Consider the following 72,089-nt stretch of genomic DNA (forward strand, 5'->3'; position numbering starts at 1 on the left):
CCGGAGGGCTCTGAACGGCTCCAAGGGAAATCATAGAGCTTCTATTTTTCTCCTTCTTTCCCCCTCTTCTTTTCTCTTCCTTTATTTTCACATATAGGTCTAACATATGTGGTCTGAGTAGACAGCAAAATATATACAATGTAAACTTTTTTCACACATTGAAAAACCAACCCTTGTACTGCCACTTATTATAAATTTCCATATTAGCCAGCAAAGGTGGAATATATTAAAAAATATTTTCTGCCTGTGTCACATTACATTTTTGTTTTTGTTTTGATTACTTGTGTTGGTTTTTTTCATGACTATTTTTGGTCCTAAATACAGGCCTGTAAACTGCTTTAATCTTTCCTTCAGGAATCATTTAATCTTGGGGAATATGTTCTCTGATAAAATTAATGACTTTTTAATGGGCTTGGTCATCCCATGGAATAGCTTTGGCATTTAGAAGATCTTCAAGTTGTTAATTACTGTGTTTCCAGGTTCCTCCATGAGTGTAATCTCTATAAAATATCACATACCATAAGAAGGCAGAAAACTTATTTTCAAATAAGGATCGTTAATACACCACTAAATTTTGAAGGCAGCCAGACTTTTCTGTGCAATGACTTCTTTCGCATGTGTCTGACTGAGCTGCTTATGATACAGCTTCAGAGGAATAATGATGGTAGATGAGATTTAAGCAGCTTAGGATGCTCCTTGACAAAGCTTCTTTCACCTGCTGCATCCTGACTGTTTATAACCATGCTCTGTGCACAAAATAAGTACCAGGCACTGAAAATACTGATGACGCTGTGCTCTGCTCCTGGGTGTTCAAACATTGCCAGCATCTACAGGATGCTGTTTGATTTTTGCTTGGGTTTTTTTTTTTCTGGTAAAGAAATATCTTTCTGATTTTATTATTGTTATTTTATATGCTGACAGTGTTAATTAGTGCATCAGGCAGGAGAAAAGAGCTCAAACATTAGAATGTATTTATAGCTGTAATGAAAAGACAGATTAAGGAATATGTATAGCTACAGATCTGCTTTTGCACAGCTGATACAGGATCCCAGAATAGTTTGGGTCATTAAAGCTTATCTCTTTTCACCCCCTGCCATGGGCAGGGACACCTTCCACTGTCCCAGGCTGCTCCCAGCCCCAGTGTCCAGCCTGGCCTTGGGCACTGCCAGGGATCCAGGGGCAGCCCCAGCTGCTCTGGGCACCCTGTGCCAGGGCCTGCCCACCCTCCCAGGGAACAATTCCAAATTCCCCATATCCCATCCAGCCCTGCCCTCTGGCACTGGGAGCCATTCCCTGTGCCCTGTTGCTCCAGTTCCTGATGAATTATCCCTCTCCATCTTCCCTGGAGCCCTTTCTGATACATAAAGTGCTTCAGTCTTCAAACTGTTATCAGTCTAATGCCTTTCTCTAGAAGGTGGAAATTATCAGTCTGGATCACCAGAAGATTTTGATTTTGTGGAATGGAGGTAATCTCATGTAACTGTAGATGTTAATTAATTAGATGTCACCTGAGGGATGGGTGCCATTGGAATGGTCCTCGAGGCTGCCTTGATAACTAAGCAGGAGGAAATTCTGCAGCATAGCTGTGTGCCCATAAGACACTCACTGCAAGGTGACATGGATCATGTGCAAGGGGCCCATTTCTCTTCTTTAAAGACTCCAACTCTAAAGTCTCTGTTTTTAAAGCAGTGAAGGAGAGTAGCTGAGACATGGATGTGTGTATCCTAACAGTCAAATTCCAACTGTTGGTTTGGAGAGTTGATAGAAATTAGTTTTTCTGTTTAACCCGCCTGTAAATGTGGTCTGTGGGAAGATTAAAATCTCTGTGACGGTGGAGATGTGTTGTTCCTCCAATTAGGAACAACATCAGACTTCATCTGGGTGCAACAGGAGCAGGGGAAGAGCGCAGGTGAGGCAAACCAGGATTTTTATAGCAGTATCAAGCACGAGTGAGGCTGTATTGATCCCAGCAGAATACCAGCTCCGTGCAGAGGCTGTGCAGGAATGGGTGGCAGGAGGTGAGCCAAGGTAAAAAGCAGGACAGGTGTCTCCAGGTGGAAGAGGCATGGTTAATTCAGCAGAGGGACTTGCAGCAGGACTTATTTATGTTTAGTAGGACTAAATAACAGCAGTTATTTACAATTTGCATCCTCAGAACACTCACTGAAGTGCTGAGCCCTGTCTGACACTGATGTCAGAGGCTCAGCTGCACAAACCTGGCTTATCCAAGAAGCACAAAGGCACTGTAATTGCAACCCTTTAAAATTTCAGCACCATGATTTGTTTTAGTTAGGGCTCTCCTCTGAGTACTTAAGCCTTGCATATACATTTTTAATTTCAATTGTGCCAGTGAATTGTATTTCATACCTCCTAAAGCTGAAATATAACAAAGTATCACAGTTCTGTGCATCAGTTACAGTACACAAAATATAATTACACATTACCTAGCATTTTATTTTCCTATAAAATTACTGAACTTGAAGAAAACAGCAGTAGCTGCAATAGAAAGAAATTTTATGAGGATTTAACTTTTTCTGTGCATATTTAGTTAGTTCTTTCTATTGATTTACTTTCTATTGATTACTTCATTGCTATTAATCATGGATATTCTAACACTGCATTTTAGCTGGAGATAAACAGAATTTACTTTATCCTTAGATCCAATCCTGATATTTGTATTAATAAAATAATAAAAAATAAAATGCAGGTGCTTCTCAGGAGGAACCCTGAGTGGGAGAGGGGTTAAGATTTATCCAGAACTGTAAAATTTAAAAACTCTTCCAAAATTAGTTCTGTAATTAGCATTCATCTTCACCTCTGAAGTCAAATATGATCCACTTGGTGCTGCAGAATATTCACAAAGAACAAATGGGGCCATATCAGTTCATCCAGAACCTGCAGCCCTTCTCTGTGAAACACCTGTTTTCATTTCCTTTGGGACAGAACAGCACAACAAATTAAAGATGGGCTTGATCCAATGGGTTGACTTTTTAACAGTCAAAGCAACACATGCACTGCAAACTGAGCCATGAAATAAATGATCTGGGTCTGACATACCAAGCTGGTGATATAAAATCACTGAATATTCATTCTGCTTGAAGGGTGCTCCATGTGTGGGACAGAATCCATTCCCTCCCCTTCCTGCTTATCAATATCTGAATAAAAACCCCTTTTTGTACTAAAAAATTTATTTAGAAAAATATCCTATTTTGTCGAGAGGTAATGTTTGCTCAATATCAGCAGCAAAACAGGATGGGTATCGTTTTCTATTAAAAAAATGATAAGAAGAGATAAATCATGACATTACAGAGGCAAAATAGCAAAATATGAACTTCTGGAAAGTCACTCATTTCATGTTTTGAGCTTTGAGCAAAATAACTTCAGAATGATGAGAGAAACTATTCTCCAGCACCCTGATGGGATCTATTTGAATGAGAAAAATAAGGGATGATCCAAATTTGAGTCATAATTGACTCCAATGTTACATCCATGAGCTTCCTGACAGAGGAATAAAATTCTGAAGAATTGAGAGAGTCAAATTCTGGGAAAAAAAAAAAAAAAGCCATAGCCATATGCAAAAGCAGCAGGTACTTTTTTATGTGTTTGTGCTACAGAAGAGATTTTTAATATATAAATAATTTATGTGGTTTTAATTGCAAGTTGTTCATAGCACTATAAAAATCCGAGATTTTTCAGGTTATGGTTTTTTTTTTTTTTTTTTTGATTTATGTTCACTGATATTTGAGACATTCAATTCCTGAAGTCAAGAATTCTGATCTGCTCTTCAGCGTAGGACAATGCATTATTATGGACAATTTAATTTGAATATGCAGAAACCTAAAATTTAGTTTAAAAAGTAGCCATGTGCAGCTTCAAATATAATATTTCTTTTTCTCCCAGTCATGGTCAATAATGAATGAGTTTTAGAATTCAAATCAAGACACAGCAGAGTTCTTGTGATATATTATTGATAAAGCACACTTATTGCAACAACATTTTCCAAGGGAAAACACATTATTTGTTGGCTCTGTTAATGCAAACTTTAACATAAGTCTATATTAAGCTTATGAAAATAATTTTCAGTATGTTGGAGGAAGGTTTGTAAAGCAGACTTTTAAATAATTAGATGAAAAAATGAATAAAATATTATTCTTTGAGTAGGTCTTCAATTCACTTTTCCATATGGCTCAGAGGAAAAGTCCATGATTATAACAATGTATTTCAGCATATAACAACCAGAAATATTTAACAGAATTTTAAGGAAATGCTTTTTCTTTTTCCTTTTCTAATGGCTCATTGAAGCTGCATAGGGGAAATAAGAATTTCCAGCTAGAAAATGTTAAAGGAGTTTCTTGTTTTGCTTTTACTATTTCTAGTAGTGTTGAAATCCAAAAATACTTTCAGAACTCCCCCCTTGACACCTGAACTCCAGCAGGGATACGTTCTTATGGGAAATGTATATATTTTTAAAATATACAGTCTTTAATATTGTTTGGGAAATATAACTTGGTAACACAGTCCTTTAAGTGCTCTGGTTGAGCAGGTTTTAACATAATTAAATAACTTTGGGAGCAATTATTACTGCATTAATAGATTTGTGGTTTTTAATTTGCCTTGGCTTGGGTACTGTTGACAACTTGAGCTCTTAACTGACAGCATCACCTGGAATTGGAAGTTAATATCTTTGAGAGGAAATCAGGAATGAGGCGTGCGTATATTAATTGAATATGCCTAGGCCTTGGAGGTTCAGTCAAGAGGAATAATCTAAAGACAGATGAAAGGGGGGTACACCAAGACACATTTGCTCTTCTTAAACCATTTGAAAATAGGGAAGAAAATCAGTAGGATCCAATTCAGGAAAAAATATATTTAATTTTGTTCTGTCAGGTTGTGAGTATTGGCATTCGCCATTCTGATTGTACACAAATTTATGTAGATGAGTAACACAAAGAAATGAAGAAAATAGTGTAAAAAATCCTGTATTTGTAGTTATAGGGTGTCACATTGCGACACGAAATAACTCACAGAAGCAGGCTAGATGTAAAAGGAAAGAAAAGGAACCTAAAAAGGCAAACTTCATTTTCTGACTCCACTATATATACAATAGTAAAAATGACAGTGGATTGGAGGGTGAAACTGCCACCTCTTCAACCACACTGGTCAAACCAACAGTCCATCAATTCTCTCCACCCACAAAGAAGAATGCAAACCAATTATTATTTACATGAACAGTGTGAGAAAATTCAGTGAAAATATGTAAATATCAGAAGGCGTTGAAAATTTAGAAGAACTTTAAAACTCTCAAAAGGGCAGGGTGACAATAGGGTTAGGCAGGGAAGCTTTGTAGCTGATGGAAAGAGTAAACTTCCCTTCCCTTCCCTTCCCTTCCCTTCCCTTCCCTTCCCTTCCCTTCCCTTCCCACTTTTTTTTGTCAAATAACATTTTCATCTTTTTAATATTAAGTTTCATTGGACAACATAAGTTTTTCCTGTGTGTGGATTGATTAGTTTAAGAGTCTGCCTCGGTACAGAGAGAGCTACAGGGAATCTGCAGGCTGGGTGACCTGGGAGCTCCATGGAGGGCTCCAGTGCAGAGCTGGGATTCCCTTTGGGTTCTCTCAGCAGCCAGATCTTCCCCATGGTTTGAATTTTATATCTATATGTAACTAGAAAATGAATATTTTAAAAAAATATGCTTGGACTGCTCCATTAGTCCAGTAATGTGATGCTGCATAGTCAGGACTGTCCATGGAGCAGGGAAAAGCACAGGATGTCACTAGCTGGCCTTTAAACACTGATAGTAATTTAAATCCTAATCTTAATCTCTTAATCTTTAAACACTGATAGCAATGTAAATGTTCATGGAAAGAGTTTGCCTAATTTTGAGTAGACTTTTATTTTTTAACCAGTTACTAGTACTGATGGCTGGTTTAATTCTTTGTGGCTGTGTGCATGAGGAACATTGCTAGCAGGAACAAGCAGTGCTTCCAGTACTAATCCAAGCACTAAACATTTTTAAATGTCATGTTTATAAGTTATGAAGCATGTTCCTCTGATTTCCATCAGCTGAAGTCACTGGGTGTGTTTCCAGTTAGCTGGAACTGCAGCGGGAGTTGTATTTCCAACCTGAAGAGATAAATCTGAAGTCGTTAATATCAAATCATTTCTCATTATATTTACAGGGATAATAAGACATGGATGACTCGCTGGTGCAGCTTGAGAAGCGTGTTAGCTTTCAGTGTGCTTGGCAGGAGTTAAATGGGAATGAACAGCATCAGAAGGGGAATTTTGCACAGCTTGGGAAATATTCTTGACGTGAAGAAAAAAGTTAATTCCAGCCCTGCCTCATTAATCAGATCTGCCTACAGTTAAGGAAGTGTCACCTAAGTATGTTTTGCCTTCTGCTGTGTGCTGCTGCTGAAGATCCTGACTTGCAAAACAGAAATAATTGGACTTGTGCTCAAAGGCAAAGCAATGAGTCGGAATGTGCTTTATGAGTGACCTTTGTGGGGACTGCCCTGGGCACCTCCATGTGGTGTCTGTCACCACTAATGGTGGCTGCAGACTCCAGGTTGTTTCACCAGGCACATACAGGAATTGTTCTGTGTGTGCTCTTATATGCCATGGATCATGCACACAACCTCTGCATTATGGCAGGGAGCAATAGCCTGGAATTAGAGAATTATCCAGGGGGACCTCTGGCCTCTCTGCACTAGTCACTGCTGTTGTATCCTCTGAAGGTCCAAACTAAAATCAATTTCTTAATGTGCTGCCCCAAGGCTGAAATTAGGATTTCCCAGATGAGGGAATGAACCACGCTCTGGCCATTGCTCTGGCTGCATTCTGGGAGTGTTCTCTAAGTCCACAAGGAAAAAATGTCCAAGGAACTGCTTCCCTGGAAGTCCATGTGAAACTCACAGTGCACCTTACTGCTACAGTACTGTCATCTAATGAACCTTGAGCAAAGCAGACCACTAAACCTGGGTTTTGGTAAGCTCTGCTGTAACAATGGGAAATCATATTCATGCATGAAGTCCCAAATAAAGCAGAATAGGATAATCATAACCTTACGTAAGATTTGTGAACACAAAACTTAATTCCTCAATTTAGCTCCTGCTTATGCTTCACTAAAAGCCATAGGAGTCCCTGGGCTTGGACTTATTCTTGTCAAGCCCTTGTTACTATTCTTGGAAAAAATATTTGTCTTTCTAATCTTACACTAAAGAAATTTAGATGTTTTATGTAAAATCCTTACCAGGCCATTGATTTTTTTCCATAGAAAATTGTGATATTATTCTATAAGAATATGAAACTCAGGAGTCAAAAATGGAGTAACATATTCCAGGAAACTGGTATGCCAAAGAAATGGAGAATGTTGATGGTACAAGGAGTTCTAATGAAAATAAAAAAAGAAAAGAACAGCTGCAGTCTGTATCCTTTCCATTTTGCAATAACTAAAATAGATGAGGATTACAATTAGGACAGGGAGGGCTTGTCTGCTGTCAAGTTAAAAAAAACAAAAATGGAAGGAACACTAATTTGCATGACCAGAACTTTTGCCAGTGGTTTATATTCAAACATTTAGCATCATGTGTTGAGCTCACTGGAAATGTGGCTTTAAAGAAGATCTCAGTACTCTAAAATACGTGTGATGTGCCTGGTGTGGTGTAGGAAGTCTATGTTTATACCCAATTTCCTTAGAAATCCAAAGAAACATTTATGGCATAGAATTCCTACTGGGTTCTTGGAGTTCAGGAAAAGAATAGCAATGTTTAACTGAATTTCATCCCTAATACCATTATTTTTGGTTATTGATTATTTTGTCACTACATAAATAGTGATTCCTGAAGGCAACACCTTTTTCTTTTCCTGGCTTCTCTTCCTTGAGAATCAAACTTTATTGAAGAACTGGCATACTCTACTGCTATAGATATGGTTTGGCCAAATCCCAGCTTTTTAGAAAATAGAGGAAGAACAAGACAGAAATTTATATGTACTGCTAAAAGCAATGCCTAGTGGTTTGGATAAATAAAAGTTAGAGCTGTTCCTAGCCAAGGGAGCACCTGTAATTTAAGCTTTGAAAAGATGATAAACCAGAGGAAAGTTATTTGGAAGCAAACAAACAAATCTGGAACAAAATACCTGAGAAGTATTTTAAACTGGTTATCATTCAGCTGTATAGAATAGATGTTTAATCTCTCCCACTGCCACAGCTAAAGATTTAGAAGATTTTGCACAAACCTTTTCTGAGTCTTTAAAGACATCAAATTTAGTGAATGGCGAAGGATTTGTGGCAGGAGAACAAGAAATAATTTCAGCCAGGTTTCCCAAATTGTGGTTATTGGTGGACAGACATCAGGACAGGACTGTTGGGACAGATCTTGCTTGCCCCCCTTCACCCCAACTCCTTCATTCAAGGCCTCAGGAAGTTTAATGAAGACAAACTTACTTGTGGGATAGAATCATGGAATGGTTTGGGTTGGGAGGAACCTTAAAGCTCATCTTATTCCATCACTGCCATAAGCAGGGACACCTTCCACTATCCCAGGCTGCTCAGAGGTCCATCCAACCTGGCCTTGGACACTCCCAGAGCAGCCACAGTAAAGAAAATTCCAATTGGACACAGAAGAAAACTTGTCACCATGAGATCTTCTTGGAGCAGGATCCAGACAGCTCAGGCAAATCTCCATCCACAGAGCTTTTCAAAACTTGTCTGGGCAAGGCCCTTGATAGCAGACCATTCTGCTTTGAAGCTGACTCTGCTTTGAGTGAGAGGCTGGACTGGATGATTTCTGGAGCCTCCTTCCAGCATAAATTTTCCTCTGGTTCTAAGTAAGCAACTTCAGTGACTCCGTGGACTTTGATTTCAAAGGTCTTAGCATTTAAAGGCTGCTGAGGGTTGGTTTGATCCCTCTCTCTCTCAGCAGACACACAACCAAGTTTATGGCAAATCTTCTCATTTAAATTATGAGTCGCGTCTATCCCAGTGCAGTCAATGCCGTTAAATCTAATTAGTGCAATTTTACTGGGGAGTTTTAAGAGACTATGGCAAATGAGATTTTTTTCAAATGCCCTCTAGAATTCTCACATTTATTTCCATCATGGTGCAATTTATAAAAAGTGACAGGTAGTGAAAAACAAATCAGCCTTGCACTTATTTTTCAGTGCATCAGCTTATTCAGGCTAATGAACTATTAAGGCTTATTTGTAGGATAGTTTTGTTTTCATTGTCTACATTTTTGAAATCTCCACATAAGCTTTTATCCAGGACTGCTTTTTCTCCTCCCTTTGACTTTAAAACTGTCTTTGCCTCAGTTGGTGTTGTGTTGGTGGTGGTGGTTTGGCAGCTTCAGCCATTCTTAAACTTTTCTCCATTTTTTTTCAGAAATGTCAGCAGTGATTTATTTATTTACTTTGAAGATATTGGGAATTTCAGTCTTCCCTTCAATTCTTTATTTTACTTCTCTATAGATGGATTTTCTTCTTGTATGTCAGCTTGTAATACTGCTAATCTACTGTTCAGTTTCTTCTGAGGTTCCTTATTATTATGTCATTGCTACTGTGTTTTGCTATGATAGAGCTCCAGGCAACCTCAGTAATGCATTTTTGGGTAGTTTGTTTTCTTTTTTATACTGACAATCTTAAAATGTGGACTCGATAGACCAGTAGGTGCAATGCCTCATGGATGTTCACATGAGTTATTCCACAATAAGACAGTAATATTCCTTTTTTGTTTTGTCATAGCTTGCATTTCTCATTAATGTTCTACTCTGATACCTGTAAATTATTCCAGTTCAGTGTTCAAATGCCAGTCATTCCTTGTAGTTAATTTTGAATAAATATATATAACTTAAATAACTTGGGGTGGAAAAAAGAGAGTTCTATCAATAAATCAGACCAGACACAATGGCCTAAAAATACCACTGGTAAATTGTGACTTTCTCCAGTCAACGTGCTATGCTTACATTGCTGTTCAGAAGTGTAACCATTTCTGTTGATATTGAACAAAATATAATATTTGTTTTCCATCTCCACAATCTGAAGATGATCTTTCTCTTGCTGTCTGCATATTTTAGACACAGATCTTCCAAGAAAAGTGGAATAATACAGTTGCAAGAGAAGATCATTTGCTTAGTGCATTAAATAAATGTTAAAAAGTGCCAAACTATATCTAATTTCAGGAATTTTGACTAGAATCAAACTTAACTTACATTACTGTGATCTCTATCAAAATAAATATTTAATAAGCAAAGCTAGCCAAGCATTTCTAAATATACCTTTGGGCTTTTTATTTTCTCTGGGAAAAGACAAAGTGTTTGGCAAGGGTTCTCAAATGGATAACTAAGCAGTGTCTTAATTTAGTGCCAAGGGCACCCTAAGGGGCTTGGCCAAAATGTTTGAAACATATCCTGGGGGAGTAGGAGGACAGGTCAGTTCTTAGCCCTTGCTTGAAGGGGGAGCTTTCCTTAGCAACTGGGAAGAAAATTAACTGATGTTAGTTTGGTTGTTGGGATTGGGTTTTTAAGTTTCTCTTCATATTATTTGAAACTTGCTGGAATCCACAGTCCATGTGAATCTCAAATTGCCTGGGGCAGGGGGGGAGATAAAGAGGAAATGTTGTAGGAAGCTCAAACATTTATTTTAAACTTTCTTTTTTTAACTAAAAGGTAATCTCCAAATTAATCTTTTTACATTTCATATTCGATTCCAGTATAATGACGAGGGTGGAGAGGAATTTATAACATGTCAATTGATAGAAGTGATGCAGTAAAAGGGATCTTAACTGCCTTGTCTTGGATGATGCCACTTGTGCATGGGGTTGTTGCCTGCTGACGTAATCCATGGTCAAAGGTAGATTCTTTAGAGAAACTTTATGAAGTTCACAACAAAAGCCATTCAAAACAATCACACTATTCTGTATAGTGACATGATTTCTACTTCTTTCCTGTAAGTTTTTCATCTAAAGGATGGGCAGTATTTACAAATCAATGGTAACAGGAGGCATTTTTGTGATGCTTTTGAATAAAGGTAGAGAAAAAATAGTTGAGAAATGCTTTCACTTATGAAGAATTTTTTACTTAGGTTTCAAATTCTGTCTGTGCTACAGGAATACTCTGAGACATCCTATGGAAGTAGATTTGTTAAAACACTGGCAAATCAGGACAACATGGAATGTAGCTGCTATTTTTTGGCAGGACACACCTTAACTTTCTATTGTTCCCTCCCTGATAATAATAAATACAGGGAAAATAAAAAAACTTTAAGAGTGACAAGACTGCATGGACATTAGGATTAATAGAGTTGATTTACATAATGTTAACATTTTAAAGCAAATGTGGAGCAAATGTGGGCTGTGTATTCTCTGCTAGGAAGCAGCCAAAAATAGAGGCCTTTCTATTGTACCCTTCTACAATAATTATGTGGCTACTCTGACATGATTTGCTTCCCCCAGTACTTCATATGTCAAGGAGCATTTATGCCCAAAACCCCTCAAAGTGGCTTTGCAGTTGAGAAGTCTATATTAAAAAAAAAAAAAGGAAAAAGAACAGCATTGAATTTTATTTGGGATCTTTACTGTGCTGTTCACACCACTTTTATTTCTTTCAGTGTAGATTCTTACTGTCTAGACTTAGATGGAAAGAGAAACTTGGAGTAGTTTGGTTGTAAAGGGAGCTTTTCTTGGCCATACTCGTGCCCTGGTGAGGGAGGAATTGCCTAGATGCTCATCCCTTTTCTTTGGACTGGCCTGCACTTGAAGGAGGTGTTCCTTGTCCTCTGGGGAAATCAGGAATACACCAGGACCACAGTAGTTGTCTCTTCCCCCTTTAACCCCAAAATTCATCCCAGCTGTTTCAAAGGCTGATCCGGTGGCACAATGAAAATGCAGAACTTCAAGGTTAAAAGAAGGAGGAAGTCCTTTGATTTAAATTTTAATATTCATCTAAAAGAAGAACAAATGACACTGAAAACATCTATTATGAAGGGAGAAATTGGAAAAGCTTCCTTGCACGTGTCTATTAGTGCTCTGCTTTATGAATGAGGAAGAAATTTTTCACAGGAATGAGACAGAAGCTTTCCCCACATTTTATCCTAGTTTCAAAGGCTATGGCTCCTTATCTCGATAGAGGATAATCCCTGGTAATTTTTATATGGTGAATCAACATGTTTAACAAATGAATGATCTTAGAATGATTCCAAATATTACAGAATTAATATTACTTGAGGGTTTTTTTTTAACATATCTATTCTGAGTTGTCCAAAGAAGTTATTTGGCTGATTTAAAAATTCATTTGCATTGGATTTATGTAGACTTCTGAGTAGGTGAGGACACAAGCCAAGAATGCTTGCAGGAACAGCAATTTTAGATAAAAATTGAGAATGGATGTGGAATATGAATTTTAAGTAGTAGCAAGCAGAGGGGGAAATTAGATATCCTCATCAGAATCAAGATTCTAATTGATTTAGAGACAGAAATATAATATGAACAAATGCTTAAGCAAATTAGCTCACATGAGAATTTCAGAATTGAATTTCAGAAATGAAATAATAAAAAGGACTCTTTAAATAACACTGGATTAAGGACCACAAATTTGCTGCAGAAAGAAGGCAGATTGAAAGACAATAAATTAGGGAACACTGTCATCTGATTTTGTGTTCTGCAAGTGTGGGGAAATTTGTCACCTAAACTTCCTTTAAAACTAATTCAGTTGTATGTAGCTGCAATATGGCATCAGGCAACAGTAAGAAAAAAAAATCTAAATGAGCTGGTTTGCCATCATTTAAGATAATTAAGTTTTTTTTTGTTTTTATCATTCATACTTATAGGAAACAGCATAAGGGATGGAATGATTGATTTCAGTTGGCTCAAATCAAAAACAAGAAGGTGACCTGGGTAGGACTTTTCAATTATGCTTACAATTTGGACTTGAAGTCAAGTTTCATAGGATTTTAGCTTGGGGATTTCCCTGTCAGAAAATAAAAGCAGTGTGAGCATGAACAGAATAAAAAGCAGTAAGTTTATTGTCAGTGGTGAATTAGTTAAATTTTTATGAATATTATGAAATTTGTCTAAATTTTCTGCAGAATTGAGTATCATCTAAATAATTTATTCCTGTGAAGGCACAGGAAAACTTCTGTTCAAGCTCACAATGCTTAAGTTCTAGCTGCTGGTGGCAGAGAATAGAAAGAAAGAAACGATTCCATGTTTTTTTAAGACTACTTATTCTATTGCATTTTATCTTACAAATTAAAATTGAAAGCAAAGCATTTCTGCAACCATAATTTTTATACATAAAATCTATAGGATCTTATTGCATCCATGGATGTGTATGATGATTATTATTGCTTTTATAAATAAATATCACTATATAAGGTGACAGATTCCCTTGGAGTACATTAAGTTTATACCATTTCTCATTGTTGTTACAATAACTGTCAAAATAATAGTTTCACATTTCTGTTCTGTTCTCATTACCAACTTCAATGAGATTTGGAATTTTAGAGCCTCATATATTCAAAAAATTAGGGGAATACACTATATACTGTGACCTTTTCAATATTTCATAACTGCATTGCTTAAAATTTTACTTACCTTCCTTGTTTACTGCTCTTCTCTTTCCCATATTGTTAATTGTGTGTGGAAGAGTTGAAATGGGTGACCTTTCCAGGGTTTTGTATTTCCATTGGCCAAAGGATACATCAAACTTACATAGCACAGTGTACTTAAGAACACAACATTCTTTTTGCTTAGAACAGGTAATACAGAAAATTTTTGCAGTTCTGTGAAAATGAAGAGCATGCAAAGAGCAGCATTTTGTTTCAAGAATGTTCCCATTGATGATAAAAAGAAGAATATCTGTAATACATCTTCAGAAGGTCCAACTTCTTCCATCATAGGCATTTATAGACATTCCTGACACTTCATTTAGGAGATTTTCGACTCCAAACCTCTTTTGAATTCATGTATATTTTGCTGCCTGGGTAGTACTTGTAGTAATGTCTCTCTTTTTGTTTTAATATTGAAATGAGAATGGAGAACCATCCTCAGTGCATGTCTCTTATTCAGCAGCACTGAGAGCATGAGGGTAATATTTTCCATTGCAGTAATCCTTTAGGGTTAGTGACTTGGAAGCAGGGACAGTTTAAGTCCTAGTTTTCATAAGGGATGGCAAACTGAGCACACTTCCCTGAACCATCCCCTTAACAACCATGCATGGTGAGAGCATCTATAGTGGCATAAAAAAATCATATATTTATGATTGATTATTGTCATTATGAGACCCCACCTGGAGCACCATAGATATTTCTGGTGCCCCCAGCACAGGAAGGCCATGGAACTTGCTCCTCTGGAGTGAGTCCAGAGGAGGCCATGGGGGTGCTGAGGGGACTGGAGCACCTCACCTGTGGAGCCAGGCTGGGAGGGCTGGGGCTGCTCACACTGGACAGAAGAAGGTTGTGTGGAGAGCTCGCAGCTGCTTCCTGGGACTGAGGGGATGCAGGGAGCCCAGAGAGGGACAATTCCTCAGGAACTGCAGTGACAGGGCAAGGGGGAACAGGTACAAACTGACAGAGGAGAAATTTACGTTGGATATTAGGAAAGAATTGTTCCCTGTAAGGATGGAGGGACCCTGGCACAGGGTGCCCAGAGCAGCTGTGGCTGCCCCTGGATCCCTGGCAGTGCCAAAGGCCAGGTTGGATGGGGCTTGGAGCAACCTGGGACAGTGGAAAGCATTAGAAATAGAGACATGGAATAAGGAATTTTTAATTCCATGTCCCACATTGTGAGAATTTTACCACAATATTTGTCAGGTGCATATGGTCCAGCAGCAAGGGAGTACTGATAAAAAAGGCAAAGATAAGCTAAGTCTGACTCAGTGATAAGTTGCCTTTTTCCCTAGGGTCTGGGAATACTCCCAGGTTTGATGGAATTAGTGGCACACATGGCTTTTGTGCTTAGCCACTGGAAGAAAGGATTTTGGTGAACCAGCATGCTGTGAATTCTGGTTTTCATCTGGATTTCCTTTGCAATTATCTTTGCCAACTAGAAGTGTAGCATTTTTATGTGATTTTCAAATACTTTGTACATGATCCATAACAATTAAAAATTTTTTTGTAGAGAATAAAAGAATGGGAATTTTTTTTTGCCAGTCATAGACTATAGCAAGGAGAGCTGAAAAGACTGAACAGCCTGTTCTCCTTCAGCTGTAGTGGGATGCAGCAGTGACAGTGCCCATAGAATTCCTGGAGCTGCCATCAAGGCAGATGCCTTGTGAGATGCCCCCCATCCCTCCAGCCCAAGCTTCTAGGTTGTTCCAGACATTCCTTATACATTCTCTGAGCAGCACCAGCATCCCTCATGTGTGTAAAGACAATAAAGAGGGCATTTAGAATGGCCAGCTGTTGTGGGAATCCATCAAGAGGAGAGATTCCCATCTGTTCCAATGATGAAAATTGTTTTTAAACTCGTGAAAGCCTTTCTTTAGAGCCAGACTCGAGCAGTTCCTTTTGTTAGAACGTGGATACTTTCACTTCAGGCATCTGAGATACACATGTATGTGTACTACAAAAATGTACACAGGTTCCCTATTTTAGTACTGATTTTAAAGGACTATAATTTCATGCATCTTCTTTGTGATATTTTGAGGGCTTAATTGCTGTGTCATGCCAATGCTTATCAGCAAGAACTGAAAAGCTTTAATTACTTTGTACTTTGGTTAGTTATGGATGCATGCAAAATTTAACTATTTCCCCAGAAGCAAATATAGTCCACATTTATTATGTTACATAAAAGTTATAGAATTATTTAAAATAATTATGCTAAAGGCTGTCTTACTTGGGATTTAGCTCATCTAAATGAGGCATAAAATTAATCTCTGAAAAATATTTCATATTAAAGTACTCCATGAGAAAGAAGCATTAGGATCTTCTCAGAAGGATTTTTTTATAGGAAATGTATCTTATGGTAGTGAGATACAGGTATATCATGTAAACCAACAGTGTTGTAGTGGGGCCTTAATTTCTCAAATTAAACTAATCAAACAAAATTGTCATCAAGAAGAATGAGAAATTTAGAAGTGTAAAAGAAGACAGAATTTAAAGCAGAAGAAGAGAGTGTGATGGAAATATTAGGAAATTTGAATAGAAATTTGGGAAATCGGAGAAAGATGCAGGTAATAAGAAGAGGCAAGAGGAAAAATCAAAAAGAACCAAGTTCTCAAAATTAGCTTTGATAATTTAGCAATGAAGTTTTACTATTGCAATTATAGTAACGCAACTGGTCAACGCAACTTAAGCTCCTTCAGTTCCCAGGATTGGTGTTGTACCACTGACTGTCAGAGGATCGAATACTGCCAACTATTTTCCAAGAGAATTTATTGATAACTAACACTGAGAATTGCTTAAATGAGTAACGTGAGGACAGCTCGGTATGTCAGAGCTACATTAAGAATCTCACAGGTTAATAGTTAAAGCTACATGTTAAACACTTTGGTTGGTTTGATGGACAAAATCATGAAAGTGGATGAGGGTAAATCATGGGAAAGGAAAGGGATCAAAATAGTTACAGGATTATGTGGGATGAGTGAATTAATGGATGAAGGAATGAATGACTGGTAAGGTTAAGCACTTCAGTGTCAGTGATTTTGTCTTCATTTCAGCTTTTTAAATATAGAAAAGATAATAATGGAATCATAGGATAGTTTGGCTTGGAAGGACACCTTCCACTATCCCTGGTGGCTCCAAGCCCCAGTGTCCAACCTGGCCTTGGACAGTACCAGGGATCCAGGGGCACCCACAGCTTCTCTGGGCACCTTGTGCCAGGGCCTCCTCACTCTCCCAGGAAACAATTCCTTCCCAATAGCCCATCTAATGCTGCCCTGTGGCAGTGGAAGCCATTCCCCCTTGTCTTGTCACTCCATCCCTTGTAAATAGTCTCTATCCATCTTTCTTGTCATCTTCCTTCAGGATTTAACATGCGTATAATCCAGGACATCTCAGTGCAGTGGTTTTCCAGGAGTGGGCTGAGAAGCTCAGGTGGCAATGACAGACACACTGAAAGCTCTCACAGTTGTTAACATTTTATAGAGCCCCAGGAGTGTGACTGTACTCAGGAATAGATGGAGTTTTAATATATAAAGAATAGATTTTTATTCCAAGAGTTTCTAAAGGTATAGGCTTTAGTTCCCTCTGCATTGAGTGGGATGAAGTTCTATCAAGTTTTACAAACAGCTGATGATTTATTAAACTACATAAAGCAGAAGTATTCTTAATGTATGCAGTTCCAATGCCACAAGAGAGCCCTTGCCATCTTTTCTCTCCCTCAAAAAGGGGTTCCTGCAAAACCCAGTTAACACAGTAAGGATGCTGAAGCTTTATTTAGGAAGACTTTTGGGGCTGGAACACAGCTCCTCATTGCAGTCTCATCAGCTTCACAAGCTCCTTGTTCCAAAGTTAGTGTGGAATGTGAGAGGACTCAAATTCTACCACACCTTAGAAAGGAAAACTTTCCAGTGGTCATTTCTACAGGAAGAAAAATGATCCCCTGAGTCCTAAAGCCTCCCAGTGTAGGAAGTAGAAATTATTTACAGCTTTCTCTCTCCTGGAGGTATCACACCTTTGTCTCTGTTGAAATACAAACTACACATCTTGAAGTCCAGGCCCCATGGATAAATTGGACTTTCATGGTAAATGGAGAAGAATTTGACTGTAGGAAAAATCAGAGTTTCAGAATTCTGCCTGAAATTTGGGCAGTGTTCTTAGAAATACTTTCTTGTATCCTACCATCACAGATTTTGAAGGCTTGGAAGAAATCATGCACTTTTTATTTAAAGATTAAATGGCAAATGGCCAACTCTAAAATTTGCTCCATCAGGTGGTATGAAAATTAATTTCAGAAAGTTCAGAGAATTTCATAGAGGAAATCTAAAGTAACTCAGTGTGTGCTCTTACTTGATATAAACAACAATGCTGTGAGAAAAATGAGGAAATATTGGTGTACTCAGTCATTCTGATTTTATTTAAGCTTTATTACTACCTAGAGAAGGGCAATATTAAATGATAACATTATTTAGTTAATGAAAGCTTGATGAAGAAACTGCAATCCTCTCTTGTAACACTGGTATATTGGCAGCGAGGAAACTTCTGCTTTCTCAGCTGGATGTCATTAATTAATATCTTGCTGTCTAATTAGCTTCTTTCCTTCTCATTGGAATGCTGATTTCTGAAACAAATGTCCATATTGCCAGCATGTGCTGTTTTCCAGCAGAATATAACATCTGGCTGCCCACCAATTAATATAAAATAAGGAGAAACTGCTGAGTTAGTTATGAACACCAGAAACTCTAGGAGGTACAAGCATTAAAGAAATGTTGGTTTATCATTGTCTTCAACATGTAAAGAGATCAAGGCTGACCTCTCTGAAATTTCTGTGGATGTCAGTGGGACAATGGGCCTAGTTTATTTTTTATTAAATTTTAATTTTCTTAGGTTGCAAATGCAAGTTGTGGTCAGGGGTGTGTATTCTATTGCCATCTGTTAGAGGCGGGGCAGTTATCTTCTGTTAATGGTCCACCTCTTAAAACCAGGTGGGGCAGTTTTGTTTGTCTCTTCCTTGACCCATCCTCCCTCCAGGAGATATCTTCTGTCAATGGGCCAGTGAGTGTCCCTGCATGGCTGGTAAAAGCACATCATTCCACTGGGAGATGCTCCACCCAGGGGGAGGAGACAATCATTCCTACCCGGATATAATCTGACATTTGGAACACCACAGCAGCCTTTGCCCACTGCATCCCAGAGGAGCAGCTTTCTTCTCCACTGAATTCCCAGAAGAAGACCAGGCCCATCTACACCACCACTGGACCTTGAGAGGAAAACTCCACCCTTGTACAGGATCCCTGCTCCAACAGGACCACACCTGTCACTGCAGGAGGGCTGCAGCCACCACTGAATGGGACTGCTGCCACCACCCTGACCCACAGGGTGCCAGGGAATGTTCTGACTCTGTCAGTGTTGTTTTCTATTACTGCATTTTTATTTTTCCTGAAAAAGAACTCTTATTCCTACTCCCATATCTTTGCCTGAGAGCACCCTTAATTTGAAAATTGTAATAATTCAGAGGGAGGGGGTCTACATTTTCTGTTTCAAGAGAGACTCCTGCCTTCCTTAGCAAACACCTGTCTTTTCAAATTGAGACATTAATAGTATTGAATTTATATTTCCTAGGAAACTTCAAAGTAAAAGTATTATCATCCAATAAACTGGGCTGTATCTACAACCAAAAGAAAATTGTAAGGAATGCATAACAAAAAAAAACATAGCTGAGTTTTAGAAGACCTTTTTCTTGTGGGGCAGATATAACTGCATAACATCTTCAAAGAGGCTGGGGTACATTTGAGCAAAGGAAACATGGAGTTCATGTAAATACTACAGTTCTTCAGACATTTCTGTTGTTGTTTAAGTGTCTCTTCCTGCTGTTTTCTCTTCCCAGGCCTCTAGACAGCTCATTCTCAGGGGACACCTGTCCCTGTGGTCCTCCCTCCTTGGTCCACACAGGTGAGCAGAGATGGGCAGGGCAGCACGAGCTCTGTGTGTGTGCCAATCAGCTTTACCAACTTTCCATGTACTTTTTGCCCTTTTTATCACAGACGTACTGAATGGCAGTAGTTGGAAGATGACCAGCTAATCCATGGAAGTTATTCTCAGTTGCCATGAATACAGAGATGACTGGAATTTCTGGCTCTGGAGGTTTCCAGGGGTTGTGAGTATTGCTCACCCCAGGATTGGGGAAATGGTAACAATGCTGGAAAGGCTTTTTTGTTAACAATAAAAATTTTTAAAGGCCCCTTAAAAACACTGAAATCCCTTGTTTCACTAATAGCAAGGTCATTTTATATGTTAAGAGCACATCCTTAGTGAAGTTCTGTCCAGTGTAAGGCAGCAATGGAAACATTGTTTGACCTGAAGATGAAGGGTTGGTCTGTGAGAATTGTGAAACAGTTTGGGTTGAAGGAACCTTAAATCCCACCCAGTGCCACCCCTGTCATGGGCAGGGACACCTTCCACTGTCCCAGGCTGCTCCCAGCCCCTGTGTCCAGCCTGGCCTTGGGCACTGCCAGGGATCCAGGAGCAGCTACAGCTGCTCTGGGCACCCTGTGCCCACCCTCCCAGGGAACAATTCCTTCCCGATATCCCATCTGACCCTATTTTCTGCCAGGGAATGGGGAACCCATTCCCTATATCCTGTCACTTCATGCTGACATAAATCAGCTCTCTAAGGAAGTTTCATCTTCAAGCCGGAGGAGCTGGTCTTGGATATCTCTTCCAGTACCTCTGGCGATAATGTGATGCACAGGACACAAATGTTCAGTGTAGTAGAAGAGTAGAAGTTATTAAAGCTCTTTTTACTTTTTTTTTTTCCCCAGGAATATTTCCTGGATCTCCAAATGCTGTTGTAAATATCATTTTACATAAGCACATTAATGACCAAATATTAGATTACCCTTTTGTGATATTTTCTCAGCTTTAATTTTTATTTAATTGAAACTATTAGTAGGGCTGTAACATTTAGAAAAATGGCTGCTGTAAGGTCAGGTGCTGCTTATCCAAAAGTACATATTTGTCCAGCAAGCTAATATTTTTAAGACATTGTAATATTAGCCACCCTATATACATTTTCTCAGAGATTTTGCTGGGGTGGGGCTTTTTAAAAATATTGCAAAAAATTATTACAAATAATTTTTAATAACAGAATTTACAGGGCCATAATGTTGGCTGATACAATTTTGTCAGCTTTCCAGATGAAAGACAAGTTTGAGTAAGATTTTAAGATAAAGTTAGTACTTTTTTTGGTAAACACTTTGTGCTGCAGTTTTCCTTTCTTCATCAAATGTGCAGTTCTTATGTAGCTACTGATTCTCTTTGATTTCTTTTCTGAATAGAGATTTTTTTATTTGAATCCTGAGTTAATTTCAAGATATTGAAAGCACTCATTCTAAAAGGTATCAATCTTCAATTACAGAGGGTACAGTGCTGTTAAAACATCTTGCTCTAGTCCTTCACATGTAAAGAAATATATATATATATATATATGTGAAATGTAAGTTTTGAATTGTTCGCGTTGAAATTTTCTACAGATTATAGATGTGGGTTTTTTTTTTTTTTTTTTTTTTTTTTTTTTTTTTTTTTTTTTTTGCCAATACACATAGAATCCAGCCACACTCTTTGTTTTATAAGGTAGATAACCATCCTTACCTTAGAAGGTCTGTCATATCAGATGGATTAATCAGTAATCCTTCTGTTTTCCCATCTAGTAATATGAAGCACCTTGTTGAGGTCCCATAGGATGACTCTTCTTCTGCCATACTGAGAACACTGTGAACAATTTTTTTTCAGAAATGCTTTTCTGCTAATATATCATAGTTGAGAAATGATTTATTAGGTTATTTTGACTTTATCCTGACATTAGAGGATTATTCTCAGAAATTTATCATCCAGGATAGTCCATTAATCTTGTCAATTAGCTAATTTTTTTTTAAATATCAGATCTTTCAAATCTTGTTTATTTTCCTGTTGCTCATAAACCATTTTCTTCAGAGGTTTATAGATAGTACATTAGATGATATTGGGAGGTAAACTATTCCTTATGAATGGGTGTAGTAAGGTTCATGTCAATCTGAAAGATGCTCCTGGCATTCTTTTCATTTTTGGGAATAAATGAATGGGAATTCTAAATTGCCTTTTTTCACCTAGTATGGGAGTGTCTTTATGTTGATACACAGACACACACACACACATATATATATATATATATACATACATATATATATATATATATGATATAACTGCTGGCATTATAGTAGAAAAACCCTGTTATTCCCAAAAAGTAACAGGCTTGAGAAACAATATCAAGTCAGTTAAAACACATAGAATTGATTAGACATTAAAGGGTTGCTTCAAAACACTTTTTGTTCTTTTTTGCCTTTTCAATTATTCAGGAAATCTTGTAGTCACAGCTTTGCTGGAGCTCCATGAGCTGTAACTTGTCTGCTTTTGGTGCCTCCTCCTTGGGGGATATTTTGATCTGGGATTCCAAATGAAAAATGTGGCTTTTAGGAGGACTGTCTTATATATATTTTTCCTTAATTTAAATAATTCCTAGCATAAGAAGATTGGTCTCTTGAATAAAGCCTTCCTACTTTCAGCAGTAGGTATTTCTACTTCCTGCTGAAATGAGTGGTTTTCTTTGCTTTTAAGCATGTACCAATAATTTGAATAGAATCAGCTCCTACAGGCACATACTTGAAATATTATAATACTGTTTCCTTTGCCCCTTAATTCATTTATGCAAAATGAGACAGAAAACTTTTTTTAAAATATCATAATAATTTCTCCTTTGCCTTTTAATTCATTTATGCAAAATGAGACAGAAGCCTTTTTTTCCCTTTATTCTGTCTACTAGATTACTTATCCCAAGATTAAAGTCTGAGAAAAAACATGGAAATGACCATTCATTTATCTTATTCGTAATGCTCCTCTAAAACAATTAATTTATCTTTTTAGTTGGAGTCCTTTGAATTGAAGCAGCTACTGAGATTTATGTGGAACTTTGATGTTGTAATCAGAATTCTTTTCTGAAGGCTGACTTTCATGATTACAAAATTTTCTGGATTGTGTTCTTCCTTGTAAACCCACAAAAATCATGAACTACAAGATGTGTCTTCATCTTGAATTGTACTTGTTATGTTGTAAGTAATTGTTGAAAAAAATGTGTGTTCATAATGCTGAAACTGAAGAAAATTGGCCAGTTTTTTTTTTTTTTTTTTTTTGTTGCCCCCAAGTGGAGGTTTAAAATTTCTTTGTATCTACAAGAGAAATTGATAAGCAGTAATAATGAGCAATATACTCTACAAATCATTGGAAATATCATGGATAGAGTCAGCTTAATTAAAAGTAAGAAGAAACCAAGGAGAATTTTGGGGTTTGGGTAGGGCAGGAGAGAGCTACAGAAATTCAGGACCTTTAACTGATGTCCTAAACAAGAAATCACTAAACACTGGGTTGAAAATACTTTCATCTGACCCTGCAGGCCCGGGTGGATTGATGGAGGCTCTTTTATTTACTTAAAGGTCTTCTTACATTTTCACAAAAGCCTGGGCCTACTGAAAGTTATTTTATACTGATTTTTTGAAAGTCTCTTGTTTTTTTAGCTCAGTTAACATTGCAGCCAGTAGTAGATTGGGTCTGGTTTTTTTTCTCTTCAATTCGCTGTTCTTCTGATGTAATTAGAAGCAAAACGGAGATATGTAGATACATGTAAGCCCTTTACAGGTGATTTTTTTAGCTTCAGTAAAGCAGTTCCACATCTGTGCTCTCACATGTGCTGCCCCAGCCCTCAGCACACTGGGCTGTGCCTCTGACCCTTCTGATTTATGGAAGTCTGAACTTCATTTTCTGTGCTCAGCAGCCTCTCTAGCTCAGCCAGTCCCACGGGAGTGAGGAGATGCCAGAAGAAGCAGCAAAAAGGGGTTCTGATAAATGGTTGTTCAGGCATGTGCGTGTTTAGTTTAGAGAAAATGAGGGTGGCTGTTATTATCAAATAACTTGCTTAATTACCTGAGAAATGAGGGGTGGCAACTGTGATGGAAATTTTCCAAAAAGTGAGATCTGAGTATCTCTGAACTTCTAAATGTGATATTTCAACCGGCAAATTAATACAAGGATAGGAGTAGTGGGCACATGATTTAACTTGGAAAAAATGGTATAGATCTGTAAATAAAATTTCTTCTGTATTTTCTGAAGAAAAATGCAGCCAAAATTGCAATGCAAAGTGTGTTGATGCATGTAATAGCTTTACATTTACTAATAAATCATTTAAATGTTTTGAAGTTGGTTATTAATTGCCATATAAGCAACACAGAAATTGCCAGGTACCAGTATGTTGAGTGTTGTTTGATGCAAGGAGTGGAATATGGGAGGATTCCAGCTGTTTCCACTGCTTTTTATTTATGATTTCAGTAATTTCCCAGCACTAATTGTCATTTATGTAATTTGGAAATTTTTAAGAACTTGCAGCAATAAATCTGTTGATAAAAGTAACACCCAGTAGTGCAAGTCACTTTTGCAGGGACAGATTTTGAACCTGTTGGTTTCTATAAACCTGTGGTACGTGTAACATGCTCCCTAATGATTACTGACATGAAAGAAATTCCAATATAGTTTGTATATTGGACTTGTCAACTGGTGGGAAAAGAAAGACTGATAATAGATAGATAGGATAGAGATGTCAAAACAACATCAAATTCCCTAATCTGCAGTTCGCTGGTTCAATTTTTTACCTGTTACTGTGCTCTGAGGTTTTTGTTCAGCTAACAGGGTAAATGGATACAATCCCCATGAAAGCTAAAGCGCAGCCATGCTCTCTTCTAGTGACTGGGGCAGCTAAACTGCTCATGGTTTAGCTAACTCTGCTTTTTTTTGGACCAACTTTGATGTTTTTCTGTGGCAATCTGTAGGATTGCTCCTAATTTATAAGAGCAGTGGTGAGAAGGTTAGATGGATTTACAATGGACAGCAGTGTTCACGGAATCCCAGGATCATTTAGGCCGGAAAAGCCCTCCCAGCTGTGCCTGATGCCACAAGGAGTGCCTTGTCCCTTGTCCCCAGCCAAGGGACACTGAGTGCCACATCCAGCCCTTCCTGGGTCACTTCTAGGGATGGGGACTGCAAACTTCCCTGGGCAGCACCTACTGAGGCCTGACCACCCTCTCCATGGGGAAATTCTTCCTGCTGTCCAACCTGAGCCTCCCCTGGTACAACTTGTGGCCATTTCCCCTTGTCCTGTTCCTGCTCCCCAGGAGCAGAGCCTGACCCCACCGACTGTCCCCTCCTGTCAGGAGTTGTGCACAGCCAGAAGGTCCTCCCTGAGCCTCCTTTTCTTCAGGCTGAGCTCCTCTCCCAGCTCCCTCAGCCCCTCCTGGGGCTCCAGCCCCTTCTGCAGCTCTGTTCCCTTCCCTGGACATGATCCAGCCCCTCAAGGTCTCCCTGGCCATGAGGAGACCAGAATTGGACACAGCCCTTGAGAGCCCTCAGCAGAGCCAGCACAGGGGACAATCACTGCCCTGATCAGGATGCCTCTGACCAAATTGGATGCTGTTCGTTTTGTTTGCTCATTTATTATTAATGTGGTGTTCTTATTTAATGCATTATGGATCGGTTTATTATTTAATGTATTAAGAAAAGGAACACACTCATTTTCCTTTAAAAGAGTCTTTTGCTGAGAAGCAGGGAAGAAGGCAACCTTTTCCCTTCATAGGAAGTCCATCCTTCATTTTCACCTTGTAGTCATGTTAAGAATTGTTATTGTCTCATTGACTTTTACAAGATTTAGGGAAATGGATTAATCTTGCAGCTATCTGTGCAAGGTGCTGCATCTGTTCTGTAGCTTTGCACAGTGTGAATTCTGGGATGAACTGGGGAGAGGTCTCATTCCACATCAGCTGCTTGCCAATAACTCTGTGTTTTTCCCTGCAGTCAGTATTGAGTAATTTATGGCAATTTATCCCCCTGGCAAAAGCAAGATGGCTCACTTCAGGTATTTGCTCTCGTGTACTAGGAAGTTGTTTTCAGGTTTGAGACATGTTGGGTTCCTGATGGAGCTCAAGAGCTGCTGCTTCTTGAGCCTTTAAATCAGTTCTGCTTCCAGGTACATTGATTATGCATTGATCTTCCCCTCAGCTTCCTGCTGCACTACACAAGTCTCCTTTTGGAGTTCTTACAGGTTGTTATTGATCATGTCTTTTCCTCCAAACTGGTAAATTTAAGATGCTTTAGGCAAAAAAACAAAGTACAGTTTATGTGCTCAAGACTTAGAAAATTCTATCAGTTTTTGGTTTAGTGTGAATGATTCATAATGCATAGCGCAGAGTAAACTTGTCCTTTTAACAGAATTTTGCCAAATTAATTCTGTGAACTGCAGGGAGTTAACATATGGATCTATACCTAAACCACAAATATCAAAGCATATAAAAATATGATTTTTTTGTTTGGTTTGTTTTTTAGTTGATTTTATCTCACTGTTTTAAAAATTATTTTAGTGGCACTTCATAGTCGCAGAATGATATTTATTATCTTGGACATCCAATTTAATAAAAATAATAATTAAAAATTCTGTTATGTTCTCCAAGCATCCTAGTTCTGAAATAAAAAATAAATTTCTTAATTTTTATTTAAGATTAATGCACGTGTATAATCACACAATAGTGCAAGAATACACTGTATTGTTGATGAAAGTATTTGCATGAGTATTAATGCTATTTCATATGGATTTTGAGAGAAAATTTGTTTACCTGATTAAAAAGCCAAGAAATGTAAATGCGTTAATCTATTCCCTGCCCTTTGGGAATGTACATCTTTAATTTCCTCCTTGTCTTTCTCTGCCTCCCATTTCTAATAAGAGCTGGTCATCATGTCTTAGCAGAATTCAATAGCATGAGGCAGAGAGCTGAATGTGCTTATTGGATCTGGCATGTGAGGTGGCTTACGAAGAAGTTTAAGCAATCTAACTCAGGATTGCCATGGTCCCACCCTCTGGATGGTCCTGTCTGTCTTCTTTCTCCTTTGAACTACCCTGAAGGCCTTTGCTGTTGGGGTGGTTCGAGGTCCTGGTGTAAAACTCATCACTCATTTTGCTGGATTGCCTTTGAAAGGGATCAGCTTCTGGAATCAGCTCAGCCAGAGCATTCCCAGCAGGTCAAGGAGAGATCCTGCCCCTGTGCCAGCCCTGGAGGCAGCTCTGGGTGCTGTGTCCAGCTCTGGATCCTCAGCACGGCAGGGACAGGAGCTCCTGGAGCATCTGGGTGCCCAGGAAAGGCTGAGGGAGCTGGGGCTGCTCAGCCTGGAGAGGAGCCCCAGTGAGAGGGGCCTCAGCCCTGGGTGTCCCCGTGTGCAGGAGGGCAGAGCAGGCCCAGGCTCTGCTCCAGGCCCAGCGATGGCCCCGGAGCCACGGGCAGGGCCTGAGCCCAGGAGCTGCCCCTGCCCAGGAGGCAGAACTCCTGCCCTGGGCAGTGCCCAGCCCTGAGCAGATGGTGCAGAGAGGCTGTGGAGTCTCCTCCCTGGGGATGTTGCAGAGCCACACGGACACACTGCTGTGCCCTGTGCTCTGGGATGGCCCTGCTGGAGCAGGGAGGTGGCACCAGAGCAGACCCTGGGGGCCCCTCCAGCCTGACTCACTCTGGGGCTTTGTGCCCCTCAGCCCTGCTGAGATGAAAATAAGCTTGATTGTGGGGAGATACAGCACAGTAGGGCACCCTGAGCCCTTACTGGAGACATCCTGTAGCCCATGGTCTGGTAAATATTCCTGTGATGAGGAACAGTCTGTAAATCCCACTGTTAGGCTCCAAAGCCATCAAATCTTGCTATAGGGTCCTCATCCTCTGACTGGGACTCAGTTAACACATTTCTGCAAGAGATACAGAACTTGAGGAGCTACAACCATTGTAAGGCCAAAACAATGGTGTGAGTATCTCTGTTTGCTGAATGCCTGGTGCACTTAAGGTTGATTAGGTTTATCCAAATTTCTAAGTATGATATACCATAAAGGCATATTAGTGGAGAATTCTACCAGGAAAATGCTGTCTGGATTTCTCAAATATTTATTTTGTTTTCATCTTCTATTGTATTCTTTTTTTTTTTTCTTTTTTCCTTGAAAAGTATTTTTTCTCCATTTTTAACAACCAGTATATTAAATACAGTTCAGAGATGTATTCATAGAGCTGTGTAATTAAATTCCACTTTCCTCTACAATGCAGAGTTTTATTTTATTTGCCTTTCATTTATCCAAAACATGTCATAAAACATTGATTATATATATGCTTTCCAGCCTTTTATTTAAATTATAAAACTCTTCTGGAATTCTCCCAGAAATAAAGCATTATAAACCTTACAACTGCATATATTTTATGTATGTGTGTAATGTATGTGTGCATTAATTTACAAGTTTACTTCAGCTTCACATATGATCTGAGATGGAAGTGGGGGAGTGATTCAGGAGGGGTTTTTATGTGAAGATGGAATGAGAGGTTTCCTGTCTGAGGTGGTAGGATATGAGTGTGCAACAGGGCCAAAAGCATGAGGTCACACTGCCCTCAGCAATTCCAAGCTTGTTTTCTGTCTGGATGAGTATTTAAATGCCTCGGCTCTCCCTGTACTGATCCAGTTTTGCTGCAGTGTAGCTGTGAGCACTGGGAGCTGCATACCCTGTGAACTTGAATTGTTTCAGGTGCCTGCCTGTGGGAGACAATATTCCTATCAGGAGTGGTTCAATACACTCCAGCCACATGGAACTGGCTCTTTATGCCCTCTCAAGATGCACTGTGCTGCTCCAGGCTGTGCATGCCTCAGCTCTCCTTACATTTTAGATGTGGAAAATGGAACAAACTTTATATTGAACAAGTCACACCTACGCTTTTCCATTTTTCTCTCCTCCTACACAGAACCTCTTGTTTTCTCACTTTTTTTTTCCCTAGGTATTTTTAGTTAACATTCCAGCAGAGCGATTGTTCAGTAAATAACAGTGTTTGTCAGTTTATGCTGGCATTCTTTTATGTGTGCACATATAAAGATCCCTTGCTACAGTATCTCCCATTTTCCAGCAAATGTCCAGCAAGGCTGATTGATCAACCCTGATAATCCGTCTCAGTAAGCATCTAAAATTTTAATACAGTAGTTCATAATGCTCTCAGAATGAAACCAAGAAATAGAAAACAGGGCTTGTGGTGTAAATCTTCAGAAGGCTTTTCATCTTTTTAAACATATTTTTAAACTTTTCCATGGTCTCCTACTGCATTCTGCTCAGCTTCCCAGCATTCAGACCCCCGCTGAACAGAGTATTCAGCCATTTTAGACAGTGCTAAGTTCCATCAGCCAACAATGTTTATGACTGGAATGTCTGATTATTTTCATTCTTAGCCTTGGCTTCCCATAAATCCAACTCTGATCCCCTCCTTGTCTCTCAGCCCAGAGCTCTGAGTGCCATCTCTAGACATTCCTTGGACACCTTCAGGGATGGGGACAACACCTCCCGAAGAGGTTTCAAATCACCTTTAAACGTCCCCTCTGTGACAATAAATATTGATGATAATGAAAACTGCAACTAAACTGCAAGAAATAATGTTTATTGTCTTCACAATGTATTTGTGTCCATACTTCATGTGATGTGCTCCAGCTCTTGTGTGGCAAACTGGGGTTTGTTCCTGTTCTGTATTACTTTAAATATGCTGTTGCTGTGCAGTCTTGAAGGTTAAGGATTCAGCCTCTCTTCACCTTCTGGGTTTTTTATAAAATTGCTGTTTGGCTGAGATCTGGTATGCCAAGTTTCAGCCTGAAGCAAAATTTTACATCTGAATTAAAAATACATGGATAACTGGAATTGTCTCCCATATTATAATATGCAAAAAAAGGAACTTTGTTAGTGGGAAAGAGAGAGAGACTCTTCTTAAGGTGAGCCCAAAGTCAGCCAGGTTTTATATTTTTATTTTTGTGCTGCTATCTACTCTCCCCTGAAGGAGCAGGAGTTATGCCTTAAGGTCAAACAGGTGCAGCACAGATCTATATTCTTTTATGTTTCCATTTATCTCTCTGCCTGTCTTCTATTGAAAGTTTCAGCTCTACTGCTTAGAATTTTGGGGCTTATAATGGAAGTTTTTTGCTATATTTTTAGTTTAGGGAAGGCCTCATAGTAATCCTAATTTTCATGAGGAATGTAAAGGATACCTGCTGATTGTGCATATATCTTTTCAGTCTCTGGCTGATTCAGGAGGAATGCTTCATTTTTCCAGTGTGTTATTATTACTCTCAATTCATTGTTTAACTTTATGTATACATGGCACAAGTCATGACACCAAATTATTTTGAAATATTGTGGAGTGCTTTTTTTTTTTCTCTCCTTTAAAATTTTTTTGTATCTTATCCCCTCCCTCATTTAGAATTTGCAGACAGATGGTGCCCCCATTGAAATCATCAGCAGAGATATTAATGTTCCAAGCATTGCAGCAATGAGTGTCCAGCCTTCTTACATTGTGCTTAACATGTCCTGAAACAGGAACTAGACAAATGTGAAAAGCATTAAAATTCAAGATTATTTATAAATAGAATTATATAGAAATAAATGAAATAAAATGTTTATGTCAATAGCTGTCAATAAAGCAGTGTGAATGTGGTAAATCAGGGCTTATAGAAGAGCTCTTCATTAGTTATAGATGGTATTTCTGAGCTGATGATGCAAAGCTGTTTGTCAGCTCTTGTCCTAACAAGGAGCAGGACTTTCACTGGGGCTACTGGGGTCAGCCCCAACAAAAAAAAATGTAATTCTTTGAGAGTTATAAGCCTTGCAGACATGGACACACTGGATGTGCTTCCCTCAAGCCCAGCATTATTGCACATCTAATGGGGAGTTATGAACTAAGGAGTGAAGCTCCCTTGTGCCCAGGAAAAGAAGATCTCTACTTAAAGACATTAAATTTGCCCCTATTTTTAAGTACTGGAGGAGGAGACTTTAGCTGTCTGACCAGCTTGCTCTACCTTTCAGCAGTTGTGCAGTCAGACATGAAATGATCTCAGCTATGAAACTGAGTGCCTTGAAAAGGTTTAGCCCGATATAAAATTGTTTTTCACTGTGTCAAAATGGGTTGGTCTGTTCACAGCATAGCAGCAGGGTCTCTGAAGTATTCTGCTGCTCCTCTCATGGAGCAAAGAGGGTGAAACCTTTATGGATGACAGCAGGAGTAGGTATAGTCCATGGTCTTTGCCTAAAATTAACTTTATAGAATCCCAGAATGGTTTGGGTTGGAAGGGACCTTTCCCAGTTCCACCTGGGCAGGGACACCTTCCACTGTCCCAGGCTGCTCCCAGCCCCAGTGTCCAACCTGGCCTTGGGCACTACCAGGGATCCAGGGGCAGCCCCAGCTGCTCTGGGCACCCTGTGCCAGGGCCTGCCCACCCTGCCAGGGAACAATTCCTAATTCCCAATATCCCATCTAAACACTCTACCAGTTTGATATTTGCCTTAGAAAACCATGAGTGAACTGGTTTCTGTGGCTTCAAAATACCTACAGAACTGATTGCAGAAAATTATTTTGCTAATGAATTCACTTTGTGCAGTACTTCTAACAATTTCCTGTTAATTAAAGTCCATTATCTGATCAAAACCCATGTAGTTTTGGGGTCAAATAATTCCAATTAGTCCACAAGAAATGAGACTGGGGGAATAATGTGTTTTCACAATTCTGCACTGCACTTACTAATCCTAAAATGCCAGAGGACTGGATGGTTCATGTGATTGGCAAGGGAGAAGGGGGGAAAAAAAGACAGTTTCTTTCTGACAGTGCTTGAGATGCGGCTCCAAATAACCTTCTTACTGGTCCAAAGGCTCTTACAGTCATGGGGGCCTGCTTGATGGATTATCAGCACACAAAGGCAGTGGTTTCACTTATTTTTCTCCTAAATCAGCATTTGCATCACAAAATGCGTGGATGGAGGCACCTGGCATAGATTCTGCTTGTTTATTTAGGGCGGTGGGGAGCAAAGCATTCCAAGCTCGCTCCCCTCAGCAGAGGGATTTGGACACATCTGACCAGGCTGGCACTGCTCCCTCCCACCTCAGGGCACTCTGGGCATTCCAATTGCACTTCTGTACCTCTTCCCACCTAATGAATTCAAGATACTTTGGAGATGGGAACAAACTGTGCCTTGCAGCCTGCCTGAGAGAAACAATGGATGGTGTTTATCTCGAACTCAAAAGATAAGGGAGAGGCAGCATAGTAGTTCAGATTCTCCAAACTGCTGAATGCCTGAATTTCATTTAATTAATTAAAGTTTGGCAGCTGAATATCACTGGTTAGATCATTGCAAAAAAAAAAAAAAAAAAAAAAAAAAAAGGTTCCTATGAGCTTTGTGAGGTTTTTTTAGGCTTTCTTTATACAAACCCCTTCCATATGGGCTCCAAACCTGTGAAGCTAGAACTGTTTGTAAAAAATAAGAATAATCTAAACTATCTTTGTACATAGAGAAATATTTTAAGTATTTCAGTTAATATATAGTGGAAATGGAGAAAATCAGGAAAAAGTATAATTAAGAGATAAGAATGCTGCATTCAAATCAATGCAAGATTGCAATTAATAAGCCAAGATATTGGACTGTGTCCCATCTTTGTGAACAGGATCTGGCATGTGGCTTTGCAAAGAAATCCATGTGTAAAAATAAACAGGAAAATAGGAGAATTTGTCCATTGCTGTCAAATCATATTTTGTATGTAAAATATATTTTGAATGTAAAAATTGTTGCTACTCCAACAAACCATAAAAGTCTTACACTGAGACTTAATTACTCAGAGTATTCTCTGCTGGTCCTAGGGAAGATCAACTAGAGATGCCCTGGGAAACTACAGTGGTGTAAGGAAAAACATTGCCCTAGGGCTCCCGCCTTCCCCCATGTCTATCATTAGTTGCACCTCCCCTGTTAATGTCTGTCAACCAGTTGTGCTATCCCCAGTTCTGGAAAGTTCTTTGTTCTATGCACTGTTATTGGCTCCCTCACCGAAACCACTCCTCCCCCTCTCACCCATTAGTTTTCCCTGATCACCCCATCCTACCCCACTGGTCCTTCTGTACCCTGACCCCACCTTCCCTTCCCTCATTATAATCCCTGACCCCTCCTCTGGAGAGGGCTCTCAGAGTCAGCTCCCCTCTCATGAGATTGCCTCCCTGTACTTTTTCTGCTCCCTTCTGCTTCCTCCTTCCCTCGCTTCACCTTCAATAAACCCACGAGAATGACAGTGCTCTGAGTGTCCTCCCATCTTTTGGTGGATTGGCTTTCTGTGCTAGCTGGGCTCCTGTCGACTGGCCAGCAGTGGGCTTCCCTGCAGGACCATGGTCCAGGGCGGCCTACAGCAAGATTGCAATTAATAAGTCAAGATACTGGAGTATGTCCCATCTTTGTGAACAGGATCTGGCATGTGGCATTGCAAAGAAATCCATGTGTAAAAATAGACAGGAAAATAGGAGAGTTTGTTCATTGCTGTCAAATCATATTTTGAATGTAAAAATTGTTGCTACTCCAACAAACCATAAAAGCCTTACACTGAGACTTAATTACTCAGAGTATTCTCTTCTGGTAATTAATTAAAAATCAAAATTCCACAGAATTTTGGCCACGTTGGTCAGTGTAATTTTTCTGAAGGTCTATTAACCCTATGAGTACTGAGGACACAACACACCTTGAGTATCTCAGGTCTGAGGACACTCACCAAGAGTCAGTTCACCCTGAACATTTTCTCAGGTTTAAGAGCTACTTTTCTATGTTGCTCTGCTTCATCAGATTGATGTAATTTCAACACACCATAAATAGCTCCGAAGGATGTAGAAATTTTTAATCTAAAAAAATGGGAGATAGACTGGAGGGAAAAAAAAAGAATTTAAGAGAGTAAAAAGGTGAGTGATGATGATGGTGTTTAGTCATTACATCTCCAAAATATTGGGGAAATGTTTTCTTCACCATCTCTTCTGCACCCTGGTGAAGTAAAGAGTGTCTTCTCTCCTTGGAGGTTTTCTGTGCTATTAGAAGGAGCTTTAAGCTTATGGCAAGGACTTAATTATTTTACATCTTCTGCTCCTTCACATAAGCTACTTCCCTATAAAAAAATCATTGATTGTTTGCCATACATTTTAATGGCAAACAATTGTGATGTTGATTATTGTGATGGAGTGAACTTAATCCATTAAGTTCAAAATGTATTGGAAATAGAAGGTGAAAAGGGCAGTTTTACACAAATTAAGCCCAGAATGATTATTGATTATAAATGTTATTCACTATTTGCTTTATTATTTTATATTCATAAGAAGTTGGTTATTCTTTCTGCTGTGAAAGAATAAATATTCATGTTCACAGTTTTGCTAAATGTTACATAGCTTTTTACTGCCCTAAGACAATGTTTTCACAGTCATTTCATTAGCTATGTAAATCTTCCATATTTAAAACTAATAATACTTATTTACATTACAAATGAGTCACTAATTTGATAATGCTGGATAACAAAAGATACACTGTATGATAATCATGTTTATCTTATGTTAGCAAATATAGAACACCATTAGGAAAATCCAAATGCCTATTAAAATTCTTTCTTGTATTTCCTGTACTGACTGGGAGTTCTCCACTAGAAATTATCTTTGTGTCATTATAAAAATGGGATTTTTCCTCTTGTTACCTGGAAATTCAATTATTTCCAGTAGTTTTCTGATGGCTTAGAGCTGGGATGTTCTTGCTTGTGATACATAGAGGAATTCTGTCTCTGACTGCTTCATGAATTCTACTCCCTTTCTTGAAGTGAAAGGCAATAAAAAGTATTGTAGTCAGTGAGGTACTTAGATTTGACTTTGAATGCACTCAGGGAGTAGTTTTATTTAAAATAAATAAATATTGTATGTTTAAAATAGCCACTGTTGAGAGGAGCATTGGTGTGTTATAGCCCCTACAATGACATCCATGAGGTGATCTCAAAAACGCAGACACCAACAAATCCAAAAAAAAAAAAAGTCTCACTTGTTTTAGGACATTTGAATCCAGAAACCACACTGGTTTATGAACCCTCTTCTTGGTATAAATGGAGGGTATCACTATATAAATAATGCTATTTAACCCCAAATCTATACTGTAAAATAAGGAGCTGCAGAGCATTAAATGCCTCAGTGTATTGTTCAGAGATACTGTGTTTTCCTAGGCATCTTCCTGTCTTCTTAGGGGAAGATCCACTTGCTGAGCTGTGGCAAACTGGGCATTTTCAGCTCTCACGATCTCAGTTGCTGCTTCCCCAGTCCTGATTGTGCCCAACAGGCTTGCAGCGCATCCCAGAGCACTTCTGGACCCCAGGTAATGCATTGGCTTCTGCCTCTTGAAATTTTGGTGATTTCCGTTTCTTGTCCCTTTTCGTCAGGGTTAATTTTCTTTTCATTATTCTGTGTTTTCTAAGCAAGAGGAACATTTAGGTTTGATCTGTGCCATATTGAGCTCAGCATAATTTATAAATGGGAGATCTCTCCGACCCTCCAGTACCAGGGACCTTATTGTCTCTTGGCACACCTCCTTTTGGGTCCCCTTTCCTTTCCTTATTGCACCATAATTACTCAAATCTTCTTAAGTTCCTGAAGTATTTTTCTAAAAACAAGTTTTATTCTCTCCCATTATTTTTTCCCTTTTTTTTTTTTTCAAAACAATAGGAAAATCTTTCAATTTTAATCAAAAGAAGGATGAATATTTGACAAGTGTTCTGGGACTTTTAAACTAAGTTGCATGTATCAAACATGTTCAGGTTTTGATGTGTTCTCCTATTGTCCACATATATTTTTAATGACAAGTTGTGTCAAGATGCATCTGCTTTAATCTCATGTATTTTGGCAGTTCCGTAACTGAAAGACTCTTTACTACACCAGGTTGCCACAAAAGAATTTCCTTTCATTTTCTTCCTCAACTGACAAAACCAGAAGGGCCTTTACATTTTTAATGACAAAGAGAGTTTCTGTATTCAGGGAAAAAAGGGAAAACCCACCTTTTGGAAAAATGAAGCTGCAGCACACATTTGTACACTCCTTCTGTCAGAACTCAAGGAAAAATATTGTATAGACAAGACATCACTGTAGCCTCTTAAAGCTTTGCTACCTATCACAGAGTTTTGAAAACCTTGCCATAATAAACTTGCATGCACTTGACATTAATGGTTGATCCTCCATGAGAGAAATATCCTTTTACATGAAAGGGATTATTCCAAAAACAAATCAAAAACATATGTTCTGAGGAAGATGTGAGGATCAGCTGTGAACCTGCTTTGCTTGTTGCCTCCAGCCAAGAGAGTGAGAACTGACTGTGCAACACTTTTGGATTATTAACAAAAAATTAAAAAATTAAGACTGGAAAAGGCCTTAAATCTAGAAATTTTTTTCAGTAGTTCTTTCTAAATACAACTGCCCTCTATTAAAAAGGAAACACGCAAATTTCAGCCTGTGGTTGTTAAAAATGTTTCATTTTTTCTTTCTTTTTTGCAAAGTGTAACAGCTTCCATGGAAAATAATTCAAAAATTGATTATAGCTATGAACACAAACTACTTATTTTTAATTTAACATTTAATAAGTGAGAATATGATGTACAATGTTTTGTGAATTAATGAAAACCATTTTATCTTCTGAAAATGAACCCTATCACAGATCTTCTACTTCAAAATGCATTACAATGACAGGTTTTCCTTTTTTTCCCCTTGAAAAATTCTTTGCTATGTATTTGTTTCTACTAAATAAGTAATTTTGAATTTAGACTTGCAGAATGATTCAAGGAAATAGACCACTGCAATTCTTTCACCTTTTTAATGAAACTGTGAGAAAACAAGCTGAATAATTTTATTTTTTCAACCCTGCCTCCATGTGTCTACTCTACTGAAATATTTACTAGCATTTACAACAGCTCTCACTCTTCCCTCCAAAACATTTTTGGCATTTGAAAAAAAGCCCTCTAACCTGGTATAGAATCTGGTATGTGACAGTCATAATGTGTAGCCATGCAGATGAACATGCAGGTATTGCCCAAAATGCACTGACAGTTATTTTCCTGCAGCAAGTTCCTTTTCCCCACTGCTCAGCCACACTTGACCTCAGACTGAGTCTAACTGAGCACTCCAAGCTTGAATGATTTTGGAATCTGTCCCAGTCCCTGCTGCATTTGACAAGAGTCTCTCACAGCTGTGCACCCAATAATGACTTTTTCTTTAGTTAGTCCCACATTGTAGGGGATATACCTTACCACATTCCACCTTTGCAGCTGCTACCTGAACATTCTCTGGGACCTTGTAAATATATGGTTTTCTCACTGGGAAAAAGTGCTGAGCTGCTTCCACAGGTGTCTGATAAAACAAAAGTAGAATAAGGAGGGGATTCTGCCCCTCTGCCCCTGTGCTCAGGTGAGACCCCACCTGCAGAGCTGCCCCAGCCCTGGGACCAGCACAGCCAGGACCTGGAGCTGCTGCAGAGAGCCCAGAGGAGGCACCAGGATGAGCAGAGGGATGGAGCAGCTCTGCTGGCAGGAAAGGCTGGGAGAGCTGGGATTGTTCACCTGGAGAGGAGAAGCTTTGGGCTGAGCTCAGTGTGGCCTTGCAGGGCCTGAAGGAGCTGCAGGAAAGATGGAGAGAGACAATTGCCAAGGGATGGAGGGACAGGACCCAGGGAATGGCTCCCAGTGCCAGAGGGCAGGGCTGGATGGGATATTGGGAATTAGGAATTGTTCCCTGGCAGGGTGGGCAGGCCCTGGCACAGGGTGCCCAGAGCAGTTGGGGCTGCCCCTGGATCCCTGGCAGTGCCCAGGGCCAGGTTGGACACTGGGGCTGGGAGCAGCCTGGGACAGTGGAAAGTATCCATGGCAGGGGAATGGAACAAGGTGGTCCTTGAGAGCCTTTCCAACCCATTCAGGGATTCTATGGATTTGCAGCTTAGCCATTTAATGTCTGGAACAACAGAAATTAGATAGTAATTATGGCTATTGTCATAAGCATCAAGTAGATGCTGAAACAAGTAATTCACTAATTATCCAAGCTGTTGTTCAGTGTGACTCCATTTCCACATATAAAGACATATTGTCATCTATCCCAGTACATCCAGGAGCAGTCAAATCCAAAAATCCCTTTTCCTTGGAATACAAATCTTGTTCAGATGCACATCTTGGCTGTCAAAGAGTATAAAAAGGGTATTGGCTGTGCCCGACTGGCTTTCTATGCCAGCTAACAATCTCTGCTTCCTCACACATCTCAAGAGGAATTGTCTGTTTCCCCAGAGAAAAATAAAAAGTTGTGTCCTTGCATTCAAGATCCAGTTTTTAAACTTGCCCTTTTGCCCCAGATACTGGATAAAAGTCAAGATTACAGATTTCATCTATGCTCAGTACAGGTCACTGTGCACCTGAATGCCAGTAGCTGATGGTCCTCTTTTGCTGGAGCTTTGTTCATTGTTATTATCCACCCTCCTACAGAATACCACCAGATTTTGTTCCTCTCTCTGCAGAATGATTTTCTGATCCTGTCATGTTGCCTCCTTTACCAGTCAGTATCCAAAATTAGTCCAGACTGCACATGGATCCCAGAATGGGTCAGGCTGGAAATGGCTCCTCTGGTGCCACCTCCCTGCTCCAGCAGGGCCATCCCAGAGCACAGGGCACAGCAGTGTGTCCGTGTGGCTCTGCAACATCCCCAGGGAGGAGACTCCACAGCCTCTCTGCACCATCTGCTCAGGGCTGGGCACTGCCCAGGGCAGGAGTTCTGCCTCCTGGGCAGGGGCAGCTCCTGGGCTCAGGCCCTGCCCGTGGCTCCGGGGCCATCGCTGGGCCTGGAGCAGAGCCTGGGCCTGCTCTGCCCTCCTGCACACGGGGACACCCAGGGCTGAGGCCCCTCTCAGCCATCTCTTCCTGAGGCTGAATATACTCAAATTGATGGTGAAGTATCTTTTCCATAAGTGCCAGTGTGAAATCCATATTTAAGCTCAAGAGGCTTTTCCTCAAGCCTTTGATTCTACTTTTCCACCTTGCATTCCACTGTGTCTATATTCAAGAAAAATAGTGCTGAAGAGATCTAATAATATTTTAGCATGTCCTTTATGGAACCAAAATTTGAGATATAGAAGAAGGAACATAATTTCTTTTCAATCCAAGCAAATATCTATTTGTATTGCTGTTACCAACAGAAAGTCCTAACCCAAACAAGCCAGTCTGTGTCCTTCAGTTTCAGACAGAGCTTTCAGCTCCGGCACCTTTTCTTAGTCCCTTTTCCCTAGTATCCTTAGATCCATATAATTACTGTGTATGTATTATAAATGTACTTTGTCTCGAATCTCCTGCTGCTGTTGGTGTTCCCTGTCAGTTCTGATCACCCATATCAGTGTGCCTTGGCATTTAACTCCAGCAGTCAATGCCATTAGCCAGCTATCCAGGTGGGAATGTCCATGTCAGCTCCTGCCTCACCTTCAGCTGAGTGTGGTTATTGTTATTATAAACTTTATAGTCACATTTCATTGTTTCAGCTCATATCAATCTCAACTTCCCTTCTATATCACGTTTCTCTGCAGTCACAACATTCCGTTTCCCTACTAAATTAGTTTCTCCCCTGTACGCTGAATTCATTGTTATGAAAATAACTAAAAATAGATTCCTTTTTTTTGATCTTCTGAAAGCTCAGCACAAGAATAAAATTGCTGTTTTTCAAACCAAAGAGATTGTAGGAAGGAAAACTGGATGAGCCATATTATTTAAAAATCCCCTTTGTTGTTCCCATTCTCTTTTTAGACAGGAAAATAAAGAGCATTACAATGTGGCATTTGTTACATGAGAATGCAATTACTAATTTTATAGTGATACAAGTAATTGAAGCTACCAAAATGTCTATTTCTTTAGCACTGTAATCTATTTTAACTCATGTCCTAGGAAATTAATGGCACAGGGAATTGGACATATATCAGAATGCCTTGTATAGAGGTGAAGCAGCACATATACAGGTTTAATCTAATATAGCAGTGCACATGTACTCTTTTAAAATGCAGCCCTGACAGTTTGCTGAGGTCTGGCTCTGATCATGACAACAGCTCATTTCCCAAGAAGCTTCAGATTTTATTGAAGACACTGTCACTTCAGTGTTAGTTACATATATAAAAATCAATACTTTAGACAAGCTATACTTTTTTTTTTTTTTTCCCTTCAAAGGCTAGGGTTGAAAAAATAAATATTATGCTTTTGTTTTGTTTTGGGTTTTTTCCTCCTATTCCTTTGGGGGGGTGGGGGGGATGGAAAGCAAGGTTTAAATTTTCCAGCTGTTGCTTTATACTGTGATATTTTATGTTAGGTTGCCTCAGCCATGTCAAATGCTATAAAGTTACATGATGTAATTATGTGACTTGCATTGAGTTATCTCAATATGACATAGCAGGCAGGCGACTTGCTGGAAAAGACACACTTTCCTGGAAACTGCAGATAAATTTTCTGAGAGTGGAAAGCAGTTAGTAGTGGCTGCCCTGGGTAACAACATCAGGCCTGACATTCTGCAGTATATTTATTATTGATTTGGTGGATAGCTTGGTGAATGTTGTTGATAACAGAAAATTCCTTAGACTAAAGAAAACCTCACAGAATTATAAGATTTCCTGAAGGATCAAGTCAAACTGGGTGACTGAATAATATGGTGATAACATGGTGCTGATAATATGTTGATAAAAGGAAATGTATAACCTTAATACTTTAATGTAGAAGGTAAATAATCTCTTCCAGCATGGTTTAACTTTTTAATACATCTGTGGGTTCAGAATTGAACAATACTCCTGAGATCTTACTGAAGGTCCATCTGAATTTCCCTATAGATCATGCTTTCGTTTCCACTGGCATTGATGAATCCTCAATGGTGGCTCAAAATTAACAAAATGTGGAAATACTGTAAAACAAAAATCATAAGGCATCCTCTAGGAAGCTTCTTGATTTTTTTTTTCCCTAGCTCTGATTTTGCTGTGTGGTTCCATGTCACTTGCTCCCATGTCATCAGTATTATCACCAGAAAAGCTTTCTACTGTTGCCACATCATCACAATTCCAGAAAACAAAAAGAATTGACTCTAACAAGGGGAACACTAGGAAAAAATTAATCAAGATTTGCAACTTACAGTCTGTTAACCATGCTGTCACCTTCAACATCTGTTGGAACGCAGAATGATTTATTCTTTGAAAAATTCTGCCCTCACAGTATGTTCCTCTGTATTTTCTACATCATTCTGATGAAAGATGTGTTCTCCCCATTTTGGTTGTTGGTGTGTCTAGTCTGGATGGAGGTGGATGGGTTGGTTCGTGTTGTCATCAAATACTACCCACAATATATTTTTTTCTATTCACTCCCAGCAGTAGAATAGAGCTGAGAAACAACTGATGGGTTGTAACAGGGCTGCAGTGAACTCCTTAAAAATTCCTGAGCACTGGAAAATTTTTGCACACTCTCTTAGATGTGGTCTTTTAATAGTTCATGTTCAGTCTTCCTCCTGGTCCTCATTTGCTGTTGAACACCTATTTCAGCCAATTGTTTGTTTTATTTAATTCTTGTTCCATGTACCTGCACTCAGCTTCAGTACAGTTTCTCTCTTAGTTATCAAGAGTCACTGAAAAAAACCCACTGTTCTCATTTCATTACATTGTTCCATTTGTCCCAGTCCATTTCAAGATACAGAACTGGGAGTGGCCGAATCCCCAGTCAGAGGGGCCTAAACAGCTGAGAGACTTGGGCGGGGAAAAAACATCTGAAAATCAACCAAGGCAAATGCAGGTTCTGCTCCTTGGCAGGAACAAGCCCAGCGCCGTCAAAGGCTGGGGGGACGTGCTGGAGCAGCTCTGGGGGGACCTGGGGGTGCTGGGGGACACGGAGCTGTCCCTGAGGCAGCAGAGTGTCCTGGGGGTGCTGGGGGACACGGAGCTGTCCCTGAGCCAGCAGAGTGTCCTGGGGGTGCTGGGGGACACGGAGCTGTCCCTGAGCCAGCAGAGTGTCCTGGGGGTGCTGGGGGACACGGAGCTGTCCCTGAGCCAGCAGAGTGTCCTGGGGGTGCTGGGGGACACGGAGCTGTCCCTGAGCCAGCAGAGTGTCCTGGGGCCAAGGAGGCCAAGGGTGCCCTGGGGCACGGGGAAGAGCCTTGGCAGCAGGTCAGGGGTGATCCTGCCCCTGTGCCCAGCCCTGGAGGCAGCTCTGGGTGCTGTGTCCAGCTCTGGATCCTCAGCACGGCAGGGACAGGAGCTCCTGGAGCATCTGGGTGCCCAGGAAAGGCTGAGGGAGCTGGGGCTGCTCAGCCTGGAGAGGAGCCCCAGCTGAGAGGGGCCTCAGCCCTGGGTGTCCCCGTGTGCAGGAGGGCAGAGCAGGCCCAGGCTCTGCTCCAGGCCCAGCGATGGCCCCGGAGCCACGGGCAGGGCCTGAGCCCAGGAGCTGCCCCTGCCCAGGAGGCAGAACTCCTGCCCTGGGCAGTGCCCAGCCCTGAGCAGATGGTGCAGAGAGGCTGTGGAGTCTCCTCCCTGGGGATGTTGCAGAGCCACACGGACACACTGCTGTGCCCTGTGCTCTGGGATGGCCCTGCTGGAGCAGGGAGGTGGCACCAGAGCAGACCCTGGGGGCCCCTCCAGCCTCACCCATCCTGGGATTCTGTGATTAAAGGAGGAAGCTCTTCGTGTGGAGACAAGAATTTCAACACGGGAAGCAAAATTACTTCAGAAATGAATCTGGGCTCTTAAAACACAACTTATAAATACCTTTTCCTGTGGTTAGTATGTGGTTGATCCAGAGGGCTTTAAAATGAAAGAAATTCAAACTAGCCTTCCAAAACGCTTGTCCAAACTTTCCAAACTTCCAGAAACGTTTTTCAAAACTGTCTTCCAGATTTTTTATTTAGTCTTTTACCTACCTGTTAGTGATTGTCAGGGCTCTGCGAATCACAAATGCAGATATGGTTCATTCCGTCTTTAATTTGATCAATATTTTTCTGTTGATCATTAATACAAGTATTTTGCTACACAAGAATGAAGATTTATTATACTTTGTCTCTTTAATTTAGGAAGAAATAAATTCAAAATAAATAAATAAATTCAGCATAAAAATTGTTCAGGAGGGCCTTTCATAAAAAACATGTACAGTGAAAATAATACATAAACTAAATACATACAGTTTAAAATTTGAGTCTGTGTTTATAAGTGAACATGTGCAAATATGAAAATTCCCATTTTGCTGTGTGAGTGTCTGACTTCGCCCAGCTGCCATGGGAGCTGGCATGAGATCTATTCAAATAAACTTTAGTTTAGTTTTTAGCCAATTCTTTAGTTCACCCATCCAGAAGGATGACATTCCCGAACAGAACTGGAATGCAGTAGGAATGATGAAGGGGATGACATTGGAAAGTAATTTCCTTTGCCTCATCATTTGCAACGATTCATTAGAATCAGGTGTAAGCCAACATAATTGCTGAATTTAACCAAGGCCTTTTGCAACAATTTGCAGTGGTTAAAGGGGATTTCCACTTTCATCTGACTGGGTTTTAAAGTTCAGGTGGTTTGTTTTGCTCTGAAATGGATTAGAAGTGCTTGTACCTGCACTTATCAGGTGGTAACCCCAGGGCTGGGTAAGTCTTTCTAAGCACTTCTCTCATAATTAAGACATTAAAACACATGAGGGTAGATAAATAGGTAATTAAATCAAAATTAAGAGAGCCACAAAGGAGTCAGCTGCATACAGAAAGTATTTGAAGCATTTTCCCTTTTTTTTCCTCTCACCATTTTGAAAATTCCATTATTTTAATAACGTGTTTAAAAGTATTTGTAAAATTAATCAACATTGTGTTGCTGTTCACATTTCTTTTTATTGATTTCCATAATCCAGGGCAAAATATAGTATTTAAATCATTGTATAAATAGCCAGCACAGTTTATTTTTCCTCAGAGAGACACGGTTATATCCCAAAGGTCCAATGCACTCAGTGAGATTGAATGGGGGATGAACAGAAATTTCAGTAGAATACAGGGATAGGGGAAGAGAGAAATATGACAGTTTATACCATATCGCATCATTTATGTTGCATTTGTTATTGAAATATATAATTTATCAATTTTTCTGCACAAAATCCAGGTTGGCAGAATTCTTCCACCTTTTTATACAGTGACCAGTGTGAATTGTTTAGAATCAAAAAAAAGAAAGGGTACAAGGGATGATAATAATTAATAATATTTTGCAATAATGAGATAATGAAATAGTGTTTTTTAGAGGCTTCACAGAAAGCATGTCAAAAATGCCATTTCTGGGGGGAAAAATTAGCAACAGATGAATCTTGTATTATTTTTTTACCAAGAGAAAAGGTTTTGTTAATTAAAATTTTAAATAGAGTATTAAACCACCTTTAATGGCTTAAATAAATTATTACCAGGAAGAGCTGGTAAAATGACAGGGATCCCCCATTTATGACTGTGAATAAAAATATTGTATTAATGTAGTTTTTAGGATAGTTGGGGAGGTCCTTTTCCTTTTCCTTTTCCTTTTCCTTTTCCTTTTCCTTTTCCTTTTCCTTTTCCTTTTCCCTTTTCCTTGTTAGCTGCTATAAATTGTGGGTAGAAAACGTGAGAATATTGAATACAGGCCTGTGTTACTGTGTGTGGGATTTTCTGTGTCACTCAGAATTGTTGAAGGTGGAAACAGGAATGCAACATACACACACACCGAGACCATGCAGCAACAGATAGATTTTATTGTCAGGCGCCCCCTTTCATAGGGAGGCTGAATTTCCTGGGTTTATACACAGGATTGGACAAGGGTCCCAACTCTGCTCAGCTCACTGGCCAATGATTTGGATGCATTCGTACTCCAAAGGGATTGGCTGGGGTGCCCTTGTTTGAGCCTGAATTCAGCCTATCAGTATTGTGTCCGGGGTCTTGTTTACTCCTTATTCTCTAAAGAGCTGGTTTGGTTGAGTTGGTATCTGAAGAGGGTCTCAAGGAGAGCCGGCCGGAGTAATGACACTCAAACCAATATGGCTAGATGTCATCCTCCTTTATTGTCTAATTTATTCATGTTTTATACCATTATTGCCTTACATAATACAATAGCTAATTAACATTCATTGGCTAATGTAATATGATTACATATACAGATCACTTACTGATTGGCTGTTATACTACAAGCGTCTGATCAGGTTATGATACGTGACACTTTTCAGCATCCAGCACTGACTATTGTGTTTGTACAAAGCTTATTGTCTTTTCAAGGATGTCCTAAATACTTCTAAAGTAACTAAAGTATCTCTGTAATCTGCAGGCCAGGGTTGTCTGGTTCCTGCAAAGGAATATCATCTAGGATAGCATGTCCCTGTTCCACAAGAAATTCCTCTACAGGTAACTGTCATGCCAAATTATTTGTGCAGCTATGGACCAGCTAGAACTGTCACAACTCAGCAGAGCCTGGATACAGCACATTTTATTTACTCTTCCCTAGGACATTAACTCCACTGTTATATCTGCATTCATCTTCAGTACATTCACAGGTAGTGGGAACCAGAACTGGGCTCACTCCTTACAATAATATGGATTAGCCATGAAAGTTGTCTCCGGAAGCGTCCAAGGAAGGCCTGGTTGTGGCACTCAGTGCTCTGGGCTGGGTAAGAAGGTGTGGTCAGGCCCAGGTTGGACTTGATGATCTTGGAGATTTCTGTGATCATCAGATCGAGGGATTTGGGTAGTGCCCATGTCTCTTCTCTTTTTCTCTATGATACCAAAGATAAGACAAAGAATCTTAGTGAGCTATATCACCAAAAGCATATTTAATGGTAAATTCTCTTGAGTTAAAAATACTTGTTGAACACATGTATAATACTCATAATCTGCAAAGCATGTAAGGTAATTAACTCAATTATTTCTCTCTACTTCTCCCTAATGATGGGTGAAGATTTCTCTGATGAGGTACTTCTGATCTAGGTAGGTTGCTTGAAATGTAGAGCAGCAGCTCTATCAATGGCTGTGACCCTTGGTGCTGTTACCATAACCAAAGGAACTTGTCCTACTCTTCTCCAAATTAGAGCAGCTGTAACAAGCTGCTGGAACAAGCATCTGGAAATGTTTTAAAACTATGAGGAAAGACATTGCTTATTCATGTTCCTCAAGGCCAAATTATTCAGTTTTTCATCTCTTCTTTGGTAAAAAAGAATTGATCTTTGGATTTGGGAGGCAGACAAACTTCCACAAACTCCAGTTGCAAAGATCAAGGAATTAATAGATGAAGGAAAACACCCTCTGTTTTCTATCAGTCTGCCCTAACTGAAATAGGCTTGTTGGAAGTTTCAGTAAAACTGCATCTGCACAGAGAAAGGAAGAGGGGTTCAACCACCTCACTCAGTCATATTTCATTAACAGAGAAGTCCAAACATTGTTTACACAGAAAACTGCATGAATTATAATATTGGACTGAGTGTAAGAATTTTCATAAAACTTGCAGAAGGACTGAATTAAGTTAAATTCAAGCTCCGAGGAAAAAGAACAAGTGTGACTTTATGCTTTGATTATGGTCATAATAAAAACCAGGCACATTGTTTTGGTATGTGCTGGAAGCCTGTTTTGCTTTGAAATCAAATTAATTGTCCCGAGTTATCCCTGTTATGTGATTGCTTGATAAGTCAGTTTGTTTTGATTACCACTCTGAAGGTAATTAAAAGATAATCACTGTGTCACAAACACAAGCACACAATCCAGCCAAGAAAGAAGCAGAATAACACAGTGAATGACATCTTTACACTTTAATAACAGCAATTTCCAGAGTCCTGCCCTCACCCCAGAATTATTTTAGAACTTCTAAGTTCTTTTTGGCTCCTTAATGCAACAGTGTCTGCTGTAGAAAACCAGAGTATTTCAAATGCCCTGCAGCTGTGAGCTTCTCTGCTCCCTGTGCCTAGGTGAGACCCCACCTGCAGAGCTGCCCCAGCCCTGGGACCAGCACAGCCAGGACCTGGAGCTGCTGCAGAGAGCCCAGAGGAGGCACCAGGATGAGCAGAGGGATGGAGCAGCTCTGCTGCCAGGAAAGGCTGGGAGAGCTGGGACTGTTCACCTGGAGAGGAGAAGCTTTGGGGTGAGCTCAGTGTGGCCTTGCAGGGCCTGAAGGAGCTGCAGGAAAGATGGAGAGAGACAATTGCCAAGGGATGGAGGGACAGGACCCAGGGAATGGCTCCCAGTGCCAGAGGGCAGGGCTGGATGGGATATTGGGAAGGAATTGTTTCCTGGGAGGGTGGGCAGGCCCTGGCACAGGGTGCCCAGAGCAGCTGTGGCTGCCCCTGGATCCCTGGCAGTGCCCAGGGCCAGGTTGGACACTGGGGCTGGGAGCAGCCTGGGACAGTGGAAGTGCCCCTGCCCATGGCAGGGGTAGGACTGGGGGAGCTTTAAGGTCTATTCCAACCCAAACCATTGCCTATTTCTCTTATTTAGGTGCCATAGTTCAGCTGAAATGTTTTGAAGCTAAAGAATCAGCTGTATGTGTCATAACAGCTACAGTGAAAAGTGCTAATGAAGTTCAAAGGACAACACACAAAAAAAAAGAGCCAAATAATTCTGTGTCTTTTCCATCCCACAGGTGGACTAACTTCAAGTTTTCCTTCTTGGGAAGTATTGCAGAACTCCATAGTGTACAGCAGATACCTCAATCAAACAGGTCTCTGCAGATGACAGCAGTGAGGCAGCTGAAAAATAGCTAAAGGTCTCTGTGCATCCACACAGGCTCATCTTACTGGTGGCATTCTGCCCAGTTTCCCTGTTACATCATTATTTAATCCACTCTGCAGCCTTTCACTGTAATTCAGGCTATAAAATCTGTAGGGAATGGGCAGTTGTTTGAGCAGTCCACTAAAACACCTTTACAGGTGACTGAATATAAATACCAATAGGCCCAGATTGTTCTCACAGACCAAGCTTAATATCTTAAAATGGTGATCTGAAAGAAATAGTGGAATTACAGTGTAAAATACAACTACATAAAGCAGTGATAGCCATATCATGTAGAGAATTATCCTAAATGGACTGGGAAATTGTAGGAGAATATCTTTCTCCTTTTATGTGAAGGATGGTGTCTCTGAGAGAGTTAAAGAGACAAAGATTAATCATGGAGCTTTGGGTAAATAGGGACATAAGAATGTTGCTTCTATTAGAAATTACTAATTCCACTTCAGCCTCAATGAACTTTCATTCACCATTGTTAAACACTGAAATTTTTAGGGATAAATAGTAAATCTTTTAAAAAGAGCTCTTTAAATTTATCTGAAGGTCTTGAGGAAACAAAGCATCACCAGGTGCCTGACTTTCCCAGCTGAAATGAATTTTTTGAATTTATTAATTTTGTAATATTGATAGTGCAGCATCCCTGCTACCTTTGTGTGCTTGCAAATATGCAGGTGATCACAAAGCTTACTGTGCTTGGTCACTTGAAAAATATTACAGGCTTTAACTTAACTCTCAATAGTTAAGATTTAATGAAGGAACTACATCCCTTTTTTCCTCTTGAATCACTGTTTGTGTTACTGGTGTCCCCTGCTATGTGTATTCTTTCTGTTCCTGAACCTCATTAAACAGAGATAAAATCTCATGGGATTTTAAAACATATTTGAAATACTTCAAAAACTTTTGGCAGTCTGTGTAGTTTTCTTATGCTAGTTCATGGTAAATGCAAAATGAACTCCCAAAACCCAAACTCTCTCAAAAAGTGAAAGTCTGTTTGTCATCACCTCAGCAGAATATTCCAAATCTTGGAATTTGGCAATGGCCAAGTAACCCACTGAGACATTTTAGAGAAATTAGCTCTGTGCATTCAGATGTCATGACATCCACAATAGTACCAGGACCAAATGTTAGTGATGTTTCTGTTCCATGGGAAAGGAATGCTGGTACAGGGATAATGTTTTCCCTGAAAATATTTAAACCAGAATAAGATTGTTCCTGTCTGGTTTATTCAGCAGAGAGCATCATCCCAGTGCAGCTTTTCTAAAATGGATTAGAATACACATCAGAAATGCTCCTGCCAGACTCAAGGTACTCCTTGTTCTTGCTCCACTGACCAATCCCATTGAACAAAAGGTAAAATCTTTGATCCTGAATCTGACATTCCCTGTTTCTGATTGCAGAACTGCAGGGCCCCAGTGGGAGTCAAGAAGAAGGGCTATTTGCCATGGAGTGTTACCCATACTCCAGCTGGGATCACCAGCCAGCCTGGGGAAGCTGGGGGAGCTACAAAATTTACAGGAAATGCTAATTTCATTGGAAATATGACAACCTGGCAGAGGTGCTTTGCTAATTAGTGGTCCATAACTTTGTTGTTCTGAGAGGTTCACAAGGTGCCAGCACTGGAGGATTCACTCTAGGAAAGACCTTCACTGGAGAAATTGGATTTGAAAACAGGTTATTATGGCTAAATAATGGGTAAATATTTTCTCTTACTAACTCAAATGTCTTAATGTGTAATCTGGGCTTAATTCATTCATGTAGGAAAATTGATAAATGGCTTTTTAGCACCCTTTGCATACCTGTGACTTTGAGAATGTAAAATTTTGTCCTTTATGAACTCTAGATACAGATTAATGTAATAATTTTTCATGGGATTTCAATAGAACTAGGATTTCTACCCCAGTAACTTTGCACCATTGCAGTTTTTAATTAAACAGAGCTGTTGTGGAGTTGTATTGTCTATAAAAGATGAGCATTAACTATTTCCAGAACTATGCCTTAATGGATGCATTTTCGTGTAGGAGGAATATATAAAAGAATCCCAGCTTTGCCCAGAATGCATTACATAGTACAAGATGCTTGACCCTGACTCCCATGGATAAAGAGATTAAATTTTTGTGGATTTTTTTTGTACTTGCATGGTAGCATGAAGGAGAACTCTTTCCAAGGGCTGCAGTCACCCAGGTTCATGGCTCTGAACCTAACTTTGAATCCAGTACACAGAGTTCTCCAAGACAGACACTTTTATAAACAGTATTTCCACAGGGAGCAGCAGCATGAACCCCATATACCTGGGCAGTGCTGAAGGCAGGGAAAGGGGCTACAGCTCTTTGAGTCTCTTCAGAAAATGAGCACACTCCTGTTGGTATCTTCTGCTTCAAATGCAGTGTGGGCTGCAGGGGAGGGAGGGGATCCCACCCCTCTGCTCTGGTGAGACCTGGATTGCTGCAATTCCATTCTGGTGACCCCAACACAAGGAGGACATGGAACTGTTGGAGAGTCCAGAGACTGCAGCACCTCCCCAGTGGAGCCAGGCTGGGAGGGCTGGGGCTGCTCAGCCTGGACAGGAGAAGGTTGTGTGGAGAGCTCACAGCTCCTTCCAGGGACTGAGGGGCTGCAGGAATGATGGAGAGAGACAATTGCCAAGGGATGGAGGGACAGGACACAGTGAATGACTCCCAGTGCCAGAGGGCAGGGCTGGATGGGATAGTGGGAATTAGGAATTGTTCCCTGGGAGGGTGGGCAGGCCCTGGCACAGGGTGCCCAGAGCAGCTGGGGCTGCCCCTGGATCCCTGGCAGTGCCCAAGGCCAGGTTGGACACTGGGGCTGGGAGCAGCCTGGGACAGTGGAAGGTGTCCCTGCCATGGCAGGGGTGGCACTGGATGAGGTTTATGGTCTCTTCATCCCCAAACCATTCTGGGATTCTCTGTGTGAGTATTTTCCTGGGATTAGAAAAACACTGTGGAAGACATTGAGAGTGTCCTCTCTTCCTCTCTGTCCTACTCTCCCCTTTTTTATTAATCTTTTGACCTTCTCTACTAGAATAGATTTGTTTTTAGGTTCTGGGCCGTTCATAGATTTTGAAAGGCGAGTGAAAATCTGTGACTGTCTTGAGTATGTTTGCACTTGCAGTTTTGCAGAATTCTCTTGCTAGCTGAGTACCAGGCTTAATGACTTTGTGAAGTCTCATCATCCCTTAGACCCATTTAATACTGGCCTTTTTATTCTGTCCTCATTTTTCCCCACCTCAGGCTGCAAAGCTTGTTTTTGTTTGGTTTTTTAATTGCAATAACATTTCTAGAATGTCTTCATGTCCCTTTCTGGAGCAGCTGGTAGTAAAGGAAAAAGAAAATTTCCAAGGAGATGTAAACCAAAGGAACATTACAACCACATATCCATTAATTACTAATATGCATTAATTACTAATATCCATTAATTACTTATATCCTTCTCACTGCATTGCAAGATGGGAAAGCAGTGACTGGTGCATTACTGGCAGCAGTGCAAAACTTGTTCGTTGTCAGTGCAACAGTAACCATCCTGATTCTGACACAAAATTTGCTCCTGTAAAATTTTTCAAGTCCAAAATTCTAGAATTGAATTTAAATCCTTCCTGTTCACACAGGAACAAACTCTCCTTGCAGCTTGGAAAAGACAAAAGGCCAATAATGCAATAAACCTTGATTCTCCCTCTCTATTCAACCTTTTAATGAATGTCATTGCTTTAGCTCCAAGAGGTTGGTGATCTAATTAGGGCAAATTGAATAAGACTGCTTTTATGCTAAAGCGTGAGAAAGTTAATTGAAATCAATCCATGTTTAGTGAAAATGCTGGAGACATCACTGATAATTTAAAGCAATTAAAAGATGTTGTCCTAAAGCAAAGCAGAAACATTAAGTCTAAGAGTCTGTTAAAGAAAACTACCTAAAATATTTAAATGATATTATACAGCTAAGATGGACTAGGGATAACTGAAGCAATTAGAAACCCTGAAGCGTATACTCAGTTATGTGCATCTGACTCAATCTTCTTTGAGCTATTTCAAGCCATTTGTTTCTTGTAAAGTCATGGATATTTTTTTTCATCCCATTTGTGACATTTTGTGAACAATGGTGTGCTACACTTGCAAGCCTCCAGTTCTCATTGATGGGCCATTGTGCTTTAAAAAAAAAATTAAATTGAAACGCATTTTCCAGGCTCATTTTAAGTTTTTTTGTTCATTGGATGCAAAACATTGATTTGGTAGATCTGAAGGTTAAAATCCAGTCCCTTGTTTTTTAACAAATTTTTAAACATGGCGCGGTAAACATGAAGGGTTTTCCTTCTGAAATCCCCAAATCTATCATAAAATCATTAAGGTTGGAAAAGACCTCCAAGATCATCAAATCCAGCCTGTGGAACTTCCTGAAGGGATGAGAATTCAGAGCTGCAGAGTTCTCATTTAGAAGTTCCTTCTAGGATGTGTAATGAGACATAAGATAAATAACATAATAATAATTTAAAAAATTGAAATAATACCTGCAAAGTTGCTGTCTGCATTTAAGCTCTGGAATAGACATGATGTACCTGACTGTTACCTGCCACCTCTGGCAGGGCTCGTGGAGTTCATTGAGGAGGCTTAACTGCAATGACACATGCTGGGAATACTGGACAAACATGAAACTGTATGAAAGATATACTCCATAAAAAACACCACAGGCACAGGCTGAAGACAGCTAAAATTAATCTGCCAAATAGTAGTAATTATCTTTTATCGTCTGTCACAGCTTGCACTTGCAGATTTGTAGAAATCTTGGTCTTGGCTGTTTCCTGCTTAGCCCAAGTTAAACATATGAAGGTGTAAAAGGACTGATTGGGAGTCAGCAGCACAATGGAAGTGTCCTGCCAAGGGTTCTCAGAACAAGTATTTGAGCTCATTTTATTGGTGGTGTGTTGCATCCTGGGTTTGGGTTCAAATTATGGGTTTTTTCTTTGTTAGTTTTCCAGTTCTCTGTACCCTCCTGACTCCCCCGGGTTTTCCCCTACTCCTGCAGTTTCCATGCCTGTCTCCCCGTGTCCGCAGTCCCACTTCCCGCAAAGTCCCGTGTCCGCCCCTGCCGTGTTCCCATTGGTCGCTGTCGTACACGTCATCACCACGACATTTGTATCCATTGGGCGGGAGGACTCCCCGTCCGCCCTGTCCCTCCCCTATTTGATCCCACTCCTCGGCATGCTTGAGGCCATTTGCGTCCGTGCGAAGCTGGGAGCGGCTGCAGCTTTTCCACCACAGCTCTTGCAGCCAATAAACCATCCAGGCGCCATGTGGATGGATTTGGACGAATTCCCTGCCTCTTTGTTTCTTACCTCACACCAACGGCGAAGCGCGGCCAACAGCCCACCCCGGAGCGCGGCAGCAAAAGCGCCCGGGAACTGTGGCGAGCCCTGGCCCCGACGAAAAGCTGAGATGTCCAAGTGTATATCCCAGTCCCAAAGCCAGATTATCCTGCTTCATCTTCAGCCCTGGGTCCCGAGGGGGTTTGTGACACATCCAACAATCCAGACCATGAGCACATCACAGTCTCCCTCCCGTGAGGGCCCTGGTGCATACCAGGCTGTCATCCACACCCCAAAATCTGATGGACATTAGGGATGGTCATCACCTGTTGGAGGCCAGGGTGGGTGCTGCAAAGCCTTCCTCCCCACAACTCACCTGTGAGGGATGGAGGAAGATGTGAAGTCAAAATCACACAGAAAAAGAAGGGAACACAACATTTAGAAGACTTCACAGTTAATAGATATCAGTTAATTTTTATTAATTGCATTATTAACTGTGTTTGTTCCTTGTTCTTATGTGTACAAATGCCCCCCTGCAATAGCAAAGGCTTTCACTTTTGGAGTGAATGCTATTAATAGTGGAATTTACCTTTTTTCCTTCACCTTCTAGTCCTGTGCCGGGTAAGAATCTTGGGTTGATGCAGCAGTTTTTGCTTCTTTTCCCCTTTTAAAACTATTTTTTATGCCCATGTTCTTACAACAGCTGGAGGGGGAAAAAGCATTATACACCTCAGACTCTAAAACCAGGGCAAAATTGATTATGTTTGAACCAGTTTAATAATTTTTCTTGTGGTTTTTGTTTCTTGAATTGTAAATGTTTTGACTGTGCCATACTGAAAGAAACTTTTCATCCCTTTGTTTATCTGCATTCAACATGAGGTGGAAGGAATAATGTTCTTAGTCAAAAATTAGAAGCAAATTATTTTAATATCATTTGTTGATCTTCCAAGTCCTGGATTACTGCAGGAAACTCTGCCAACCTTCTGGTCACTCTTTATTGAACTTAAATGCTGAAGTTGCTGTGTTTTCAGACTAAAAATCCCCACATTGTTCTCCTTTGTATTATGAATATTGTGCTATTTCAAAATATATGTCTGCGGTGTGTGTCTACTGTGGTGCCTACTGGTTCTAACTGGGATTAACATTTTATGTGCAAAAAGTGATGATCAGAGACAACATATTTGCTGGACAGGGTAGAGAGAACATAGAAGTAAATAAGTATTTTGTGCTAACAAATGTATTGATTTGTTTGGGTCATTCAGGAATTATGAATAATGTCAGAAAATGAGGCTTGGAAGCATCTGGTGTTTGGTGCCTTAGTAATGAAATCTTTCTTCCTCTCAAAATATTTCTGTGAAAAATGTCTAGAAAGGTGAAGAACCAGCTCTGCCCACAAAAAACCCTCAGGATTTGTGTGCAGGTAGCAGCTAGAGATCTTTAAAATTCCTGCATTTTTAAATGTGCACCTTATAGTAGCTCCAGAAATAAACACACATTTTTTCCTCTTTTTAGACTGAAACTGCACATGGAAACTCAATTTAAACTGGCATTTTACAGGAGGCTTAGCTCATCCCTCTGGATGAAACATCCTTTCTGAATTTTGAAGAGCAGTTTGAGTTAAGTGTCAGTTTGGCTGAGCTGGTTTTCCCCCATCACTTAGATCACCTTTAACAAGTTTAGCTTTTATGCACTTTCATATTGCACTACAAACTCACTGTAAGGATGCCATGCCTTATTTCCTCTGCAAGATATTTAATCAAAAATGACCTACAATTTCAAGCATGAATGCCCAGCATTTCATTATTAACCACTCCCTGGGACTCTTTAGCGTGCTCTAGCCTTAGCTGGGATGTGGCAACAGGATTCAGGAGATCACTGGTGTTTTACAGTTTAGGTAATCTTTTAACTCTCCTTGTTATTTGGTAGGAAAAAGCAGAGGGAAGGTATTCTGAAAGGTTTTTGTATCAGCAGTGAAATTGTTGATCTGTGTGACCTTGGTCTAATTTGAGACCTCAAGAAATCAAGTAAGAGTCAGCCCAAAGAATGGACTCTTGAGTTAATTTGCTTTCCCTGCTCCTTGACTTCTCAAGGGTTTCTCTACAAGGACACTTTCCAGGGAGTTCATGAATTTTTCAGGCACCTTTCATCACTAACCTTTCACTTCAATTTGAAGAGAATGGCAAGGTCTGTACAGAATGGCGTTGTTACCATTGCCTTTTAATTTGTCTCGTGTCAACTAAACACAACTACCCAGCCTTTGTAATCACATTGATTTAGCAAACTTCACTGGTCTGGGCAGAATATTTCTTCTCATCTTAATCTTACAAATGTGGTGTTACTTGGTGAAATAAAGCTTGAAAAAGGGTCAGGAAAAATGATGACTTGAGCTGAAAGTAATTTTTTCCCATAGCCCAGTTTTCTCGAAGTCACTCAGGGATTATTTGCTTTTCTTTTTTGAAAGAATAAGGTTTGAGTCCCATTCATTTTTTGGAAGAATGCAGATAAGTATTTTGTTCCTAATAAAACCAGAGATAATCCTTCCAATAGTGGCAGCATGGGCTGAACTGATAAAATGGTGGGAGTGAGGAACATTGCCCAGATAAAATATAAAACAAGAAATGTGTGGCCATTCCTGTGAGCTGCAATGTTTTTACCACACCATTTAGTCCTAGGCCTTTGTAATACTGGTGCTAATTAAGTGAGGCTCCAGTTTACGCCAGGCTGCTACAGCAATAATCATGTCCAGTTAAAGGTCACATTAAATTATTTGGGTCTCAGCTCCATAATGGCTAATTCCAACAACACCATTTCAAGACAGTGATATTTTTTAAAATTTGTAATGCACTCATGCTCTGCAAAGGAAGCTTTTGTGTCTCTATGGTGAGCAGTTTGCTTTTATGAGGATAATTATTATTTTTCTACAGATCCCCTCTTTTTGTTGCAAACTCTGAGTCATCATTTACAGGTTGCAACGTGGGGTGGTTTGGTGATATCCACAAAGAAACATATAGTGAATAAATTAAATTAAAGGAGATGAAAAAAAGCAAAAGGAATCTGGTTACGATGTTGTACATGATGCCCTCAGAGTGTTTTGTTGTTAAACATGATGTATCCATAGAACTTTGACATGCAAATTAAAGCTGCTGAATCCTGGCTAAAGTTCATTAGACAATTTTATTGGTTCTGGGTTTTCAGATTTGCCCCATTATGCTTAAGAATGACCAATAAAACCCCACTGCTGGCATCAGAATCTGCGTTATGGTTACCTTTTTGTTCCTTTAACAATATTTTATGTGCATTTAGATCATTTTGCAATTCTTACTGTGTTTTAAAGGATGCAGAACTTCTCCTTGACTCATTGTCAAAGAGCTCACATCATTATTTTATCCTAATTTAGCATGGTTTTGGAATGTTCTGGGCCATACTATTAAAATAACAGTGAAATAAGAGTTGCTGCACACAACCCTTGGGATTAAAACCACCAGCACAAATCCTGAGAGAACAGCCTGCAGCCATCAGTACAAATCCTGAGAGAACAACCTTCCCACCTGGTGATCCAGCTCTGGCCTGTCCTGTGGGCTTGCCTCAGGGAATTCTCAGGTCAGATTTCCCTTAGGAGCATATGAAGGAAATGACATGTCTGTATTCAGGTTGAGGGAAATATTAAACAAAATGGCTTTATCCAGTCTAATCTCATGCCCTCAACTTTGGGAAGTAAAATCCCCAATTCTGTTACACCACAGACTGGATTTTTTTTTCTCCTGTTGAAAAGCAAATCAATTTTCCCCCTTTGTAAATGCAGTCATTTGAGATTTGCTGGGTTTGATGCTAAATTTGCACTTCTCTGACTGATGGGAGCCCTGGGAACCAGAGGTGATGGGAGCTACTCTTCAATCTGCAGGCACAGAATCAGAGCTGCTACCATTCACTTTCCATGCATGGGGTTTTTTTAAAGGTAGAACAAGATAACAATATTTTTCTTCCAAATTATGTGATGTCAGGAGTGGAAAAAAAAAGTATGTATATTTTTTTTATTTCTGAAGTAGGATTATGAAAGTTTGAAAGTTCCTAAAACACTTAAGCTGAATTGTTAATTATTTTTAAAATTACCAATAAGTAGAAAAAACATCTTTGCTGACTGACTGGTATTTTTTCAATGGCATTTTGTTTAGCATTAAATATTGCTTCTGGTTTGCATTATACTATTTGCCCACCTTGTGAATTTTCATGGAATTTCTGTCTTTCACCACCTAATTTTTGCCTATTAGGTTTAAACAAGATAAAACCATTCTCTGTGTAAGTCCTCTGGGGAAAAGCTGCATGTAAGTGGTAATGGCAATCATGGTAAATGCTGAACCCAGCATCTTTAAGTGCTTGCTGCAAAAATTCTCTATAAAATATTTCATGTTAATATTAATATTATTTGCATGATCTGTGTGTTTACCTGGAGCTTTTTCCATGAAAACTGCCACACAGAACTATAAAAAATGTAACCAGAGTCTTTGCACTTTAAATATTGTTTGACTTCTGTTATATCAAGGGCTGCCTTGATACAACAATGTTTAAAGGAAACAAGATGCTGTTTTGTTATAGGAGACCACCAATGGGAGAAGAATAATTTGAATCAGTTGTAGGCTGATTTTAAGATTTAGGTTTTTTTCGGTCAGCACAAATTCCAGTTGTGCTCGTTTGCACACCAGGCTGTGCAAAAGCATCCTGAGGCATAATTAATTGATGATGCATGTGTGACATATCACTGCACAGTCATTCAGTCCCTCCAGACTGACACAATTATGCCCATTTTATAGTTACTATCAACCTTCTCTTTTCTGCTGGGATCATTGTTCTGGTGACAGTGAGATTTGATTTGTTTTTTGTAGGAAGTGGCCTCTTTCCAGTTGATGGTTACGTGTTGGTGGTAGTTTAGCAATGGAATATAAACAAGATTTTATTTTGAGAGTCTTTCCACGGTGTCTCGGTGATCATGAAGAGATGAAAATGAAGCAGGCTCTGATTTATCCTCTAACTTACTAATGAATAAAATAATTGTTTGTGTGTTGTGGAGTCTTTAACTTACACATTCAAAGTGCTCCACACTGGCCAAGCTGCCAAAGCCTGAAAGGCAGGCAGCTCCTTTAATATGAAAAGTTCAAGCAGCTTATTCTTGCTTTCTAAAGGAGAAAAATCTTAACACCCCCTTCTCTAGATTAGCTAAAAGCCTTTTGCTATCTGTTTATATTGCTTTAGACTTCATCATTTAGACAAACATTTGTCCTTGCAGTGTGTAACTCCCAGCTGTCAGAAACCATTTTTGCAGCTTGTGAATTTAATCAATTCAGTGTGTCTGCTGAAAGTAATAAAACATCATTGAAATTCTGGTTTAAGAAAGTTAATGCAATAACTGCTCCCCGTGTGACTGCAGACAGCTAAACTGTGAGATTTGGACTTTCTATTGTAAAGCTCTTTAAAAAATTGCACTGATATCCTTGGTTGCAGTTTAACTTGTGGATTAATAGACCTTTAAATTTGAAACCAGCTCATCACCTAGCATTAAATGAAACAAGGCTATTTTGGACAGTTTTTAACAAAGGGTCAAGATAATATTAAAGGTAAATAAATGCAGAAAATTTCAAAACTTACCTGCAGGGGCAGCACAAGGCCTCCAGGACTGCACTCTGTTCATCTACCCTCTGTTCATCTCTTCAGCAGCAAAGACTCTGTACAGCTTTTCTGGACTAAATCTTCAGCCTTTTTTAGTCTGTGTGTGGTATAAACTTGAACCCTATAGGGACTCTCAGCTGGTAGATCAGTGCACTGTATTCTTGTTGCATGTTATCTTTGCTTTTCTGTTATTACTCTGATTTTTTTTTTTTTTTTTAATTCCATGGTACAGCTCACATCAGGACATATATTGGCCAATTTCATGATCTAAAAAGCGGTTACACAATTTTTTTTGTGAGGTGATAAATAGGAGTGGTTTCACTCACCAGCATTAATCATGCAGGAAGTACCACAAGGGGAAATCTAGTAAACTCTAAGGCAAGAGGAAATTGTAAGCTCATGCCAAGAGTCAGAAGAATATCTTCAGAAGGAAATGATGGTTAACTAGGACTTGATTCTGAAAACTGGCAGTGAAACAAATGGGTGAATTCTGAGAGAACATACTCACCAAACAGCAATAACACAACAACAAAGCTGCCAGGACTTGGGGATGGTAGTTTGCTGGCAATTGGTTGAAAAAACTCTGCACTGCGAGGATTTAGTTAAGGAGATGTGAAAATAAATCACTGAGGCAGTGTCCAGAAAAGTGTATTGACCTTCTCACCAGTACACACATTGCAAATTACAGCAGTATCAGTGGGAAGGGAAGAAATAGAGGCTAAAATACAGAAGGAATGCAAATGTGGGCAGTGGAAAGCCATCCATTACAGCGTGTGAGTGGCAATCAATAACCTCTTAACTAGGCAAGGGAGAGAAAATAACTCCACGTGGTGTGCTGTCAGAGGGTGCAGGACCTCAGGCTCTTTTAGAAAGTGAGAACAGTTGCAGTGTGGTGCAGATTTGCTAATAATGAGCCAGGACATTTAAAAGCTCTGTGAGATTAATTTCTGAGGGAATACAGAGAATAAGGAACATGGGAGATGGAAGTCAGAGCTCAGATTCCATCTGCCTTCATCTCTGGCTGCCTGGAGTGCCAGGTCAGAATAAGGGGCAGAACACCTCAGTCTCATTTCAAACCTCTGAGAAAAACACCTGAGAGAGAACCCAGCATGCAAAAGGAAACTTGCAGAGTGAACCAGGAAACCAGGAAACTAGGAAACTGCACTCACTGCAGACAGGTCTCTCACTTGAGGGGTTTTAGTTGGTTTCCCCCCCATTTTCCAAGTATGATGGGAAAGAGATCTGATAACGCAACTTCGTGTAAGGAAATTGCAGCAGACCCTGGCTCTGCTCGCCTGCACCAATTCCCTGCCAAGGCAGAGATACCTGAGCAGGTTGCACAGGAATATGTCCAGGTGGGGTGGAATATCTTCAGAGAAGGAGCCTCTACAGCTTTGTAGGCCTTGTGCTACCACTGCCTCTGAGACTAAAATGTTTCAAAATATTGAGGCTGTCAGTGCTTAGAAAACTAAAGCAATAATGATACTTGAAAAAAAAAAAATCTTTTTAACTTCTTACTAATCTCACAGTTATGTGCAAGTCAGGCTTGTCAGAAGATTTAGTTTTTAAGTCCTGTCATGTTTGTAATCACTTTGTGCTCTTTTGGCATTATGGGACACTCAAAACACCTATATTTATCTCAAAGCCAGATCTTTTTTTATATATTTTATGCAAGAAAAAGAGTGAATTGCAGCAGGTTGTAAGGAGCTTTGCGATTCTTGCTTTTTGTTTTCTATGTTATTTGTCTTTCTTTTATATGTTGTGACAGATAAAGCAAAATAAAGTTTCTTCATACAGTATGAAAATATAAAACTACATAAAGATGTCCTTTATCAGAGAATGAGATGATAAACCATTTTAGGATGTTGTTTAATGCACAGAGCACAGTCAGATATGAAAGTGAAGAAATTAAAGCATTCTCAAATACAATCTTACTCTTTCCTTTCTTTGTGTTTCAATTTTCCTGACAGAAAACAGCTGAAAGGGGATCAAGGAACTTTGCACTTTTCCCAAATGGTATCAACCTACGGCTACCTAAAACTGGGGAGAAGTTTGCAGACTGGACAAGTCTTGGCTATATTGAAATTCATGCTGAAAACGCAGTGCTGCATTAGGAGTTTTTAAGGCTGCAGTTCTCTGAAGTTCTCAGCTTGAAGCCTTTCACTGAAACATTTAGAAATAACACAAAACAGGTAAACAGAAGGAATTGATTTTTTTGTCTGCACACAAATACTGGGTTTAAGGTAAGTCTTTCTATAGTAACTTCTGAGCATTGTGCCTGTAACTCAGCCCATTGCCTTGATCTTTTGTCCTCCTCTGTGATGTACATGATATAAGACACTTCAAACAGGGGGTTCTATATTTGCAGCTCTTTTAGCTGTAAACTACATTATATTATACATTGCTTTTTATCCAGCTATGTATTTGACTGGTTTATGGATCCATACAGAGCTGAAAATGAATGACATATTTAAGATGCTTTATCTTTATGTTGTGATCACTCCCAGTGAAACATCCATGTCACCAAGAGCTAGGCGAGTTCCAGCTGAATTCCCGATGAACTTTTTTTGACCTCCTGTGCACTGTGTCGGCTTTTCCCTGTGGCTGGATTATGTATGGCTGTCTTAGCATCCACCACACATTGTGATCATCATGGTCTTGTCTTTGCTCTCAGATAGAATGGCAACAAAATCACGGAATCCCAGAATGGTTTGGGTTGGAAGGAACTGCGGCTTTGGTTTTTCTTTGTCCCGGTCCCGGGCAGCTGGGGTGCCCAGCTAGGCACGCTGCTTTTCAGCACGACTGGGGCTACCGCGTGTGTGGAGCTCTAGGGCTGAGCCTCTGCATGAGTTGGCTGCTTTCATAACTGCACGCTGAGAGAAGACAAAAGGAGAGATAAGACACAACTTGCCCCGCGTGGCTGAGAGCTGTTTATTTCCCGCGTGGCTGTTGAGGTGGCTGCAGCGGCTGTTCCCAGGTTCTGCGCGTGGGCAAAATGGCAAACTGGACAAAGGGAGCATGGGGTTAAATAGGGGGCGGGCAGACAGGGGCGGAAGCCCCCCTCGCCCAGTGGGGACAGAGGACAGGGGAGTGACGTGGACCATGGCAACCTATGGGAACATAACAGAGGTGGGTACAGGGTTCTGGGACAAATAGGATTACAAGGATGGGGTGACTGACACGGAACTTTCTGTGGGGAAGAAGGGCGTGGTTACAAGATTGACAGGTGAAAGCTCCTATAGCAGACAGCTTGGAGCGAACCATTTTGAGGGAAAAATAGGGGTACATAGAACCAACCTACTAACATTTATTAAGACCCCTAACTGAACCAACCCGGCATACAACAAGGAACCTTAATGATCATTTAGTTTCAACAATTTCCACTACCCCAAGTGGCTCCAAGCCCCACCCAACCTAGCCTGGAACACTTCCAGTGATACAGGAACAGCCACATGTTCTCTGGAGAACCTGGAAGTTCCTCACCATCCTCAGAGGGAACTCTTTTTATCCATGAAATAATTAATATTTTTTTTGAGTTGGGCTGTTTGTGCACCTCTCCCATAGAAAGTGCTTAATTAAAGCAGCTTTAATTTTGTTTCTTTCAAAAGGATGTTGCTAGATAAAGTAGTCAGTTCTGAAGACTGAGGAATAAATTAAGAATCCTCCTCAGACAGAAATATAGCTAATTAAATCAAGCGAAACATAATTAGACTCATATCTGGAGTAAAGGTAAGAGAGATGGTGATATAAATGAAGCTGTTCAGCTCAGAATGTGATATCTTTGCTGTAAGTTCGAGAATCCTCAAAGTCATCATTTCCAATGCCTGGGAATATCATCCTCTTGGAGAGGCCTTGACGTAGGAAGCATAAAAATCAAGTGTCCTGGGACAGTAATTTTGGAAGACAGTGGCAGTTTTTCTCCATCCCAATCTTTATGCTCTGCAGAATCTTCCTCTTTGCTGTCTGATCTATGTTTTCAGGAGTCATTATTGCCAAGAGCTTTCTAATGTAGGTAAATTAACAGCTCCAAATGATTTACGGGAAGGTTTCATGACAAGTGTTGGGAAAGATCCAAACTTCATGAAAGAGCAGAGGACCCAACATTTTTTGTTTCAACTTCAGAATAAATGACCAGATTTTGAGGAAGGCACAGTGCCAGCTTTCCTCTGTGTTATCTTCACTTTGTTCTTCTCAGCTAGAACTACTGATTCCAGAGAGCTTTCATATATTTTGGATAGGTTCATAAATGGCAATGTACATTGTAAATGATCTTATTCTAAGGAAAATGAAGACAAGGCCACAGTGGTGGTTATGACAGAAGGAAAAAGAAAGCAGAAAATATTCTTGAAGCAATATGACAAGATAATGCAGTCTTTAAGCATGGTAAATTTCCACATTTTTCTCTAAATTCCATCCAAGTGTCAGGTCAGTGTTAAGATTAATCAAAAATATTCCTCAGAAACTGTTTGCTAAACTTTCTCTCTAACCTACTTTCAACTCCACAGGGTGAGGAGCTGAAGGTAAAGCATTCCCATCTATTTATGGTCATTAAATATTGAGAATGTTGAAACCAGTAATGAAATGCCCACTATATTAAGTGTTATTGAGGAGTTATTAGAGCTGATAGTTTTATTGGGTTTGAATAGCTAAGCAAGTCATTTTCTCCAGCAATTGCACCTGTTGGAATTGTGCTCACAAGTGGTTTGTGAGAAGTGATTGCAGTGGGATTGCAGGGAGTAACAACCAATACTGTGGTTTACTTTTTGTTTGGATTTGATACTAAATCTCCAAGGACAGCAAACTCTTTTTAACTTGCAATGATGCCTGTTTAGTTTAATTCCAAACAGACTTTTACTTGTGGAAGCAGTTAGTCTAGCAAGGGGGTTTGGTAGGTTCTATTCTGCAAAATATAACCCCAGGGAGGTTTGTCTGCTTTCAGTGATTTTCCCTTCTTAAAGAAGAGTTAAAAAAAAACATGCTGGCCACAGAATTAAGGAGGAAAATAATTTTTAGTCATCTGTCATGTCTCTGTTGCCTTCCCATTTTGCTATGTGCTCAGTCTAATCTTTGTGTCTCTGTGTCTAATCTCTGTGAGTCTAGTTAGGAGCCACACATCTTGATGATGGAGCTGTCAGCCAGGGAAGTTAACTTGCTTTAATTTCCCTTTCAGGGTCTGGTAGCCCCATCTGAGAGTAAAGGTTTGGAAAGTTCTGGCATTTCTCTTCGTTGAGCACATCACTGGTAGGAATAACAACAGGTCCAGTAACCTTGTGGTGGAATAGGATATTGGATGATATATCTTACAGGAAAATCCTTGATCAGGAGATACAAAATCTTCCCGGAAATTGCATAAATTAAGACGGTTTCAGGCTGGGAACATTCTCATTCTTCTCACCTCACTGAGGCTGGTGACTATCATAGCGTGGGTCCCTGTCGGGTAATAATTAGCATTGACTCCATGATTCCAGAAGGCTGATCAATTGCTTTATTATATTACACTATACTGTACTATTCAGAAAAACCCATCACCTTTGCCAACATCCGATACAGCTTTGACCAGGTTGGTTGATTGAATCCAAACACCATCACAGTGTCCAATTAAGGAATCACCCTTTGGTGAACAAATATACATAACATATTCCACATGTGCACAGCAACAAGTGCAGCAAGTGGAGATAAGAATTGTTTCTCATTCTTTTCTCTGAGCTTCTCACAGCCTTCCCTGGGAAAATGCCTGGGAAAGTCTGTGCCTGCTGTCTGTGGCCAGAGAGCTGCTGCCACAGTTCACCCTTTTGTGTTTAAAGAAAAAAGGCAGTGATTGTAGTCCTCTGCAGGGCCCTTTGCAGGAAGGAGAACAAACACAGCTCAAGAGGTTCCCTTAGCAATTTGCTGGTTGTCAATCAGAACCTCAATCAGATGCTGACTTAGAATAGTTAGGGAGATTCTTTACCTGTAGAATATCTATCATATCATTGAGACAAGGTTTACAATATGAGAAAACCAAACAACAGTGCAAAGACTGATCATTGTTTCAAAGTCCAAACAGCTGAGTCTCAGGAGAAGGTCCATTGACTGGAGATGTTGATCTTTGACATCCCTGAATGTCTTTCTTGGTCCCGAAACAGAGAACAGCTGAAGAAGGTTACTAAAAACTATTAGAAATCCATCAGATGTGACATTATATAATTATCAGGCACTATAGCACTGACTGTCATCCCAGAGTCTGCAACAGCTGATAAACCTCAAATCAGCAGAGCTGGAAATCATGTTTGGATCATGATTTTCCAAACTTCGTTTGAAACTAGGCTCAGCTGTCATATATATATGTGGTCAAATTGCCAAGCCAAAATGACTTGAATCCTTTGGATGCAGAAAACATCTGGATTGATTGTCAATCCTCCCCACTCAGGTAGAGTCAGGGCCTGGCCACAGTCCAAGCTCTAATTGGAGGGTTTGCAGGACTACTTTTTCTGAGTGAAACTGTTATCAAATTCAGAGGTACTGAGAAAATCTCTGGAATGCCATGGCCACAGCGTTTAATTCAACCACTTGGGCCGAGGCTGACTCGTGGACTTCTAGCACATGGAGTTGTCAGTGAAGACAGTAGCTCTTTCACCTTTTTTTTTTTTGCCATCAGACCCTGCCACGGTGGGTGGGGCGGATCACCCGGCCCCAGTGGGTGGGGCAGTGACACCCCTGCTGCTGAGCCCAGATTCATTTGGCTCATTCCCTTCCCCCAGCTTTGCACTGGTGTCATTTGGGGCCCCAGAATCTGGGGCCCCAGGGACAGCCCATGCCCATCCCCAGATGGGTGATTCTCTTCCGTCCTCTCCTTCACTGCCTGCCCCCACCACGCTGCCAATGTCTCGGCACTCCCCCCAGCATTTCACCCTTCTCCTACCCCTCCTGGGCAGGGACCAAGCCACAGCCTCTCAGGAACCTGGTCCTCTCGCCCTGCGAGCGAGAGCGGGACAACAGGGTGCCCAAGGAACAGCAGGGAAGGTGCTTGTTCCAGGGCAATGTTGATCTTCAGATTCTGTGGCACGGTCAGGCCGCACCCAGCTCCAAAGGCACCCTACCAAGGGACAGGCTGTTGGTGTTCACTGCTGTCGTCCCTGTCTGTGTTCCCTGGGAACCCGAGAGAAACAGTGGGGGCCGGGGCAGCCGGGAGCCGCAAGGCAGGCTGCGGATCTTCCTCAGTGCCACAGCTCATGTCCCGGGTGGGAGCCGGGCCGGCTAAAGGCAGCGGAGCTGACGGGGGGCATCCCCGGCCGGCGCAGCAAGCACTGCTGTCAATGAAGCGGCCACTGGCTGCAGTGCAGGGGGGCTGGCTGTGCTCTCAGTGCAGGGCTGCAGGGCTGCGGTGCAGGGGGCTGGCTGTGCTCTCCAGTGCAGGGCTGCGGTGCAGGGGGCTGGCTGTGCTCTCCAGTGCAGGGCTGCGGTGCAGGGGGCTGGATGTGCTCTCAGTGCAGGGCTGCTGTGCAGGGGGCTGGATGTGCTCTCTAGTGCAGGGCTGCGGTGCAGGGGGCTGGATGTGCTCTCAGTGCAGGGCTGCGGTGCAGGGGGCTGGATGTGCTCTCTAGTGCAGGGCTGCGGTGCAGGGGGCTGGCTGTGCTCTCAGTGCAGGGCTGCGGTGCAGGGGGCTGGATGTGCTCTCTAGTGCAGGGCTGTGGTGCAGGGGGCTGGCTGTGCTCTCAGTGCAGGGCTGTGGTGCAGGGGGCTGGATGTGCTCTCCAGTGCAGAGCTGCAGGCTGCGGTGCAGGGGGCTGGCTGTGCTCTCCAGTGCAGGGCTGCAGGCTGCTGTGCAGGGGGCTGGATGTGCTCTCCAGTGCAGGGCTGCTGTGCAGGGGGCTGGATGTGCTCTCCAGTGCAGGGCTGCTGTGCAGGGGGCTGGATGTGCTCTCAGTGCGGGGCTGTGGTGCAGGGGGCTGGATGTGCTCTCAGTGCGGGGCTGCGGTGCAGGGGGCTGGATGTGCTCTCAGTGCAGGGCTGCGGTGCAGGGGGCTGGATGTGCTCTCCAGTGCAGGGCTGCAGGCTGCTGTGCAGGGGGCTGGATGTGCTCTCAGTGCAGGGCTGCTGTGCAGGGGGCTGGATGTGCTCTCAGTGCAGGGCTGCTGTGCAGGGGGCTGGATGTGCTCTCAGTGCAGGGCTGCTGTGCAGGGGGCTGGATGTGCTCTCTAGTGCAGGGCTGCAGGCTGCTGTGCAGGGGGCTGGATGTGCTCTCAGTGCAGGGCTGTGGTACAGGGGGCTGGATGTGCTCTCAATGCAGGGCTGTGGTACAGGGGGCTGGATGTGCTCTCCAGTGCAGGGCTGCTGTGCAGGGGGCTGGATGTGCTCTCAGTGCAGGGCTGTGGTACAGGGGGCTGGATGTGCTCTCAATGCAGGGCTGTGGTACAGGGGGCTGGATGTGCTCTAGTGCAGAGCTGCAGGCTGCTGTACAGGGGGCTGGATGTGCTCTCTAGTGCAGGGCTGTGGTACAGGGGGCTGGATGTGCTCTGTAGTGCAGGGCTGCAGGCTGCTGTACAGGGGGCTGGATGTGCTCTCAGTGCAGGGCTGCTGTGCAGGGGGCTGGATGTGCTCTAGTGCAGAGCTAAAGGCTGCTGTACAGGGGGCTGGATGTGCTCTAGTGCAGAGCTAAAGGCTGCTGTGCAGGGGGCTGGATGTGCTCTCAGTGCAGGGCTGTGGTACAGGGGGCTGGATGTGCTCTAGTGCAGAGCTAAAGGCTGCTGTGCAGGGGGCTGGATGTGCTCTCAGTGCAGGGCTGCTGTGCAGGGGGCTGGATGTGCTCTAGTGCAGAGCTGCAGGCTGCTGTGCAGGGGGCTGGATGTGCTCTCCAGCGTGGGAGGGCGGTGGGGGCGGCTCCGCCCCCTCCTGTGGTGCGGGCAGGGCAGATCCACAAGGCACACGGAGGAGGAGGCCATGGTGCCTCTGGCTGCTGGCAAAGGCAAAGGGGCAGGAGCGACCGCAGCTCTGGTCGGAATAATTGCTGACCGAGAAGGTGGAGCCGCTGAAGGCTTCGGTCCTTCCTGTGCATGCGCCGGGAAGCCCGGAGCGAGCTTCCCACAGCTCTGGGTGCAATGCGGGCTCCCCCCACAGTGCGGAGGAAGGAACCAGCAGGGCTCTCCGGGAAAGGATCTGGCCCTGGCTGGCCACGGCGTAGAGGCTGATGGCCATCCACCCGGGGGAAGTGCTTCCCCAAGCCTGATTGGGATTTGCCCACCGAAGGGGATTCGCTTTCTCATGGGGTCTGGCCCCTCACTACTCTGAAAAGCAGTAACCACATCTATAGTAGCCGAGGTATTCTCGCACCTCGCCTGAGTTTCCCCAAAAGACAGAGACCCAGTGAGGATTCCCCACCCATGGGGAAACCATGAGTTTTTGCCCAACCGAAAAACACATAGAGAGCCTCTTCTGACGCAGGGAGTCTGTGATGACGAATCAGAAGTTTCCACACTTCAAGGGTGGCCTCTTCTAACATAGAAAATCGAATGCCCAGTTCTGCAGGCACCTCTACCCAATTGCAAGCCCACCCCGGGTCGGGGGCAGTGCTATTGTCGGGACATCTGTTCCCCGCCCTGGCCTCTAGGCTACGAGGCCGAAACGCGGTCTGAAGGGACAAATCTTCTCCATGAAGACGCGGGGAAAGGTTAATATTACCTTTCTGGGGAAGCAGAAGGTGTCTGGTTACGAGCGGGGTGCTGCGGGTCCTGGCAGGGGTCCGATGGCATCCTGGGGAAATCGCGACAAAGTCCCAGCGGAGTTCTGGCGGGGTTCCATCGGGGTCCCGAGGCGTCTCCGCGCATCCCGTGACTCCACGAAAGGCTGCTGTATGCGATTTCTGTGAGGGTTCAGCAGACCCTCCCGTGTTCAGCCTTGGCTGCGAACTTGGCTGGATCCATTAGGGTCCTGGTTCTTCAGCCTAGGCTGCACCCAGCGTCAGGGTTCACTACTTATCGTAGCATGGGCCCCTGCCGGGTAATATTTAGCATTAACTCCATGATTCCAGAAGGCTGATCAATCACTTTATTGCTCTTGCCAACAGTCTGATACATCTTTGACCAGATTGGTCAATTGAATCCAAACACCATCACCAGCCAATTAAGAAACCACCCTATGGTAAACAAATCTCCAGAACATATTCCACATGTGCACAACAACAGGTGCAGCAAGTGAAGATAAGAATTGTTTCTCTTTCTTTTCTCTGATCTTTTCACAGCTTTCCTCAGGAAAATGCCTGGGAAAGTTGTGCCTGTTGCTGTCTGTGGAGAGAGCTGTGGCAACAGGTGACCTCTGACCTTCTGCTTGGCTGTAATTGCTGCCTTTCACAGATTATTGGAGAGATTGCTCTTTTACATTTAACATTCCCTTTCTGTCTGCCTAATATAGGCCTGATCAAGCCAGCCAGGAAGACCAGGCAAGATAAATTAGATGCTTAATTTGCACATCAGGAACTTCAGGCAATCTAATTTTAAGAGGACATATTTATAAAATAAAATGGCACTGTGCACATATTAGTATTTGCCATTTCCACAAAATTATTAATGATAGATGAGCTCTGGGCTTGGAATCTTTGCATAAATTAGTGTTTGAAGGCTGTGCCATGAAACATAGACAGTAAAACTCTTTAGGAAACTAAATCACATAATTGTCAATATTATTGTAATTTATATTATTTTTCTCCATCATTCTCCATACAAAAATATATGAACCAACAGTCATAATTGTGAATATTCTTCCCAAAAAAGAAGTTGATTTTAGCAATCTGAAAACAGAACAATGTATTCCTGGACATGCTACTGTCTCACATTGTTCATCCTTTAAGGGTTCCCATTTTCCTGACATGGCCTGAACACTGCAGGGTTTAGATAACATTTTTGGGTGAGTTTGTGTTCTTGCATCTCCTCTCCTTGGTCCTTTTATTCCTTCTAGATACATTCTGCCTTTCCACACCTTCTATCCTTTATTTACCATGGGAGCCAGCAAAAAGCTACAAAGAATATCAAAACTATGTGTTCCACAGGTGCTTAAAATATCTACTTGATTTTGGGCTGATCCATCCCTCTCCCACATATGAATACATGAGGATCAAGGCTGCTTTCTCCAGACCTGCTCCCAGACCCTGCTTCCAAGCTCTTCTCCTGAGTTTTCCAAAGACTGTTGCCAGGCACAGAATTGGCTCTGTGAGGTCCTGTGTGTGTGAACACAATTCAGAGATGCTTTATCTCTTCCAATAAACCTTAGAAAAAGTGTTCTGGTATATTTTTTGACAGATTTTCAGATATTTTTCCAGATTTTTTTTCCAAGACTTTTCTTGATTTGAACCTTCCATCACACATGCCGACAAACCTTCTGTTTGTTTAGTTCTTATCAATGTGAATTTTAATATCAGTAGAGATGATAGGCTGACAAATTTTGGTTGCTTTGTGCTTCACTTTTGTGTACACCTTGAGCATATATATTCTATTATGAATACAAAATTATATGTGATGTTTTAGTGATGTTACTGATTTTAAAATCTTCTGAAAACTGCCTTGAGAACCCTTTAAATCAGATTGTTGTGTGACACTTTTTGGAATGCTGAAGAGATAAAATATTTGCCGTCTATAAAATTGTGCATTTTTTTTTTCTGTTTCACAAACAGGTTTTATTTTTTGTGTCTTCTTTACACATTGCTGAGTGTCACGGTATATCACAGAACAAGCTGGCTTGTACTGGGCAATTAATTCAATTATAGATAAGAGACCCAACTGGCCCCTGAGTTGACTGACAGGTAGGGAAAACCTTTCCCAACCAAGGTCTTGGCCCTGATCAAGCCCTGAGCGTGGTAAAGGAAAGATATACTATTAGACCTAGATAATCCAATGCAAACTTTGCAAAAGCTAACCCTTTTCCTTTGAGATAAATGAGGAAGCTTTGTCCAGAAGAGGTTCTTTCAAGTTCTCCTTGTGAAAAAGAAGCCCCTCTGCAATAGTAGACCCCAGCTAATAATAAATCTTATGCACAATTGTAAGTTTTGCCTTATTAATGTTGTTCAAAACATGCTTTGTTAGTATTTTTTATTAAAAGAAAAAAAAAGGGGAAAAAGGTAGGGGTGAATGTACACCCTTCTTTAAGTCTTTGGTGATATAATGTTCTCATGTTTTTCTCATGTCTTTCACTCAATCATATAACAGTACAATCATCTGGTGATGTTCAGCCACCCAAACCCAAGGTGATGGTGAGAGACTCCTTCACCAATAGATGGGGGGAGTCCTTGAGATCTTATTACCTGGGAACAGAGATATGAGTGTGTTTCAATGGACACTGAGATACGTTGGATACCTGTCAGATGTGTCCAGCCTGCAATATGTCCTGCTCAGGACCACAGGCAGCATCCTCCTGGTGACCCGTCAAGAGCCATCACAGAGCCCTGTAACCAGAACAACTGATCACCTACCTCATGGAAATCTGGGACTCTTGAAGTGACAGTTACTTCATTTCTTTACAATTTTTTTCCTGTTTACAAACTGTTTTCTCTGTTTATAGATTGTTTTTCTAGTACTTGAGTTTTTCTCTAACAATTCAAAGGGTTAAATGGTTTTAGAGTCGAATAGTTTCTTGTTTTTAGAGATAAGTTGTAACTTCTAACTTCTTAAGAAAGTTAGAAGAAAATAGCCTGTGACATGTTAGCCTGAAAGGACTTTAGTAGTTCTCCCTAACAGCTCCTAGATGTGAATGCTGCAGCTCCAGTGATACATGGTCTCATGCAAATTAGACCCATGCTGTCTTCTGTCACCTGGTTTGCAAAGGGCCTTTGCAGATATGTGACAGAGAGCAAGTTGCAATTTTTAATAAAGAAAGAACAGAGGAGATGTCACAGTGTATCACAGTACAAGCTGGCTTGTACTGGGCAATTAATTCAGCTAGAAATAAGAAACCCAACTGGCCCCTGGGTTGACTGACAGGTTAGCTGCAGACATCTCACTGGTCCGGGAGCTGGGCCGTGTTAAAAGGTCAGACCAATGGGCTATCCAGGAAAATCCCCTTCAGAAAGAGGGGCCCGAGGAATAAACTCTCTCTATTGCCACGTGAACTTTGGGTGAGTGGTTGTCTGTGTCTCCGACCCACTCACCCGCCGCATTCACAGCTGAGAACTGTAGCTGGCAAAGGGCGAAGAGGAACATTCTCCAGAGCTTTTGCATGCTCTGTGTCAACTTGGTTGAATATAGACACATGAGTGAATTTTGTAGTAAAATAAAAAAAAATTGAAAGGAATAATATAAAAGAAAGAACTTTCCAATGTTTTAGATTGTTATATAATCTTAATTTCATAACAAATGCTCTGGATTTTTTTTTTTTTATCAGTAAAATGTTTTTAAATTTGCAGGGATTTGTGGGGACAAAAAAAATCTGAAAGCATTCCTCTGACCTGGGAGTATCCCAATAAGTGGAACACACCCTGGGACAGGGTATGAACATGAGGAGACCCTGGAGGAGCTAAGCTGGAAAGGAAATCTTGCACAAACCTCCTGTTTTCACCATTAAACTGTTGTCCTTTCAATCTATTTTTGACCATCTGATTTGGGCTGGGGAAAAATGCTTCTTCTTGATTCACTTGTCACTCTGATGGGAAGTTTAGATAGCCAAAATTTAGTTGTTTTTTCTCATCTCTCCACATTGTCTTGTTTTCTCTGCTCAGGTGAGACCCCACCTGCAGAGCTGCCCCAGCCCTGGGACCAGCACAGCCAGGACCTGGAGCTGCTGCAGAGAGCCCAGAGGAGGCACCAGGATGAGCAGAGGGATGGAGCAGCTCTGCTGCCAG

Source organism: Anomalospiza imberbis, chromosome 12 (assembly GCF_031753505.1).
Source record: "Anomalospiza imberbis isolate Cuckoo-Finch-1a 21T00152 chromosome 12, ASM3175350v1, whole genome shotgun sequence".
Lineage (NCBI taxonomy): Eukaryota > Metazoa > Chordata > Aves > Passeriformes > Viduidae > Anomalospiza > Anomalospiza imberbis.